The following is a 72,089-nucleotide window of genomic DNA, read 5'->3' on the forward strand; positions in this document are numbered from 1 at the left end:
CTTTTTGTGGGGACCCAGTTTGCAGATCTACTTCACTAACTTTTTTATTGAAGCTGTCTCACAGGGAAGAGGGAGAATGGTCAGTGGGCTAATGATTTGGGTGAACAGTGAGTTAAACTGTAGAATCAAGAGGCTTTCTATGCATACTCTTGAAATTCTAATTTTTCCATTTCTAATGTTTATAATAGGAATAATGGACGGATCACTGAGTCAAATACACTTGACAGTCTTGAGTCTCACATAGATTGTGACCTACCAATAGTTGCAAAAAGTGGCATCACAGAGGAGGAAGAAGCCATATGGGGAATAGCACTACTAAACCTTGCACCACTGAAAAGATGGCCGGCCCTTTCTGCCAAATTATTATGGATGATAATGAATCTAGGTCTTAGAGCCTGTAATGGACGTTCCCCCTCTGATGTAATATACGCTCACTCTTTTAAGAAGTTAAATCAATGAAGCAGAATAGACTACATTAGGCTAGTCCTCCAACTATGGCAACATATGGTGGACATGAAGGTCCTCAAGAGAAATGACAGTGATCACAATGCCCTACACCCAACAATGAAAGGGTATTTGTCAACCAGTTCCAATGTCCATAATTTCACACACCTTGGTGAACTAAGTCTTTTGAATAACAAGCAGAAACTAAAGAAGTCCTACGTCAAAGGCCAACCAAGCTTAATGTCTCAAATTTATAGTGAAATGGCAGGTACATTAGAGTGAATTGGAAGTAGAGGTGTAATTGGCGAGGGAGTTTAACACCCACTGAAGTTCCAAAAAGAAGTATTTGATTATCTATGTGAATCTCTCAACAGAGAGTGCAAAGAACCATTAAAAAAAAGATAAAAACATCTATGGTACAACAAATAGTGCAGTTTAGCCACGGTGGCCTCAATCAAATCTATTACAGCTAAAGATCATGAGCAAATAAAATTAGCTAGGAGAAATCATAAGCATGTGCTGAGTAAGGACAGATCAAATTGGCGGATTGACGTATGGCATGACCTAATGACCACAGCCAGAACAGGGGACAACAAAACAATCTGGAAAATAATTGCTCATGGCAGTTGTCATTCAATAAACAAAGCTGACTTCCACCTTCGGCCCCAGGTCTGAGTTGAGCACTATGAGGGCTTATGTTTGGAAGCCAATAAGGTACCCAGTGTATACTAGACATAGATCTATCCAAGACAAATGAAAGGTTAAGTCCTCTAGTTATTACACTTAAGGTGTGTTAGACCTAGCGGTTTTGGGCTGACTGACATGCATCAAGTCCAGTCAGAATCCACCGTTCTAAATAGCATGAGTATGATGCACTTGGCCAATAACCTGTGCTCACCCTCTGGTTGTTTTGCACTGAGCAGATAGGCTTATCCTCAGGGCTTGAATGTAAAGTATTGTCTCAACACACCCTTTGCAACACACTGCATACACCACACATAAAACTCCATACCGTATGTATAAAACACTTGTCTTTGTATTACACACACATGTAAATCAAAACGAGATACACATTGTATATACACTTTACAGTTGTATGCAATTGTTGGACTTTCCTATTAGTAGAAAGGTCAAACTGTCAGCCCCTCAATCCTTCAACTTCACCAGCCAATGATAGACACGCTGACCCCCTGTTGCAATGGCCCTGTCTAAATTTTGTTCTGTCTGCCATCCTACCCTAGGAGGTTAGATAACTATCTTAGTTGGGGCCAAGACCCATAAAGGCCCATCAGAGTCAGAGGTCTGCAGTTTCCCTTGAGCCCCTAGTTATGGCCTTGTAGCAGGAATACACATATGCAGCTGCCCCCCTAGCACCAAGCTTTGAATTAGGAGACAGGCCTACAGGCACACAGAGCCATGATCATTGAAATGCCCACTTTCCAAAAAGTGAAATTTCCATTCACAAAATGTTGAATCCACTTGTACTACCAGAGAAGATTCACCATTACAAACTCATTTACACCAAACACAATACTGTTACTATTCTGCCCATAGAAAATACTGCTCACTAGCCTTTCCCTACATTACCCCATGCTAATCCAAAGCAAGAAGAAGGCTCTGATGTGCCAAACACACCACCCAGTGCCATTCACGACCCTTGCATGTATCATACACACGGACACGCACACGCTCTACCTCTTCTCAACGAAACACCCTGTCACCAGGGAGAACTCTGATATAGCAAGAGACATGCAGAACCTTGGTACCAAGCTTTTTAAATACCAAGCTGAGTAACAGTAGCCCATGCACACAGGCACCCCCCATGCAAACCTGCATCACAATCAATGAGCTGCCTCCATGGATGCCACAACCAGTGCAGCAGTCCCACTGAGGCACATTCGAGATGCATGCCCCGGTTATAGGTCTTACCCCTTGACAAGGGACTTATAGCTAACTCAAATCAGCCAATCATATATACAACAAACACCAGTATGTATATTATGAGCACAGTGCTTTGGCACTGCACAGTGGGATGGAAAAAAGCAACAAGTCGAGGGAAAACACCCTAGAAGGGGCCATTTCCAACAAGGTGTTATTTGATACGCTTGATTCGATAAATCCGGGTAAGGCCCCCCCAGGGCCTGTTTTATTCCTGGAGATATATAGCTTCAGAAGATCTTATATGGGGCCTATACCTCAATTTGCTAATGAGTTGTATTTTGAAGGGTGGTGAGTTACCCAAATCCTGGTACAATGCAGAGATCGTCTCTATTCACAAGAGGGGCAGTTGTGAAGATTCCTGCAATTATAGGCCCATTAGTTTGATTGATGGATTACAGGAGCTTTTCTGGTGCCAAATACTGGGAATCTCACTGGGTGGGCCAATGACAACAAGATCCTATCGGATTTTCAAGCAGACTTTTGCCAGAAAATACGAGCAATTGATCAGATATTTCGATTGTGCATAATTCACTGGAAAACTGTGACACTAGAGAAGGGCCACTTGTACATGGCATTTGTTGACCTTAAGTCAGCTTATCATCTGATCCCTCTCCACAACCTTAGGGGACTCCTGGTGCCATGGGAGTTTCTGGTAACATTTCATCTTTATTAAAAAGACTACATGAGATGAATTATGCCTGAGTGAGCTGGGCAGTAAGGGTGAGCTGACTTTCAGCACAGAATAGATAAGGTAGTACGGCAAGTCCGTGTTTTAGCCCAAACTCTCTTCTCTCTATTTATTAATGATACTGTGAAATTTTTCAATATTCCTGGCAATGATGCCCCAAAAATAGGACCTCTAAGAGTACCAGCATTATTGTTTGTAGAAGATACGATTCTTAATTCTAAAACCTCTGCTGGGTTGCAGGCTTTGATTTGCTGTTTTTTAATTTTCTGTTTGAAAAGGGGGTTAGGGTTAAACACAAAGTAAACCAAATCTATGTCCTCCAAACCTAATAAATCTAGCAAGGTGCATATTAAAGCACACAATGAAATACTTGATCAAGTTTCAGACTCTGATTATTTAGGAGTAAGGCTGACTAGTAGTATTTCCTGGTTGCAGCAGAGACCATTAAAATTACAGCAGGAACCTAAAGACATTTCCAAATTGTAAAAGAATACAAAGACAAGGGTTCTTTCCCCAGCCCTAGAAATATACAATGTCAAGTATGTGGGTGGCCATGAATGGATCAGAGCTTTGGGGACATGTAAAGGATACAAGGCTATCATTTGTTTAAACTAAATGTATGCGTTCTCTATTAAATCTTCCACAGAGAGCTCCTCATCTACCTCAAATAATTGATTTAGGTGTGTATCCGATCGCTAATACAGTCAAGCTATGACCTATATTGTATTGGTGAAGACTGTGGTCTACAGAGGAGCTTGCGCATATCAGTCACCCCTCGCAGAAATACTGCACTTAACGGGTTGCACGAGAACTCCATGGTTAGCATATGTTAAAAACAAGCTGCACATCTTAGAACTAGATGTTCTCTGGGAGTCCCCTGTTGACGAACATCTGGTGTCCAAGTCTGTCATTAAAGAAACACTAAAGTTTTTCTTATTGGGAGAGGAGCTGCGAAAAAGTAAAATGGGACATCTGACAGATGTTTAGACCAAACGTCTACCCTCCTGTTTAAGCCATTTCTCGATATAATTACTGGCCCTTTAGTGAAGCAGCTATACCAATTTTAGACATGAGATTCTACCGATCAATAGTTTTTGTACTTAATGGGGAGAGAAATATTGCTCTCCTGAGACTGAAACGGTACATCGCTTGTTTTTTTTCTGCAACCCCTATGAAGCCCCTCGCAAGAGATGGATTAAGCCAGTTTCTGGTTTCTAAGGCACAGACCATGCAAAAAAGTGCTGAGAATCTTTACTAGTACGGACAATGTAATCACCAACAGCGTTGCAAATGTTTTATCTACTGTGTGGATCATATGAAAGAAACGCCTATCCCATAATACAGTGTAATCTTGATGACATCCCATGAATTGTTAGTATTTATCATATAACTTTTTCTACATGTGATATTCTAGAGTGAATTATTGTATTGAATAAGATAAGATGACTTGTTGGTTTAATAACCCTTATTTGATTTTAAATTTGAAGTAGTTTGTATGTAATGAATTTAAATGTTTTCTGCAAATGGGTGTTTTTAAAGATGTTTTATCCGAAATAAATTGAACTGAACTATTCCCAAGCTTCACTCCATCCCTGTTGTGTTAGCCATGACTGACCGACAAAACATCCTGAGAGGATCAATGAGGCTTAGGACACCAACTTTTCAATACAGACCAAGTGCCCAGCAGTCTGCTTAGTAATCACCTGCAATCTCACCTTCAAAAAGCTGTGATCTCTCTAGAATTGCAGTGATCTGAGGAACAGCCTGACAGCCTACCGTAGCAAAGAGAGGAGAACGGGTAGTGGGTGGAGAAGCACCTCACACACATGAATATTCCCTTCTGCTGTATTGGCTTATACATGAGACTTCATTTGGAAATGGAAATACCACAGATTTAGAGGAAGATTTTCTAACTTCTTCACCTGGTTTGTGTCACAAAAGTGGCTCATATGGGTGCAAAATGTTTATTTGAGATTTACTCACTGGAATTTGTTTTGAAAGTTATGCAAAGCAGCGCTCTGTGCTTCTGTGCATTACTTTGTTTCAAGGGGGCATTTCAAGGGTAGTAAATGGGCATTCTCATGCAACCACCCATGGTTTTTGATGCAAAGTCCTGCCTAGTAACAATAGCTGGCAGGACTTTGGATCATAAAGTAATGCCTTTTTGAGGCAGTCATTAAAACTGAAATATTTTTTATTTCTCCAAACTTTTCAACTTTGTATCAGTAGGGCATGCATCCAAAGTGGGAAACGTTTTAAAGTTTGTCTAGACATAGGGCCTGATGATGATCTTGGCAGACATGGTTATTTTATTACATTTCCATTATATTCTATGGAACTTGTAATATGGCAGACGGGATATCCATCACGGTTGTGAAAGAGTATGCCATCCACAAAGATCTTAATCAGGTCCATAGTATTTTGTACTGGAAGGGCACCCTCCCAGTACAACACCGATGTTAGATACCACACAAATAACTTCGCACTATGGTGCAAATATTTGTGTGTGTCATTACACATCCTGATTGTGCCCAAGCACTAGGGTAGAGATCGGGAACTCTACTAGCTAATATATCATGGTCCTGCTCTCTCAAGCACTACAGCATAAGACCTTTGTTTGCTATGCTGCATTGCGTGATATATTAGTAATTCTACCCATAGTTTCCAAAAACAAAAAACTATCCCTTAGTTTACAATTAACAGTATTAAATATTGGTGATTCTACCACTTACTTTAGAGTAAAAGTATGAAATCAAGCTGCAATTTTAAGAAGTGGTAATCAGGACCCCCATTCCATACCAGGTGAAGCTGCTTAAGCATCTCTGTGTATCTTATTTGGTAACGAGGAATGATTTGGGTTAACCTTTGAATAAATGTCATAAAATAAAGAGATAAAGGTTTGGAAGGTATGAATTTAATAAAAGAAGAAGTGCTTCTCCAGGTATGCACCCCCGGGTCGCACTGCTAGATTTCCACTTAAAAGGTGGATTAATAAAATTTTTCAAATTTTTGTGATCCCAGTCCAAATTATTGTGGCTCCACTTGGGTATATTTTAAATTGATTTCCTTGATTCTGTTTCCACATTCATGAAATTACAGCACTTTATGTCATTTCCTTAGTGAGTAGATCAATTCATAAATTGAGTCCTTAGGTTTAACAGTCCCAATGCATTTCAGGCTTCAGGGGTTGTTTAATTCTGAAAAGTAATGTGATGGTAATCAAGTGAAAAATTAACTAATTAAATTGAAACGAATGCACCCATCACCAGGTGGTATGTGTGATGGCGATCATATCTGGTACATGCTTTGTCTGTTGCCCTTCCGGCGTTAGGGAGTGTCAGATAGTTACAGGCTGTTGGCTGTGCATGGGAAAATCCCATATCAGTGAGCATTGCAGACATCTAAACAAGCGTGCAGGATTAGTTTGTGTTCCTCCCCCGAAATGCATTGGGACAGTTAAACTCGAGGGCTCAATTTGTGAATCAATCTACTCACTTACAAATTGACATGAAATGCTGTAATTTCACGAACGTGGAAACAAAATAAAGGAAATTGATTGAAAATATAACTAAGTGGAGCCACATTATTTTGGATTGGGATCAAAAAATTTGAAATTTGATTAATCCACTTCCCAAGTGGAAATCAAGCAGTGCGGCTAGGTAGGAGAGAGGCGCTACTTTTTACTAACTTCGCCATGCCTTGGATCAGAAGGGCATACCCTATTGCACACTAAAATAATCAAGAAAAAGCATACCACGGATAACACTAGAGGAAAACTGGAGTGCGACAGTCAATTCATAATGTGAATATAACGTATGAATTTAACAAAACAATAGCGCTAAAAAAGTGGATGCTGCCCAGTATACAAATATAGTCTATCTCTCCTCTAGAAATACAAAAATATACAAGAGAATTAGAATCGAGAATTGTGCAGAGATGGTCATGATAAAAGGAAATTCTTATGAATTAGAGAGGAAAGAGGGAAGGAATGAAGGAGATTATTTTTATGTGGATTAGGGAAGGAAGGAGTGAAGAAGGGAAGCACATGATGGAAAGTCGACGGAGAAGTCGGTTAAACGACAAAAGAGAGCAGAATTAACGGGTGATTAAGCCTTAAAGAAGAATGCTACAAATCTACGATGGTGGCAAAAGAGAAATGCTGAGCTGCTCAGCTCACATGGAAAAAATTGGAGACACAAAATCAGTCCTTAATTCTTAGATGAAAACTGACAAAAGAAAACAAGTTTGGATGCAAGAAATATTTAGGAAGGCTTGCACCTTTATAGCTAGTCTGCCCTGCTTAATGTCCTCATAAAAAGCAAAAAATGATTCATATCACTGGAAGAGATATGTAGCAGTGTCAAAGAACATGGGATTACCAAGTATTTCCGGAAAACACATTTTATTAGACTGTTAATAGGGTGGACCTAGGTAAAGTCCAGATCCCACATTACATCTTGCCGCCTCTTTACACTTCCCTCTTTAGGGAGTTCTTTACCATTTACTCTTCAATAATAATCTCAGAATCCTGACACCAGTCCGAAGTCCCTGTGTGTCACAGTGAGAGTACCTTGTGATACGCAGAGTGTGCTTTTTGCAGACTTAATTCCAAGGCTGACGTCCTTCTGGGTCTGCCTTTGGCCTGAGGGTGTGGGAGGAACACAAACACGGGGCTCTTTCTCTCAATTCAGATGCATTCCTTATACAGTGATTTTCTTTTCATGAGCATGTCTTTTTATTTGAACAATGATTTCCCATCCTAAAATTACTTTACCGAATAAAAGCAATTAACTGGGTTCTCCTGGAATTTATATATGATAACAAATAGTCAGCTATTGTGCGCGTGTGTATGATGTTCCTGTATGCATAGGTCAGATTTCCATTTTTTCTTCCTCAATACCCTACATACTCATACCTGCTGTGTTTAAAAGGGTCTAGCTGCATCATGCATTTTCACATAATATTATACTATTGATGGATAGTGGCAGAAGCACATGTTTTGAGCTATTTGATCTATTTAGATGTCAAGGAACACTGTGATGTTGCTCTCATGCTCTGTGCAGCAAAGGGCTGTAAGTGAATACCAATTTTAAATGTCAATCGGTGTACAATGCTGCAACACCTACGAGACCGGGTCCACACTAAGAGCCTGATTTACAAGAAAGGGCTGCAGCATGGCAGCGCTAGCCCTTTGGCTGCGCCATGCTGAGGCACTTTCACAGCACAGGGATGCATCATATCTACAAGGATATGACGGATCCCTTTGCTCTCCCCTGCACTGGCGCACAATTAACTGCCATCTGCCAATGCAGGCACCCTTGCACCATGGTGCGAGGATGCCTGCATCACAGGGATGATTGTTTATGTGCAGGAAGGTGTCCCTTCCTGCACATAAACACTCTGAAATGGCGTTTTTCAACTTCAATGTGTGCTGCATTAGCACACTTAGAATTCGTAAAATGTAATTTTTTTTAATGATTGCAATTTGCAGCACACATAGCAACAGGAAAAAAAACAAGGAGAAATTAATACTTTTCTCCTCGTTGCGCATCCCTACACCTCCCCTGGGGTTGCGTAGCATACAGACGCATTTCCAGGTTTACGATTTCACCTGAATCTGGCAATGTGTCATGTTCCATGGGTGCTGAGTGGGAACATCCCCAAAAACACCAATGGAAAGCCCCTTTCACGCAAAGTGCTGCTTGTAAAGGGGCTGTATTTACAAGGACAGGAAAAGCCACGCACGGTGGCTTTTCCTGTCCTTCTAAATATTGGGCAGAAAAATGTGCCACCTAACAACACAAAAAATGACGCACCGGTGGTGCAAGGGGCTCGTAAATAACCCCCTATGTAACAATCATTGGCAACGCATTCGACCAACAGCTCTCACCTTTGATACAAGACACCAAACTATTAGACAATGTTTTTTCTCCCAGCAAGCGTGTGCATCCATTATAGTCATCTTGTAATGGTTTACCTATTTTTTATGAAAAACCATTACAAGGTGGCTGCTGTGAATACATGCATATGACGAGCAGCCCTCTTGTAATGGATTTTCATAAAGCATAAAAACCGTTACAAGATGCTGCTATGCATTCATGCTTGGCGGCCAAATTAGGTTTCTGTTATTCCATGCAAAAGTGGCTGAATAATGCTACAGGCTATGATGAGGCCTGTGACACAATTCAACAAGCATGGCAATGCTGCAGAAGCAAATGTAAAAAAGAATGCCAGAACCGTGTAACCTTTAACGAAGTCTCTTGTCTTTTCAGGACAGACGACACAACCAACAAACTTTCAATGGGTAATGTCTGAAGAAGGCTGAACTAAAGCATATCCTCTCTGTACTGTTTGTGTATGCTGCATGCATGTAGTATTGGAGGTTTTCAATAGACAGACATAGCTGTCACCAGGCTAGATTTAAATACAAATGTAAATAAATAAAGATAAATATGGGAAGTATGCACAACACATGCTATTAGATCTAAACACCTACATATTTGTGTACCTGTCACTTCAAGTTTCCTCCTTAAAGTAATCAGATGACAAACTTCAAAGAATGTAGGGCCATATGTAGGTAAAAAGCAATTTGCGATTCTGAATTTGCGATTTTCCGCAAATCGCATTTTGAGAATCGCAAATTCCGATGTAGGTAATTTATCGCAAACTAATAGCGATTCCAAAAAAATCGCAGAATTATTTTGCGATTACCAAAATTGCGATTCCTTAATTACGAGAACGCAATTAAGGAATCGCAAATCTGGGAATCTGCAATTCAGGTGCAGAATGATGACATCACAACCAGGAAGTGTGACTGCCCATGCTGCACCTGATTGCCAGCAGCTGAGTGAGAGCCAGAAGCTGAGTGAGAGCCTGTGTGGCGAGTTGGAGAGTTGTGCTCAGCTAGTGAAAGCAAGCTAAATGGAGTCCCAGGGGCCAGAGAAGCAGCAGGAAGAACCACCCAGAAAGAGGAAACAAAAATTTAGGGAAAGGGAGCTTTGTCGAAGAGGACAAGGTGTTCTCGGGCCTTGAGGGCAGCATGCTGAAACAACAGCGCCTGCAAGTGAAGGGGATAAGGTCAATACAGCGCCAACTGGCTGCACACAATCACAACATGACTGAGTTGCGGGCTGGTGTAATGGCCATGACTGGTGCTTTGGAAGGAGTGTGCAGGGAGATAAGGAGGGACAGGGCAGCCCGGAGCAGGGAGAGACATCTTCATCTCACCCGGCTGGACTTGTACACAAGAGCAGTCAACCGGCAGTCAACCGCCACATCCCTGCTGGCCAGAAGATGTGTCAGTATGCAGCATAAGATGGCCCACTGCTGCCAGGACGTGGCATAGGCCCACTTAGTGCAATAGATACAGACAAACAGTCCAGCAGGAGCAGCATCACTCCCCCAATTCCACCGGACAGACGCCGGAGTGCGCACCAGGGGAAAGTGGATGATGACTCCAGGGAGGGCAGTGGGCAGACAGAGCGAGGGGCAACAGGGCGTGCACGTAGGAGGTGAAGAGACTCCAGGGACTAATGGCCATGTGTGAAGCAACACATTCCATATTGACTCAGTGGCTGATGGCAATTCTTGCACTGTGGCACAAACATGTGCAAGCACTAACAATAAAGTCACGCTGTGTGACAGATGCATTCCTGCAACAAAGGAAATAAACATCACTGTTAAACACCATTCAGTCGCATTGTGTCCTCATTACTCACTTAGAAGTAGTTCTGTGTGATCTCATCTCGTCTCATGCTCCCGGCAGCCGCCCCGGCCCCAGCTGCTGGTCCACGACATGGAGGTGGTCCCTCCTCATCTGATGATTCTGAGTCTGTCAGATCCACTGGGGTGCCTTTCTTGGTAGCGATGTTGTTTAGCATTGCACAGGCAACCACAATTTTGCAACATGTCTCAGGGCTGTACTGTAGCGCACCTCCACTCTTATGGAGGCATCGGAAACGGCTCTTTAGGATTCTGAAGGTCCTCTCAATGGCACAGCGTGTGGCTCTGTGTGCGCTGTTGTACCTCCTCTCACCTGCAGTTGCTGGATTCAGGTACAGTGTGAGGATGTAGTCACGTACAGCATACACACTGTCACCTGCAGGGTATAAGTAGATTTATGTTCAATACTGTCCTGACACTACATAACTCTACTGGCTCTGTGTCTGTAAGCCATGCATTTATCTACCGGATAGCCCTCTCCGAATTCGCCATTTGTGAGTCTGCGATGTAATGCACAGTGGCAAAACATGAATGAGTCGTGTGTGTTTCCTGGGTATTTGGCCAAAATATCAGTGATTATATGTTGGGCGTTGCACACTACCTGGATGTTCAGGGAATGGATATGACTTTCTGTTCTTAAAAACATACTCATTCTGTGATGGGGTGAGATTGCTTATTTATCAAAAAAGATTCCTTTCTGTGTATTACTCTTTTAGTTGGTGACCATGAGGCCTACACATTTAGATCAATAACCTTTGATTTTTGACTGTGACACTGGACAAATATTATTACTCCAGACTAGAATATACTTTTTGTTACTCTCAAAATTTATTTTTCATAGGAAAACACTTATGTTCAATAAAATCATATTTTAAAATTGCATTCAATATATACTCTGATTGGGTGCTCTGGTACAGTCTTATATATGCTATCTAACAATTCCGTATTACGGTATCTATCTCAGAGTCACACACAGTTCAAATCATGTACTTTCAAAATTGCAAATTAAATACTACACAAATACATTTCATATGCTTTAAAAAGTCCCACTGTCGACGCGTTTCGGTGCATAGGTTACAATAGTAGCACCTTCCTCAGGACGGACGAGAATTTAAAACCAAAGTTTTGTTCTTCTTTTTTAAGTGTAGGGGTTGAAGTCCTTCTGTGGGTGTTCAGGACGACTTTATCACCTCTCAACTTTTGTGATTTTAGACCACTTGCATCATAGTCAGTGGAGTCATAGAATTTTTTAAAAAGTCACGTTGACACATGTTCAATGGTGTCTTAAAGCAGGTACGTCTTTCGATATGCACCGCCTGTATTCAATTGTTTAGCTGTGCCAATAGGTTTTTCGCCTAATGTTTAAGTTCAGGCTGTCCTTCCCTGCACCTTTTCAAGTGGTGTCCTGATACCAGTTAGAGCCTGCAATATCTTGTGGCAGCCTGAATCTTGACAACGCTGTCTACTTTTCTTTAAGCGCTGTCAGCCACACTGTAGGTTTTCTTGGGGGTGTTTTTACTTTTACTCCCAACCTTTAAAAATCGGCGAGCCTGCTTGTCACAACGTCCTGCTTCCACCGCAACTGGTCTGCGATGTAATGCACAGTGGCGAAACATGAATGAGTCGTGTGTGTTTCCTGGGTATTTGGCCAAAATATCAGTGATTATATGTTGGGCGTTGCACACTACCTGGATGTTCAGGGAATGGATATGACTTTCTGTTCTTAAAAACATACTCATTCTGTGATGGGGTGAGATTGCGACATGGGTCCCATCTACGCAGCCAATGACATGGGGGAATTGGGCAATTTGGTAGAATTCCTGCTTGGTCTGATCTAGTGCCTGTTGTGTGCTTGGAAATTGCATCTGGTGATGCAGCCTCTGTACCATTGCATCAAGGAAAGCGTGGAAGAAGCGCAAAAGTGCACTTTGAGAGACACATCCTGATGTGGCGATCACCCCCTGAAAACTCCCTGATACCAGGAGGTGCAGTGAGCACAGGACCTGAACATGGGTGGGAATGGTGTGTGCCCTGCGTGTGGGGTGTTCAAGTATGGGTGTAAGCTCCTCTATTAAATCCAGGATGCTGTCTGGGTGCAGCCTGTAGTTCACATGGATCTCCTCCTCGTCAGTTGGAAGAGGGTGATGCATGCTCTGTAGATCCTTTCCTGGCGTCTCCTTCTCTGTGTGGCATCTCTGATTCACAGCCTCCTGGCTATCACGTACAGGCCAGCCATGGTAGGAAGTCCCAGTGGCATTGTGGGCCTGTTTAAATAGGTTGCACCTGGTTACCACCTGCTCAGAGTTGGTGGTAATTGAGAAGTGCAAATTTGCTATTTTTGTAAAATCGCCAATTGCGAATTTTCCCAACATCTGAATTTGAGAATTCCCGATTTCGCAGTTGATGTGACACAGACTGCGATTTCGCAAAATAATTCGCAGAATCTGTGTTACGCAAAAATGGTAATCGCCATTAAATAAGCGATTCTCATTTTTGGGCAGCGGAAACCTTTCCTACATAGGAATGGTCAGTTTTGCGATCGCAAACACACTGTTTTTTGCGATTTGCAGTGTTTGCGATCGCAAAACAGCTTCCTACATATGGCCCGTAGTGTATACTCGAAGAAAGTAGTGAAATATCTTTAAAAAACTATTCACTAATAACGCTCAGAGTACTGCAAGAAAGTTTAGAGTAGAAAATCGCTTGCAAATGACAGAAAAGTTATCCAGCACGTCATGGAACAATTTCACAGGGCTTTACAATGATCATGAAAAAAACTATATGATATTCTAAAATAAAGACATTCATCTGTAGGAATGACCCCAGTATCCAAAATATATAGCTTAGCATTCAGTGCCTTTACAGAATGATTAGATTTTCTAGCTTTTCGAGCTGTGCTTTTGTGGAAATATGGATTTTTCTGGTCAGTTATGTCCCCTATCTTGGACCCCAACGGTTTCATGTATAAATCACAAGTACATGTATGTTTCCTCCAGTTTCAGTTATGAAGACGCAAACACATGTGCGTCCACCGCCAACATGTCCTCTTTCAGATCCGCCATGAGTGGGCCGGATATTCCATTCCTAAGTATGAAAGGCCACCGCCTTTATATGGTTCACTTATCCCATTTTTCAGTTCAGACGAGTAGGCCCTGATTCTGCCATCAAGTCTTTTCTGCCTTCTGCCTCTGAAAGCTCCAGTCTGAGCTCGCATCTGTACCCATGAACTTTGTCCTACTCCCTGCGCGGCTAACGGTGCCTGACTCCAGCCTGTTGCCTGCCAAAAACTGTATTTCACCTTCAAGATTATCTGCTTTGCTCCGCTCCCTATCCAATGCATTCCTGTCTAGTAGTTTAAAGTAAACATTCTTTCAGCTACCGAGCAAAAGGCCCGGCTTCTCTGTCTTTATGCAAGTAATTCATAGCCCTGTTAATATGAAAGATTTCGGACCTCGCATCTAGTGTAGACACTTAGACGCTTGTACACGCATTAACAGTCAGTATAGTCAGTATAGAATAAGATTCTATCCTAAGAAGACCTTTCTTTCTGGATAACACCGTCCTTTAAACATAGGATATTAGATATGATTTGGGATTAGGTTGACATAACCCCAGACTTCTGTCGCCACATGTAGAGCTAAATGTCAAGTCCCCTTCACCCCCTAGTTACACGTCAGTCACACGTCATGCTGCTGCGTGCGCATCTCTGCCAAATATTTCTGCTGACATTGCGAAATTCTTTCATGGAACCACCCATTTATGACGTCATATCCAATGACGTTCTTTAGTTACACCCAGTTACACCCATTTTTTGCTACGCATGTATGTTTTATCTTTGCTATCAATTGTTACGCCTCCTGCATTAGTTTCACTGTAATGCCTATTGTATAAAAATGATTACCTGTCAATAAAGTTGAGTCTTCACTTCCTGAACCTTCGTGGTGATGGAATCTGGAGCTCATCGATTTAAATTGATTATGGAATAAAGCCCCGGTCCGAACCTCTAATACCACGGATTCTGCCTCTTATTTTACTGAGCTATTGTTATAGATTTTCCGCATCAAATTAAGTCCCGGTAATTAAATTATTTACCACAAGAATGGCGCCTGAACAGGGACACTTTCTCATCTCACGCGCTGGAGGTGCGTTGCAGGCCCGTTCTCCTGTCACAGCTGGACGGACAACAACGCGTACCCACAGGATTTCCTGTATCTCCCTCCTGCCGAGCGGGGGTAACTGAGGCTGCGATCAACACCCAGACGAGGCGGTGAGAAGTGCGAAGTATCCCGACCAGAGCCTAGCTGAGAGAGCAAGATCCGAGGTATACAGAGGCCCACCAGTTCCGAAGTCCCGAAGTTCCGAAGTATCGAGTCGAGTCCAGTCCGGTCCGAGTCCAGTTCAGTTCAGTTCCGAGGCCTTCCGTTCCGAGCTACCCGGTGAGTACCATTGCCGGGGAGGCGTTCTGACGTGCACATAGGTTGTGCCGGTCAAGACGGGTTTGGGTACACAAATCCGGTCTGCACTGTTTCAGCAGTGTATCTGTACTGTTTAGCAGTATATCAAGTATGTCTAGTATATGAAGTCAGAATTATCTAGTTAGTATCGAGTATTATGCTTAGTGAACGGCCATCATTGTTGTTCATTAAATGTTAAATGTTAAATGTTTTAAATACGTTCTGCATATTGTGGTATGAATGACTGTTCATTATTGTGTCTCGTTGTATTAAACGTGTTCAAAATTTAGGTATCAGATCAGATCAGTTCTCAAAATGCCGCTCTTTTCGAAATTAAGACAGATCAAAACTAGAAAAGGGTTACTCGAAGAAGCTGTTCCCATTCCTCCTAGGGACACTCCAGGGTACTTTATGTATCATAAACATGGCCTAGACGCCATATTATTTCTTGATTTATGGGTAGACTACACCAAGGAATTACCAGAAAGTCAGAGGTGGCCCGCAGCTGGGACCTGGGATGCAGAGTGCATCGTGAAAGTAGAGGAAGAATTATGGAAAAAGAAAGCTAGACAATCACAGAAAGACGCCATTGAATTATGGCGAAAAGAATCGTATAGACGTACGGAAAAAGCACGTAGACAGGAAGAGAAGAGTAAGGAGAATTCAAATAAAGTTCGAGAAAGTATATTAATTGCAGAAGGTACTCGAGTAAAATCAGAACAAGTAGACAGACAACGAAATGCCCTTATGAATGGTATGTATCCTCTCCTGGCCGAAGGATTACCTAAGGCTACGCCGGAGATACCAAAAGACTTGCCACCCCCATTGTTTCCGATAAAGGTACATCCCAAAGGACATCCCAGAACCGCAGAAGATGTTTTTCTTTCCTCTTATTTAGACGACGCAGCTCCCGAGTATACTAATGCTGCGCCACATAGACCGCCTGCAGAGGGGGTTCAACGCCAAGACCCTCTTCCGTCTGTACCTCCGCAACAGCAAACTCCGACACAAGTTCAGGCAAGCACATCTGCTTCGACATCTGTATCCACACCTATAGTTGCTATGTCACGTTCGACGAATCCTTTGACATCCAGCACCCCAGGTGGGGCTACCGGAGGTGCATCAAACATTTTTTCTACGCCACCCAGAGTAAATAAACTTTCCTTTCAAGAATTAGCTCACCAACGTACGCCCAAACTAGTAACTCCCAACACGCTCAAGGAACTTCTAATAGATTGTAGATATGACCCGGTGCCCGGAAAAGGGGACGAAATGGTGCTAGCATCATTACGTATCCGACGAGCTGCTATATATTTAGGGAAGCTACCAGGAATGACTACGCACTTAGAAAATATATATCACTTTGTCCAGTCAGGACGAGATTCCGAAAGTATTGACAGAGCCATGGAGTACCAAAAAGTGGAAATACAGGGGGAACTATTACGTTTCCTCATAAATTGTGTGATCAGAAATCAAGACCGACCAGGGGTAAATCCGAAAGAAATGCAAATTCTTACCACATGGAGTCGGAATATATCAGAGGGGAGACATGATAAACGATCATGTATAGTAGCTATGTGCCGAAAGATCCGCAAAGAAATAGAACGAATACACGAAGAAAGATTAGCAGTAGACGAACCTGAACAAAACGAGGAGGAGGAGGAATTAGAACTGCCCACAGGACAGTTAGAAACCATGGCCTATGTAGGTAGAGGAAGATCTTGCAATAATACTAGATGCTTCACTGATCCGATACGTCCGGTACGTCCAGATAATAGCAGAAATTTCCAAACTCCTATAATAAGTATAAGGTCCCCCGAACATTCGTTCCAAGCCGCTGACAACCTACTCCGAGAACGAAGGGGTTATCATATACTCGATTCTATGGACGAACAAGAATTAGCCAGGTCAGCCGTTCAATGGGTTGACAGTCCCGGAAAATATAGTGATGATACATTAGCACACACGTTTTTGAACCTCGCTCCAGATGAACAGCGTTTAGCTGGTACCTATATGATTCAACAACTCCTTATATTATATAAAGGCCAACACTCCGATCCTGGTCCATTACCTGATATATTGACTAAATTACTCACGAATAAATGGAGAGGTTCAGGTACTGAGTTAATTAGAGAAATACTAGAATACAGAAAGCAGTACATTCTTTTTGTATGTCCCGAACATGTTTCACTGCCCATCAAGGAAAGAACGACGTACTATATGGATAGACAGAATCCCTTACGCGAAGTGCACCCGATAAAAGGTGATGACAATGAGTTTAAACGTGTGTTTGTATACACACCCATATCTAAAATAGAACTATTGGAAATGAAGAAGGTGGTACCCAGTCATGACAAAGACCCAGCGGGTTTCCACCGTGAAATAAAAGACATCTTGCTCATGGGAGAGTATACCTATCCAGACATTATGACGATATTGAAGGTATTAATGCCTGCGGGCATTTATGAAAAACTCAAGGAAAAGGATTGGGAGGTGGGAGACCAAAAGATAGATTGGACAGCATTAGAAAACGAAGAAAAAGCTCGAGGTCCAGGTGCAAGGCTTGGGGAGAAGACCAAAACACTACCAGGTTTATTAGTACAGGTACTACCACGTTTATTAACTACGAAAAAGGAAGACTGGGGTGCAATCTCAGCCTGTAAACAGAAGCAAGATGAAGACACTAGTGATTTCTACGCCCGATTCGAAAAATGTTTTGGTATAAATAGTGGAATAAAAGCAAGTAGCGAATCGTATCCACATCTGTTTGTGACAAAGTTAGTTGAAAATTCTCTGCCCCAAGTTAAGAATAGAGTATTGAAATTCGAGAGTACCTGGCAAGGTAACACTCCGTCACAAATGTTACAAATGCTACAGTACCATCACAATAGAATTAGAGAAGAACAAGAACATGAACAAAGACGCATGAAAGACACGAAAATGAAAATGCTAGTTTCCCAGACAGTTCCAGCTGACGGTCATAAAAAGGGTATGACACAGTCCAGTGTTTCAACAGGTCCTGTAAAAGGGACGTGCAACTATTGTAAACAGCTAGGTCATTATGTACACGATTGTCCGGTTTTAAAACATAATATCGCCATAGGTAATACTAAAGAAAGACCGCGGCCACTTAGACAGGATCAGAATCAACAAGGAGCTCCGCAGCATGCACAGTCCATGCCAGCTCCGCAACAGTCCATGCCAGCTCCACCACAGCAGCCTATTGCTGCCACACAAACAACGACACGACAGATGTACCAGACCGCACAGTATGACTATCCTGATTACCAACGATACTCATGAAACAGCCTAGAGAGGGAACTTGGCTTACCCCTTATTGAGGTCCCTGTAGATCAAGAAGGACCTTATGTACATAGTGAACTATTAGGCCAAGATAGAAAATTTTTACTTGATACAGGGGCAAGCCGAACAACAATAAAACAAAGTGAAGTTCCAGGGGCACCCCTCTCAGGCTCACAGAATATTTCCCTTGGGTTTTCAGGAAAACCTATCGTTAACGAAGTATCACAGCCTCTTCCCCTTACGATTGGTCCTTTGACACGAACTACAGATTTATTGCTTACTAAATCATGCCCAGAAAACTTGTTAGGTATAAAAACTTTGAAAGCTCTAGGAGCTATAATATGTTGTTCTCCGGAAGGAGTAAGATTGTTTTTACGAGATTTTAAAGGGCACTATGTGTCCCGAGACATGGATTCCCGACTGCAGACTTTACCCACACATTTATGGGCACAAGGCCCTACAGATGTTGGTTGCATGAACATTACACCATATCGAGTCACACTAAAGGCAGGAGTGGTACTACCACGAATGCGACAATACAAGTTACCCCCAGATGCTGTAGTGGCTTTACTGCAAATCATTGACGAGCTTATTGGCCAAGGAGTGGTTGTGGAGACCGACTCCAATGTATGTAATTCACCGATAATTCCGATTCTTAAACGAACTGATCCAAAGGCTCCGCCAGTATATCGATTGGTTATTGATCTGCGCGAATTAAATAAATGTATTGTACCACAATACCCCGTAGTTCCAGACATTTCTTCATTACTGACAGCTATTGATTCCGAAGCAACATTCTTTACTGTAATTGATCTCAAGAATGCCTTTTTCAGCGTCCCAATAGATCCGGAAAGCCAATACTTGTTCGGATTTAGTTTAAATGGACGAAGCTTTAAATTCACACGCGCACCTCAAGGATTCACAGAAAGCCCCAGCATCTATAGCCAAGCACTGAAACGAGAACTTGACAGTATACACATGCCAGTCAACACTGCCCTGCTTCAATATGTCGATGATCTGCTGATCACCGCTAGAAGCGAACCTGAATGTGAAAAAGCCTCACTAACGGTATTACAATTTTTGGCCGAAAAGGGGCACAAGGTGTCCCCTTCTAAGCTGCAATTCTGTGTCCAGCGAGTTGTTTACCTTGGTCACTCGCTGTCCAAGGAGGGAAGGCAGCTTACACCAGATCGCATCCAGTTAATAGCTAACATGCCAATACCCAAGACACAAAAGGAGGTGCGGGCTTTTATAGGCCTCACTTCATATTGTAGGCAGTGGATCCCTCAGTATGCATTTCTAGCAAAACCACTCATTCAATTGACAACACAGGAGGCAGCCACATCGACTGTCCTCCCTTGGACTCAGGAACATACACACGCTTTTGAAAGCCTAAAGAAAACTTTATGTCAAGCACCTGTCCTAGCAACACCATGTTACAGCAAACAATTTACGCTCTTTGTTACAGAACGCGAAGGTACTGCTTTGTCAGTACTCACACAGGAACAAGCAGGATCACACAAACCGTGTGCTTATTTTTCTAGTACATTAGATCCCGTAGCTCAGGCTCTGCCTGCGTGCCTGAAATCAGTGGCAGCAACAGCTTTAGCAATTAGACAAAGCGATGCCATAGTATTAGGACACCAATTGACAGTACAAGTACCACATGCAGTAGAGGTTCTCTTGAACCGCACACAGACACAACACTTGACTATAGCACGGCTCACTGGTTACGAATTAACATTGTTTCAGCCACATATAGAAATCAGACGTTGTAGTACATTGAATCCTGCCACACTGTTACCAGTAAACGGAACAGACCCACTTGCACATGATTGTATTGAAGTTATCACTATCACGACTAAACCTAGACAAGACTTGACAGATGTCCCATTGTCAGATCCAGACCTGACGTTGTATGTAGATGGTTCATGTATGAGAACAAGTACAGGAGAGTTAGTGGCCGCGTATGCAGTCACAACAGACACTGAAGTCATTGAAACAAATCGTATTAATACCTTGTCAGCTCAAGCAGCAGAGCTCATCGCTCTGACACAAGCCTGTATTCAAGCTACGAATAAGAAAGTCAACATATATACTGATTCACGTTATGCATTCGGAGTTGTACATGACTTCGGCGTGCTGTGGCGAGAGAGAGGTTATTTAACTTCTCACGGTACCCACATCCAGCACGGACCCCTTATTCATGCCTTACTAGATGCAATACATCTACCCATTGCAATATCAATTATGAAATGTAAAGCTCATACGAAAGTTACTGATATCATTTCCCAAGGCAATGATTTAGCTGACAGAACAGCTAAACAGACTGCTCAAACTCACACGTCTGACATGACAAAGACAATAGTTCCGACACCAACACATTGCATGACGGTTAAGGATCCCGCTCTTGACGTAATTGACATACAGACACATGCTACACCAGAAGAAATAAAGAAATGGACTGAATTAGGAGGGACCCAAACGGATCAAGGATGGATGACGAAGGAAAAATCTGTGTGGTTCCTTCCTGATTCAATGGTCCAAGTTATCATTAACACTGTACATAGTCCAGCGCACCTAGGAGAAAAAGCTATGCTAGACAGCATTCAACACATTTGGTTCAACAAACATTTACGAGCAGCAGCTAAACAAAAAGTCCGTACCTGTATGATCTGTTGTCAGTTTAACCCAGGTAAAAGCATTCCCGTAGAACAGGGTGGATTTCAGCCTCCTGATCACTCTTTTGAAGTCCTCCAGATGGATTATATCCAGATGGAACGATGTCGAGGATTCAAATATGTTCTCGTAGTTGTCTGTGCTCTTTCCCGTTGGACAGAGGCATACCCGGTTTCAGATTACACTGCCCCGACTACTGCCAAACAGTTGGTTCGAGAATTCTTCCCACGGTACGGTTTACCACGTGCTGTCTACTCAGATAACGGCCAGCCGTTCTCCTCCGAACTAATGAAACACGTTTCACTCTTGTTAGGCTATCAGTGGAGATTCCACTGTGTCCGACACCCCGAGGCAGCAGGTCTCGTGGAACGACATAATCAAACTCTGAAAATTAGATTGTCCAAAATATGTAGAGAGAAAGGTGTCGACTGGGTAGTAGCCTTACCCGTTGCACTTTTTTACATGAGAATGGTAGCGCACTCTCGAACAGGGCTATCCCCTTATGAAGTGGTCTTTGGTAGACCACCAAATATGTGGGGGACGCCTATACCACGCAAAATAACTGATGTTGACTGTAACATGCTGACAGATTACTTGGCTTCCTTGATGTCTGCACTACAATCTTGTCGTTCACAGGTAGCTGCAGCCTTTCCCGACAACACCGAGGTGAAACCCCATGACGTAATTCCAGGGGATCTGGTATTAGTGAGGAACTTTGATCGGAAGTCTCAGCTGGATCCTAGGTGGAAGTCGCCTCAGCTCGTATTGTTAACAACGAGGACAGCCGTGAAGATCGAGGGTCGAAAAGGCTGGATACATTCAAGTCATATCAAGAAATTTCATGGACTACCATCCGATATAGAGACTAAACACTGTATTTCCTCAAAGACAGACTCAAAGCTTCCTTTGGTTGAACAAAATAACTCAGAACAATATAGACTAAAACTTAGGTCTAACAAGTCAGGCAATTTGATTGTTTAAGTCCTCTCCAAGGTGAATCGGTCGAATTTGTCTCTGACATGTATCCCTTAGACCTGTATAGAGAAAGAAACAGAAGGATAAAGTTGAAACGACATGCGTACTGTAAATCACTGCGTAGTCATTGCACAGTGACGTTATTAATTTTGTTTTTCTTATGTCTTTTAATAATTACTGCAAGTATATTGTTGCACACATATTATCCTATTTCTAGACATGTTTACAATATTACTGCTGAACATTCTTTTAGTGAATTTCCCCCGCATGAATTGTCTTATAGATTTGCGCTGCGCAACAACACTTTTATTAGTATGTTACATCATTCCCATCAGGTTAGCAATGCTACAAATTGTTGGATATGTGGCCGACTCCCTCCCTATCAGAACTATCAAGGAATTCTGCCTCTCTTCCCATATCCGTTCACACACAATGGCTCCTGTGGAGCATGGTTTAGTTTAATTAATTCCCAAGATTCGAATTCCGCAGTTTATCAAGACAACTGGGTATGGGGAAACCTGCACTTAGTTTTACTCAGAGTCTGCCATCCCAACAAGGAGGGACTTCCCAAAAGAACAGGAACTGATCTAGAAAATGAAGTGTATGGATTAGGTAATTTTACGCTCAATCTCTTGATCTTGAATGTCGAATCCGAAGCTGCCCCAATTTTGCCCGCTATGTCAGTATTTCCAGTTAAAGGTGAATTATGTATAAGAAAGAATGGCTCTATACACATGGGCCACAGTAAATGCACCACTGTAATAGAATTCAGTGATCAAGGCAAGTCTACATTTAAAGCTTCCCGCCATTCCTACTTCATATGTGGTCAGACGGCATACATACGTTTGCCACTAGATTGGGATGGTACCTGCTACATCGGATTCCTTTTGCCACCTGTTTTCCTAGCTCCTCCTGATTATCACAGAAATACTCATTTAGTACACAATAGAGAACGGAGAGATCTCCCAATAGTCGATTACACTGAGACAGCATGGGAAAAATACACAGATTTCAATAAAGGTCTCTTTCCGTATATAGGTACAGTTACCAATAGTAAGCTGATACGTAGATTAACCAGAACCCTTGAAGCAGTAGTGAACGAAACTATCTCCGCCTTAGGCAATTTAACAGAAGAGCAGTCTGCTATGCGGATTGTTGTGCTTCAAAATCGTCTTGTCCTTGACGTCATCCTGGCCGATAGGGGCGGAGCTTGTAGGGTCATCGGATCAAGCTGTTGCATTTTCATACCAGAAAATTCGCCATCTGTATATAAAGCCATAACTCGCCTTCATAAGATTGTAAGCCAGATACACCAGAATCCAGGCACCTGGACTTGGTCCGGTTGGTTTTGGAGTGTATTATCTACCTTTGGATGGAAGGTCCTATCCTTCCTAGGTATTGGCTTTCTCATACTATTCAGTTGCTGCTTATGCCTACAATGTGGACCAGCGATCTGTGGTCTGTGTGCCACATCGTGTATTCCACCACCAAGATTTCATTCATCACGGAAGAAGAAAGAAGAACAAATGATGCTATATGAACAGATCGATGGATTAATGAAGATTGATATCTCTTGACGGGCAAGTAGGGGACAAGGAGGGAATGTGGAAATATGGATTTTTCTGGTCAGTTATGTCCCCTATCTTGGACCCCAACGGTTTCATGTATAAATCACAAGTACATGTATGTTTCCTCCAGTTTCAGTTATGAAGACGCAAACACATGTGCGTCCACCGCCAACATGTCCTCTTTCAGATCCGCCATGAGTGGGCCGGATATTCCATTCCTAAGTATGAAAGGCCACCGCCTTTATATGGTTCACTTATCCCATTTTTCAGTTCAGACGAGTAGGCCCTGATTCTGCCATCAAGTCTTTTCTGCCTTCTGCCTCTGAAAGCTCCAGTCTGAGCTCGCATCTGTACCCATGAACTTTGTCCTACTCCCTGCGCGGCTAACGGTGCCTGACTCCAGCCTGTTGCCTGCCAAAAACTGTATTTCACCTTCAAGATTATCTGCTTTGCTCCGCTCCCTATCCAATGCATTCCTGTCTAGTAGTTTAAAGTAAACATTCTTTCAGCTACCGAGCAAAAGGCCCGGCTTCTCTGTCTTTATGCAAGTAATTCATAGCCCTGTTAATATGAAAGATTTCGGACCTCGCATCTAGTGTAGACACTTAGACGCTTGTACACGCATTAACAGTCAGTATAGTCAGTATAGAATAAGATTCTATCCTAAGAAGACCTTTCTTTCTGGATAACACCGTCCTTTAAACATAGGATATTAGATATGATTTGGGATTAGGTTGACATAACCCCAGACTTCTGTCGCCACATGTAGAGCTAAATGTCAAGTCCCCTTCACCCCCTAGTTACACGTCAGTCACACGTCATGCTGCTGCGTGCGCATCTCTGCCAAATATTTCTGCTGACATTGCGAAATTCTTTCATGGAACCACCCATTTATGACGTCATATCCAATGACGTTCTTTAGTTACACCCAGTTACACCCATTTTTTGCTACGCATGTATGTTTTATCTTTGCTATCAATTGTTACGCCTCCTGCATTAGTTTCACTGTAATGCCTATTGTATAAAAATGATTACCTGTCAATAAAGTTGAGTCTTCACTTCCTGAACCTTCGTGGTGATGGAATCTGGAGCTCATCGATTTAAATTGATTATGGAATAAAGCCCGTTCCGAACCTCTAATACCACGGATTCTGCCTCTTATTTTACTGAGCTATTGTTATAGATTTTCCGCATCAAATTAAGTCCCGGTAATTAAATTATTTACCACACTTTCTATACTGACAGATATTCAAGGTACAATTTCAGCACATGACTTTGGGCTCTGTGCAAAATCTGTCACAAATTGCCCATTAAGACCCTTATTGGAGTAGCTCGGAATTATTGTGAGATAACAATCTCCCCAGGGAAAAGCCTTTTTCCTACAGCCGTTTTACTGGTGGGAAAATGGAATCAGAAATCAGTTTATATTTTACTGCACAGTAAAGCCAAATGTTTTTCTCTCCTTCTGGCCTGCAAAACTCTGAATTGGGAAGTGCTTTGCCCGCTGTTTTCTCCAGGTATTACATCCTAAAATGTTTGTGGGAAACAATTGCAGGTCTGAGTGCAATTTACATTTCATTGTATGGTATTGCAGCATATGTCTAGCGCTTCGTACCATTGATGATGCCATGAAGCCCTCCGATATATGAAGGGTCATATTTACAAGCCCGTATCGAGAACCACTTAGTGACGGTATGATGGCGATAGGAGCTTCGCCTTATTTACAAGGCACCGTTAAGCCACTTAACATGGCTCAACGCTGCCTTGTAAATAAGGCCCCCTTTCATGCTACACTTAGCGTGAAAGGGGTGGGCAATGGGTGTTGATTTTGATGCTGCACCCAATTTACAAGAGCATGGTAAATAGGAGGCAGCGCCAAAATTAAGACCAAGGAAAACCTGGTCTTAAACAGACAAAACGAGGAAAAAAGCTTTATTTCTGCTCGTTTTTGCTGTTTCTATGTGCAGGAAGGTCCCCCTTTCTGCACATAAAACAATCATTTTAAAGAAATGCAGTTTTGCAACTTCTATGTGTGCTGCATTAAGCTGCACACATAGAAGTTACGAAACGGCATTTAAAGATTGTTTCTGTGCAGGAAGGGAGACCTTGCTGCACATAAACAATCTACCCCTCAACACAGGCACCCGTGCACTATGGTGCAAGGGTGCCTGGGTTGGCACTAGGCAGCTAAATATAGTGCCAGTGCAGGGGTAAACGCAGGGCTGCACCATATTCTAGTAAATATGGTGCAGTCTAGCGTTTCTAAAACCACGAAGCGTGTCGTTAGCCTTCTTGGCTTAACAACACGCTTCATCACTTTCTTGTAAATATGCCCCCAAGTGGATTATCATTTTGCCTTAGTAAGGTGTACGATTCTCCAGCAAAAAACAAAATCAAGAGAACACCATTTATATATGCAGAGTACAAGGACAATAAGACCTTCTACCACCATAATATAGTCAAAATATTAGCCTTCAAAAATACGGCATCCCCATTGACCTTACCGCTGTGTTGTAAGCTAACTTTAGGTTCGGCGGTGTGGAGTTAGGAATAGTAAATACATGCTTAACTAGTGATTTAGTGGTAAGGTCGACATTGTAGATGCAATATTTTGGTTGGTCAATATTTTGGGGGAATTGGCTGCTTTTACAACATATCGATGATGCCCTCTAATCGCCTAAAATCTTCCTTCTACATAGGTCACAGGCTTACAAATATAGGACACTTTATTACAAATTGTGATAGATGTCCCCTGTCATCGAGATGACCTAGGTGGATTTAATATGTATTAAATGTTTGTGCCGGAAGCCCAGACCAGTCAGGATTTGTGCTGGCCTGCACTACTGTCCACAACCTTCGCACCATGTTTGCCCTCATGCACGCATAGACCCTAGGCTGCCAGCAGTCGCTGCCTTGCTTGATGCCACTAAGGCATTCAAGTCCCTGGACTGGCCGTATTTATTCTATCTCCTCCAGCAACTTGGGATTAGCTCCCAGTTTCTGCATCATTTGCAGTCACCCAATTGAACTGAGCAGGGCTCCCCCCTTATTTATTTGGTATAGACATGGAACCATTGGCGGCCAGGCTGTGACATCACCATGCTCATATGAGTCTTAAGTTCATGGCTAGGAGGGTAATAGTGTCCGTGTACACAGACAACATCATGCTCTATGTTCGGGAACCCAAAACAAACCTTTCTCGAATCATTCGGGAGGTGGTGAGATTTGGCATGAACTGGGCAAAGTGCTCTTATGGCTGGCACACCACTGTTTGATATTGGTTATCCTCTGCAGTGGGCAGATCACCCAGAACGTTACTTGGGCATCAGAATCAGCCAGGATCTAGATGAACACTGGCGAGCGAATTATGGCGAGGCCATGGCCTGCCTTGAGGAGCGAATCCCAGTTTCGATTAGGCTACCCATGGCAGGGAGAATAGCCATTGCTAAAAAGGGTTGCCCTGTCCAAATTCCTACATTTATTCAGCAATCTCAAGATCACTACTCAATTTCTAAAACGACTGCACTTCAACCAGCTCTTGTTGACTTGGGCAGGCAAACAGCCGCGTACTACGTGGGGAACACTAACTCTGTCCTTCTAAGAGGGCGGCCTCAAAGTGCCTTCCATGTGTTTATAAGCGTACTGTGCACAAACTTGATACATACATTTTTGGCTTTACTCCACTAGGTTCTGTTGCAGGGATTCTGCTTATGCACAGAACTATGCGCAGGAACCCAGGACCTCAGAGAATTGTGGTGTACCAAAAACTCCCCTCAGAACCCAGAATCCCTTATCCGACTAGCTTAGTGTCCCATTCGTTATCCGAGATCTAGCTCGGCGGTCCCAATGTATAGACAACCCAGAACAAGCGACTTAGGATATTCTCAGGAATGGTGGGAATCAGAAATACCTTTTCGTTATTATTCTCATATCAGTCCACAACAGAATAAACAGAGACACGGTTAAAGTTTAAAGAGTTTATTTTATAAACCTTGTGTCCTAAGATGCAGTACTTTGGCTAACATAAGCAGACAAATGGTTAAGATCAGAACCATCAGCATTGTTACAATACCATAGAAAATGAAAGGAGCAATCATAATAAAATGACAGTGGAAATCAGCCACCCTCCTTTCGCTAGTAAACTAATAGTATTATTATTAGACTAATAGAAGGTCTCTAGGCTTGAATGGGGAACCCCATACCGTATAGATCAGCTTAGTGGAATCACATCACAGGATCAGCTAGGCTCTCTCCTGGGAACACTCTTCTGCTGACTAACTCTAAAACATGCTGCACTGCAATATTAAAAAGCACTTGTCTTTCAGGTATCTGCAGCTGCGTGCATGTTATGGCTAAATAGTGGTACGATCAACCTGAACACAAAAACATGCACTGTCTAGTGACCCAGACTGGTTCTTTACACAATGTACAGACCAAGGTCGCTGCTCACTGTTAAGGATGTTAAACAACAGACAGTTCTCATGTGAAGCAAAGTCGAGTAAGCATTGCTCAATTAATAACATGTGACAACAGTGTCGCGTGCAAAAGCAGCAAAAGCGGCAAGATGGCTTTCTAACATCTAACGCAGTGATGCCAACTTAGCATTGTACATAGGGAGATAGGTATCATCACTACACCCCCCCATGATCGGACCACTAACCACTAGGGGCGCACTTCCAAGAACGCAGAGTTCAAGTCTGATAGAACGGAACCAAGGGCATGAACTGGAAGTCCACATAAGGGAAGTGAAAAAGTTCGAAGAAAAAAAAAGGAAAAAGAAAATGATGTTGTGGTGAAAAAACCTCACAAAAAGGGAAAAAAAATTAACATCGATGGATGCACCATGAAAGGAAGAGGGCAAAAAGTCAATCCATCAAGGTGTAGGCACAATAAGTTGCAACAGCTTCCAAGAGGAAATCATTGGAACGTTCCGCAAAATTATCCGCCATCCAGTTAATCAAGGGGAAGGAACACACATGTTCCTCGATCAATGGAGCCTCAAGCACCACGCGGGGACAGCAGGCGGGTTCTTCAAGATAACTTTGTTCCAAGAAGTCAGCAGCAGCCTCTCCGATGTCCCAATTTCCAAGGACTCCATGCGCAGCCGCATAGGCCATAATCCCGATTCCATAACAGTCCAACTCATGAACCACTAAGGGGCTCATTAGCTGATCATAATCCTGGGCAGGAGACACCGAGGACAACAAGCACAAATCCAGAGCCCATTGGAATGGACAATCTAGGCAATGAAAGACAGGTTGCACACAAGTAAAGAAGGGAAACCGGAATGACAATCCATAAGCGCTGCTTAAGGTCACCAACGGTAAAATGCCATAGTATTCAAGCATCCGGTTACGCAGAAGGTGCAGGCGGGGCATGCTGGCTTGGTACGCAAGATGTGCAGCCATTGCGCAGCACGCAAATCAAGAGAAGTACCCCAGCAACGAGGGCGAGAAGCAAAGGGAGACCTCCGAAGACGCTGGAAAAAATAGAATGAAAAAATGCGGGGATCACACCAAAAATAGTTTGAAAGGAGGTCACGAGGCCGGAGCCCACAATTTAAAAAAAATGAACCAAGCCACTTGTTGACGAGGCATTAAAGATAGTTTGAATCAGGGTTCCAAAATGTAGGGGGAGATCAGTATTCAAAAGGGCTTGTACTTCCGTGCGTGTGTTAGCTACGTGAAGGACAAATAATTCACGGGACGAAGTCAACGCAACTTCTTTCTGAGACAAAAGAGCCCTTATTCTGCTCATCTTGTTAAACTCTGCTTTCAAGGTTGGAATAGAAGGCCAGATGGAGACTTCGAGCCGGCCATGCGGGGGTGGGAAAAGGACGTTATTGCAGCAAACTACTCGCTGTGATACAGTTACTATGTAAGGAATTCCCACTAACATCCCACAACAAGCTTCATTATTTAATATCAAATAACTACCGTTAGCAAGCAGCGTAAAAGACGGTGTTATAACTGGCACCGGAATCCCTTTCAGGATGCAAGATAAATTAGGGGCGTGCACATTACATGCACCATGCAACTGAATGTGTCTACACACCACAGAGTGATCTGGAGTGGAAGTACACTCCTCCCCTTTCAAGTAAACCTCCGTACCGTCTCTCACACATCTATAAGTAAATGGGAGTGACCAAACTTCGTGCAGGAAGGCAGTACCAAGTTGTTCACATCTGCCAAGAGCATAATGTTTCATGCACGAACTAAACTTAAACAGTGGAAAAGGTAACGTGATCAACCCGTGGATAAGCCACACGGCAGAATTCAATTCAGCAACAGAGAAAGGTAACGGTTCTAATTTCTCAATGTGCAGTAGTGAATAAGTAGCATCTTTCATGGACATAAACTGTTGTTTTGCAGTTAAATTAAAAGGGAGGAACAAAGATGAAACATTCATGTAATCCCATGGGACTTTCCCTGTCTTTAACGTTTGCAAAGTCCACGCAAACTGCATAATAGAACGTAACTGATTTTGACCATGATACAATAAGACTAAGGGTGGGCGTAGTGGGCGTAGTGGGGCTACGTGAAGCAGCACGTAGTGTTCCCAAATCTACGCACACTACGCGCTTCGCATAGCCCCACTACGTGCCACCCACCTCCCGCCCGCCCTCCTTTTAAATAATATCAGCAATGTAAAATAAATTAAAGTAAAGAGACTTAACTAAAGCGCGGCGTCTCCGGGGCTCCCTCTTCTTCGTTTCTAATTTCTTCTGACTAATGCGCATGCGCGGACGCCCGCGCATGCGCATTTCTCGCAAGAAATGCGCATGCGCGGGTGTCCGCGCATGCGCATTTGCCAGAAGAAATTAGAAACAAGAAAGAGGGAGCCCCGGAGACGCCGCGCTTAAGTTAAGTCGCTTTACTTTAATTTATTTTTCATTGCTGATATTATTTAAAAGGAGGGCAGGCGGGAGGTGGGTGGCGGGTGGCAGGCAGCTACGCTTCGCCCTCGGCGTGTGCGTAGCGCTGCCCTGCTTCGCCTACTTCGGAAAGTGCGAAGCAGGCAGCGCTACGTACACTACGTGGGCGAAGCGTAGTGCTACGCCCGGGGTTAAATAAGACAAATCATCCTGCACAATGTCTAACACAGACGATACAATATTATCTAAGGGATAAATTCTGGAAGACAGGGTGTTAATGCTATTATCTATTACAGCCAATACCTTTTCCATATTGGCTTGATCAATAGCCCGCAATCTGGACGCAGCCTCAATCTGTGACAGCTTCCAATCTTCGTTATAAACAGCATATACCCATCTTTTGGACCTGCCTGTAGCAGGACCCTTAACAAAATCATTCAAATCTATTTTGTCGTTTAATTTTGATAAATGCAGTTTAACAGACGCTAAAGTGGAATGTTGCAGCCAGGATTGGCATAACTTCCCCACGGAGTAGGTAGTTACACTATGAGAGGATTCAAAACGTGTATACGTGTATACCCCTTTTCGAAACCAAGAAAACGATGTTGACAGACATCTGAACTTGTCTGCCACACCAACCACCCTTCCGGATTCAAATCAGTAATGTTGAAGGATGTGTTGGACACGTATGTCTGCAACTTAGAGAGGGGAAGATCTGTATGATTACCCCAACCAGGGTAAGCACCCAGATCCGGAAATGAGGGAGAATTTAATTTTTTAGTAGTACTCAATCCAAAACAGGTGGTCTGAAAAATTGAAGAATTTAAAAATAACATGTGATTCGGGATAAGACAGGCACGATGCAAAGCTTCCGTTCCCTGTACCTGCCATGGTTTAGTACCCCAAAGGCACTTAAGATCGATAGTAGCTTTCCACAGATCATATCCTCCAATTGCCAACTCGTCCATAAAGGACTTGGAATACAACAATTTGGTGTGTGTCAGTCTAACTTCAGAAGCAGACTCAGGCGCTACCTTAAAATAAAAGGAGGCCGGGTTTCACACACTGAAATCTGAAAAATAAGTGTATTTGCTCACCAATGTGGCTGAGCTACCCAGCCTAGGGGCGGGACAATGTTCCCATTGTGTGTAATTTACAAAATTTCTAAACATATTGGCTTTGTGCAGGAAGTGTGTGCCATAGTGTTGATAGCAAAATTGCTCATCATAATTTGCAGTATCTAAATACAAGTCTTCAGCATCAAATGCAGCATAAAATTTCAAATCAGAAAACAGTGCTTCAATTGCTTTGACATCCCAATCATCCGAGTGGATGTTCTGTTTAACCACATCACCCATAGCAACACGAAATACATTAGGCACATTAATCACTTCAGTGGGGCCATGAATTTGAAATTCAACAGCATCCCAAGCAATCCCATCACGGACAGGCCAGGCGGTAATGTTCACAAATGTCTGGTCCCTTTTCATGATATGTGATGAGGAGTGAGGGGCCAAAGTTCCATCAATTAAACGAATCGTAGATCTTTCTTTCAGGTAGTGTCCATTGATAAGTCTAAAAAACACTGCCACAAAGCCAATGGACATAAACAAAAAAAATACATATGAGCACCAGCCAAATGTAGGTCAAAGGGAGAATTAAAAAATTTCTTTTGAACCAGGCAACAATGGAAACTTTCGACGGGGCAATGGAAGTCATTGAATTATTGTCAAAAGAAGAATGTGATTGGTTAATCGCGGTTGATTGCAAAAGAGGCACCGGGACATCTGCAGGATAAGCATACTCAGGATCTTCAGGCAGACCACCAGCCGTTGGTGGCAGTAAAGGACCAGTAACTGAATGCATCTCGACGGCAACATCAGGCAAGGTGTTAGAAGCAGGGGCCACAACAGAATTTCTCAGCATTGAAGGGCAAGAAACCGCTGATGTCATACTAAGAAGTATCGGCCACTCGCTGTAGCTTGACATTGTCAATAGAGATGTACCTGTTATCCTTGCGACCAGGAAGTGGAGGTAAAATGACTGTACGTGTACCCTGTACTCCAAGCACTGGAACTGGTGCACGATAAGAGGGACCGAACTCCTTCTTGTTCTCCACCTTCTCACTGACCAGGTCACCAACTCGAGGTAGCCAGCCGACTACCGGAATCTGAAGTGCAGCATCAGATGTGGAGGGTACGTGTTCCTTCGCTAGAGTGTCTCTGGCTTCTTGAAGATTCTGCAATACAGCACAGTGATCATCTAGGTCAAAGGGTGCGGCCGACGCCGCCCTGTCTACACCATCAAGGTCCGGGACAAACATTTGTATGCCAAAGAGCATCATGTATGGGGTCCGCCCACCCAGAGACGTTCTAGGGAGATTATTAAGTGCACGTTGGACGTCATACAAGTGGGCTAGCCAGTTCCGGCCAGTACCTGAAACCCTGGCTGTCAAAGATTGCTTTAAGTCACGGTTCATTCGCTCCACCACACTATTGCCCTCAGGCCAGTATGGAGACGAAAATTTGACTTGGACCCCCAAATTTCTCATGGCTTCTTTGTACGCCTTAGAGGTGAACACAGGGCCGTGATCAGAATGAAAGGTACCACACGCAAAACTTCCAACAAAGACACGCAAATCCTTGATGACAGTACGGGCATCAGCACTCCTTTGTGGCCACACCCACAGAAAACGTGTGCACGAATCCACTGCAACTAAGATGTACTTGTACGCAGTATCAGAGGTAAAAGGACCGCAATGATCTAAATAAACACAAACAAGTGGTTTATTAGATTTATACAACTGCATCTGTGGTGGACGCGCCGCAGAGGAAGGTTTTATCTGCTGGAAAATGTCACAATTAAGAACATAGGCGCGTGCTTGTTTGTACAAGCCGAACCACCAGTAACGCTGTTGTAATAAAGATACCGTAGCCGAAACGCCGGCATGCGCGGACGCAATGCCCTCGTGGGCTGCTGATATCAAAGATGGTCTGCAGTCCGCGTTGGGAATTAATCTGTCACCAACGTCGTTAATCCTCACTAACGGGACGTTATCAGGACTTAAGTGATAATGGTAACGAGAAGGGAAACCTTTCGGATAACCTTTTCCCGTCTCTGTAGCAGCAACTGCTGCCAAGATGTCATCATCGATCTTACTTTTGGATCTTGTAACTGCTGCTACTAAGTATGTTGCCACTTCGGTTTTTGCTGCCTCGTCAGCCAAGCTGTTACCGACAGCATGGACGCCAACTCGTTGGTGACCAAGAGTGTGAATTACATTCACGAGAGGCAGACGTTCTTTAAGATCTGCCACTCGAACCCAAAGCAATTTATGCTTAATCGTGCTACCTTTTGAATCATGGTAGCCATTTTGAGACCAAAAATGAAGATCGTCATTGTATGCATGGACACAATAAAACGAGTCACTTACTATAAGAGTTGTGACCCGAGGATCAGCAAACTCCAGTGCAAGCACCAGAGCACGAAGCTCCGTCAACTGCGCGGTACAATCACCCAATGACTGTGTATGCACAGCATCGGATTGGAATTCACCATTTATGAATGTACCAACCACAATTGTGCAAGCCGCTGAATAGGCGTGCTTTGATCCAGTTGCGGGTTGCGCAGACCCGTCAGTGTAAATGACACAATGGTAATCCTCGAGCGGGCGCAAAGACAGAGGAGCCGGATGAACGAATTCATATTGCAAGAACTCCTGAGTCTGTAATGCCGCGTCAAAGATATATGTGACGTCCGGCGAAGCCAAGGAAGTAGCTCATTGTATCCACCTTGGATGCAAAGCCTTAGAATTCGGTACACTAGCTTTCGTCACTGCCTCGAGGGCAGGATATGGTGTTACCACCAGCATACGTTTCCCTTGTGATAGTGCTCGTTCTTTCAGGATCGCCATCTGAACTGCCGTCAGTACTTTTCCGACAGCGGAAAAACGCAGCTCAGCCAAAGTGTACAGGTGTGATTTGTATGCAATGGGGACGGTGTCGCCCTCATTGAACATTAAGTATGTGAAACCCACTGCGCCCGGTACAATTCTAATGACCAGGTTAGTGTGGTTATCACGCGTTTGTAAGTATTTTGAAGCAAGAAGGTCAGCTTGCAATAACTGTAATGCAGCTGAATGCTCCGGCAGCCAGCAAGGTTCGACCGAAATTCAGAAAGCCCAGCAGGGATTGTAATTTTTTCAGTGTAGTTGGAGCACGGAGGCGTGCGCATTTCTCAAGGAAGTGCGGAGCCAATCCTCGACCTTCATTGTTGAGTTCGTACCCCAAGAACAACACTGTATACTCGGCAATGTGGGACTTCGCAAAGTTAAACTTGTAACCGAAATCAGCAAACATAGTTATTATGTTATCCACGCGAGCAAGGTGTGGAAGCAACTCGTCGTCCGTTAGATAGATGTCATCGACATACGAGTACGCCTCCGGGTCTACCATCTCTAAGAGAGAGACCACTCGAGCAGCAAAGACCCCAGGGCTATTTTTATAGCCCATCGGGAGCCTTTTGAATTGTTTTTGAATGCCACCCGAGGTGAACGCTGTCCACTCATAACTGAGAGGGGCCAGGTTATGACTATAAAAGCCATTGGAAATGTCAAGTGTGGTTTTAAACCGTTTTCTCACGAGACTATCGACGAGAGCCGAACCATGGGTATTTTGCACTGCGCACGTCCGGCAGTGTGAGTTTAAGTGCCGGTAATCCAAAACTAGGCGGTACGATCCGTCAGGCTTCGTCACAGTGAATAAAGGATTATTCATAGGTGACACACATGTTTCAATTACTCCCTGATATTCCAATTGTTCAAGGATGGAAGCGACGTGAGGTCGTGCCTCACGACGCATGGGATATTGGGGTTGTGGCTGGGGCATGGACCGCAACGGAATCTCATGGTTGGGAGAAAATGTATCCCAGCCGACCTGATTACGATACAACGCAGGCGCAAGCACCTGCGCCCATTCCCCGGCCAACCTCGTAGAATTTTCCGTCGGCACTGTGTGCCCAAAGGACGGGAGGATCACGACCTCCCCTCGAGGAGCATCTAAAACGAAAGCCGGGGGCCAATCAGCCTCCGCCAAAAGAATATCATAGGTGGAGCTCAGATTATCCCAAAAAACCACTCTAATTTTGCGTTGTATGTCACCCTCAATTAAAAGGACAATTTCAAACAGTCTTTCAGGGGGAGCCACGCGGGTATCAGCAGTTTCAACACTCACAAATGTATCAGTTGCTGTCACCTCCAGATATGGACGCAGTGCTTGCCGCACTACTGTAACTTCCGCCGCGCTGTCTAGCAGCGTTAGCGCCCATGTCAGGTTCAGAAGCTGTGTCCGTACTATCTGAGGCATACCTCGCCGTTAGCGCAGCAACTTTCTTTTTCTGAAACGGGGGCCTTTGACGTGCAGACTCGTCCTGTTTCCCTTTACCGTCGGTCTGGCGAGGTTGCTCACAACCTTGAGCACCCCTTCCTTTCCCACGGTCTCCGCCACCGGATTGTGAAGCCGATGTTTCCTGTGAAGAACGAGGAGAGCATTGTTCAGAAACCTGAAATCTATCAGGTGACTTAATACGAGAACGATCGCGCAGATCATACGTGCGGTCACTGGTCGACCGATCGGGTGAGGCAGAACGAGAACCCTGTTTCTGTTGCTGTTTCCCCTGTTTTTTTGCTCTCCAACTTTGCTTCGGAAAGTTGGGTTTTTCGTCTTTAGTAGACAAACTCACCTTAGTTTGTTGTACTACATCAGGAATGATCACTGTGGGTTTCACACCCAAGGCGCTACGGCCCACCATTCTGTAGGCTTTCGCAATAATTTTTGCGAATTCCCTGGGCCTGTCGTTCATATCCACAAGTTCCAGCATATTACCAACTTGGAACTGCATGGCATCTCCTTTGAGGTTGCCCATCACCATGGAACAAACCACATCGAAGCTGTCGACAAGCCTCATCCCCAATTCAATAGCCGCCTCCGCACCATGGTTCTCTTGAACCTTCTTAATGACGGAGGGTAGCACAGACATAGACGGAGTGCCATAGCACTTTGAATAGGTCGCCGCAAAGACCTTCCCCCAGTTGTCACAATCGGCCATATCCGGGACCAGGTCTTTAGGCAAAGTAATGGTGAGTATCCTGTGTTTCTCCACAGGAGTAGTATTTGGAAAAACTGCTTCCAGTTGATCAAATTTCTCAGCAAGCCAATAAGGAAATTCATCCTAACTGGTGGGGCGCTTGCCAACCACTGAATTAACCATAACAGGACTAATAACCACTGCGTGGTGTTCTGTAGGTTGTCCCGCAACAGCAGGTGCCCCCGCCTGCATGGTGCGTGACACGTACTGCACTAAAGCCCTATGTACTGTAATAAGGGCAGTGTGGAGTACATCAACTCAGCCACCGCCACCGTCAGATAGCGGGGATGAGGCGTAAATCCCACTAGCACCGGCCATGTGGCCCCTGCAATAGACAATGGGCCCATTCTCGTCGGTGTAACCGCATGGGGAAGGGCGCCATTAAACCAAATAGTATGCTGCCAGGCAGAGATCGGAATTTCTTGTGTCCTATATGGGGTATAGACCGCAGGAAGCTGAGTGGCAGTATAGGTGTGAAACGTTTCATCGTCATCCACCGCCGGAAAAGTCACCCATGAGTAAAACAACTCATACGGGTATGATGCATCAGCACTGACCACAAAAATAACAGCCATCCCTTCATCCGGCACCCCATACATCGTCAAATGGCGGCGCAGCGGTACACGACTATGCGCGGCTATGTCGACCGCCATCAGGACACACTAAAGCGCAACAACGATATCAAGTGTAGCACTAGGGTTCAGGAAAAATATCCTTTTTAATGATCAAGCTTGAAGGAACCTATTAGTCGAAACCCAGGTAGGTTAAACCGTCACTCCCGTCAACTGGAAACCAGAGTGAGGGTGTTGTGGACTAATATAAGCACTACTAAGGCGTCTCAAATTAATAGACCAAACGTTAGGTGCGCCATGTTGCAGGGATTCTGCTTATGCACAGAACTATGCGCAGGAACCCAGGACCTCAGAGAATTGTGGTGTACCAAAAACTCCCCTCAGAACCCAGAACCCCTTATCCGACTAGCTTAGTGTCCCATTCGTTATCCGAGATCTAGCTCGGCGGTCCCAATGTATAGACAACCCAGAACAAGCGACTTAGGATATTCTCAGGAATGGTGGGAATCAGAAATACCTTTTCGTTATTATTCTCATATCAGTCCACAACAGAATAAACAGAGACACGGTTAAAGTTTAAAGAGTTTATTTTATAAACCTCGTGTCCTAAGATGCAGTACTTTGGCTAACATAAGCAGACAAATGGTTAAGATCAGAACCATCAGCATTGTTACAATACCATAGAAAATGAAAGGAGCAATCATAATAAAATGACAGTGGAAATCAGCCACTCTCCTTTCGCTAGTAAACTAATAGTATTATTATTAGACTAATAGAAGGTCTCTAGGCTTGAATGGGGAACCCCATACCGTATAGATCAGCTTAGTGGAATCACATCACAGGATCAGCTAGGCTCTCTCCTGGGAACACTCTTCTGCCGACTAACTCTAAAACATGCTGCACTGCAATATTAAAAAGCACTCGTCTTTCAGGTATCTGCAGCTGCGTGCATGTTATGGCTAAATAGTGGTACGATCAACCTGAACACAAAAACATGCACCGTCTAGTGACCCAGACTGGTTCTTTACACAATGTACAGACCAAGCTCGCTGCTCACTGTTAAGGATGTTAAACAACAGACAGTTCTCATGTGAAGCAAGGTCGAGTAAGCATTTCTCAATTATTAACATGTGACAACAGTGTCGCGTGCAATAGCAGCAAAAGCGGCAAGATGCCTTTCTAACATCTAACGCGGTGATGCCAACTTAGCATTGTACATAGGGAGATAGGTATCATCACTACAGTTCCAGCCCCACACAGCTCTAGAGGTGGATGATGTGGCTTCCTGCTCCATCGCCACTACGCCATATTACCCCTACAAGCCCCGAAGTGTGGAGATTGAGACAGTGGCATTAATTTGCTGGGCATGGGATGGTCTACTTAGATGTGCCCGGCTGCCCTGTTTATATGCTCTATGTATGCCACTTGAGCACAATCTCATGCTCCCGCCACTGCAGGACGAGGGAGCCAGCAGGTGGCCCAGCAGTGCAGCCTCTTTAAATCCATCAACCTATACCCAGATGACCAATTCCTGCCCCCCTTTGAGGCAAACAGAGGCCCAGAACTTCTGCACTAGATGCTCTCATTTATTAACAAGTACATGTCATGTGCTACACAGACTTCCTGAGACCCCCACACTGCATGCTTTAGAGCACCTAATAACAAGCCTATCCCCCCAGAAGTTGGCCACCCGGTTATATTCCATAATACAGGACAAGACTCCATTATGCGTCCCTGCAGCCACATGGCATGTGAACTAGACCTCAGTCCCCCCCACCACAGATGCACAGCGGCTCTACTGCTGCGGTTAGACTGTGGCACTATCACCCAATACAGGCTCTGGCTCATCCACTTCAAATTTCTGCACAGACTAAACTGCAGCCCAGTTCAGTTGCATCGCGTCGGTCTCCTCGAGGAGGCATGCTGCCTGTGATGCCCCTCTCCACAAGCCACATTTCTTCACCTTGCCTGGGAGTGCCCGCAGATGGCACACTGGCCCAGATTGCCGCCTCAAATCCTGCTGGTGGGACTGAGGTTATGTCAAGGATGCTCCCCTACAGCACAACGCCTAACTGCGATTCTGTTGCTCCTGGTTAAGAGAAGGGTGGCCATACATTGGCATAGGTGGCCCGCGCTAAAGGTTGCGGACTGGCTGCAGGATGCTGCGTACTGCCAGGAGCAGCTCTCACATATTGGGACCTTATGTCTCCACGCTCATGGCCAAAAGATATTTGTGAACCGCTAATGTCATATCTAAAACAAAGGGAATATGATGCTGAATCGGATGCCGGGCGACTCGGCCAGATGATGAGACGGTTGCTTGGCCTCAATGCGGTCGCTGATGAGTCAGTCAGACTCTATGACATCTATGGAGTGCATGCCTGTTTGGACTGAGTAGTTAGCAATTGCATCAACTGTCATGTAATGAATGTCTCCTACTTTCCCTGTTCCCTACCTTCCCTCTTTATTGATTACCTTGTTGATGTCTTTTTTTATAAATAACAATAAATAAATGTATTTAAAAAAAAAAATTGTGTCAGACATATCCAAAGCAACTGTGGCAGGGAGATTTTGGTCGAAAGGTGTCCACAATTTGTCAGTAGATTTACCGGGAAAGCTGTTGCTGGAAATTTTATGGCGTTTGTCGACTTGCTTGGAGGCGATCAGACATAAAAGTCTTTAGTGTCTAGAGATTTGAAGCTACTGACAGACCCTGCCATACCTCAAAGCAAAATCCAATGCAATGTGTATTTTTTCTCCAGGTAAATTTTGGCCCACACTTTTTCCCCAGGCAAAATTGGCAGGCCATCCTGCCTAGATTTAGAGGAGTCAAACATGCAAGAAAACTCTGACCCACCACAACCTCGCAATCTATGCCTGACTAATTGCTGCAGGCCAAACCCGCCGAAGAAAGTTAAATGCGTAGAAAAACATCAATGCACGATCAAATAGGTGCATCTAACTTCCTTTTCGACAGCATATACACTCATTTTACCCTGTTTTTTCCCACAGACATATTCACCCCAGCAGAATCGTTATTTACCGGTGCAATAAATGACCTTAGAATTCCGCCCAGTACAGCAACCTGTGAAAGGTCATGCTTCCGCAATGGAAAGAGAAGATGTCCAGCCAGGGTAGGCACAGTATGGATAATGACAGCAGATCACGCGCCTCTCCCACAACCACCTGCTGTGGCATCCTGCCCCCATTTCTGTTGTCAAATATTGACACTCTATCAGTGAGAAGAGCACACCCCGCCTAAATAATCACTCCTCTCCGATCTCGGAAGCCATTTGAAAGGAATGCGTGCAGCCTTTTTCTATTGTTGTTCAGAAAGAAGCAGGGCAAAGAGGAGTGTGTTCCTGCGGGATTCACGACCTGCCTGTCGCATTCGATAGTCAAGTGGATAAAAATGAGCATCAACGGGGGATTTCTAGGTAAAGTGGAAAAAACACGGAAACTATGAATCACAATGAATATGACAAGAAAGAACAACAAAAAAATCGTGTTTAAATGTCCCTAAATCGTGTTCTCACTGTAGGAAATAACAACTGGTCGACTGGAATAAAATAACACCGAACACTGCCAGATTGAAAATATAGGTTGCATTCCTACTGGTGTTAGCTGCACGACTTGTCAATAGTACCGGAAATATCTGACTACCTTTAATGATGAAAATGTTTAAACCTGCCTAGGCCTTAAAAATAAAGTACATTGCCAATATAGCATTGCTGAGCACCTAGGGGCATATGTATCAATTACCGTGATTGCGATTCTCAAATAGAGATTTTTAGAGAATCGCTATTGGAGAATCGCAAAACGGGATGTAATAAAAAATTCGCAAATATTTTCTGATTCCTTGGCATTCCTTAATTGCAATTAGCAAATTACGAATCGCAATTAAGGAATACCTTCCCACTCATTCCTGTGGGCTAGGAGGCCCATAGGAATGAATGGGAAGACATTCTCAATTTGCGATTCGCAATTAGAGAATCGCAAATTGAGAATGCAATTTTAAGGGTGTCAAAAGGACACGCTGTTGCACCCCTGAAATATGTATGTGTGCACATGTGGCGCACATACATGCCCTAAGGGCATGTATTTGCGCCACATGGCAGTTTGAAAAATGCAAAAAAGTGCATTTTCAAAGAAATCGCAAATTACCACCAACTTGAAGCTGGCGGTAATTTGCGATTCCTTATGGCCAAATCGCACTTTGCGAAAGGGAAAAGGGCTTGATACATATGCAACCCAGTCAATTAATTATTCTAATTGCTAGCTCCAATTTGTCACTCGCAAGCGTAAACATTTTATGATACTCACCAGCTGCAGCGTCTGTAATATATTAGTATTTCCTTGCTCTGCTACTGCAGTCAGAACCTGTACAAGAATATGTTCAATGCTTCAGGCAAAATAGTATTTTGTCACTGGAGTACTCACTATTGACAAAAATGGTTGTTTACTTGCTTTTTCTTCTTATTTGCCAACAACTTGTGGTAGCACCAAATGCATGAACATTGTACTATACCTTAGAGTAGCACCACCCCATATCTCATCCCTTCCACCCTCAAGCAGATACTTAGGGCCTGATTCCCAAGGGACCTTCGCACTCGTAGAGGAGGCTCTGCATTTGTGGGGGAGTCTCCACACTCGGGGTGGATTCTCCACAATTGGGGATTCTTATTGCCGAGTATCTGTCTGGAGTACGGAGACTCCCCCACAACTGCGGGTGTGAGTCAGGTCCTCAAAATTCTGCTTATTGAGAGCTTTATAAATGAGCTCTGCTCAGAGAGAGATACCGGAGCAGGAAAAAAGCACACCTTTGCTGTCCCACAACCACAAAGTTGATTAAAAGGACTCTAACGCCCGAGCAGTAGTATTTAACAAGTGCCCCAGTACAATGGAAAGGGTGCCATAGAGCTAATTCAAGCAAGTAAGAATGACACTCCTTGCCCCTTAAGTAGTGGAAGACAGTGATCATTGGGGTGCAGTGATCTCAAATCCCATGACCACTGCACCTACTGTATGATTGATTTGGTTTTATGAACAGTTTGATGTCATGCAATAAGGCAATACAAACATTTCTTAAACATGCAAATCATAAGATTAAAATGCAACATACTGCTTTAAAAAGAGCTCCAATCATCCTAAAAACATATACCTTTTTACCCTAAATGTTTGCACTTTTTTTTAAATAGAGTAAATATTTCAACAAACTTCAATTATCATTCAAGCAAAGTGTAATTCTTTTTTTAAAAAAACAAGCCACGACAGGAAGCCAATAAAAAATCCACTCAAATCTGACCAGCTGCCAATTCAAACTGAGACGCTCTTCCGTAAACCTATTTTTCAGAAACATATGTGATTGGTCAAATTTTTTAGACAGGGCAACTATTGTCAGTGCGCAAAAAACAATTCTGTAGGAGAGTAGGTTCTGCCTCTTATGTTGCCCCCACTTTTTTTTCTGATGTTTACACTGGTTTCTGGCTATAGTCTGGCTGGGACCCTGCTAATCAGGGCCCCAGCCTCCCTGTTCTCTCTAAACAACATGGAGTGCATATTAGGTGCACTAGTGATTGGATACGGTGGTGCCTTATGAGTCCCTAGTATATGGTACCTTAGGTACCAAGGGCATAGGTGCTTCACAGGCCTACCAGGGGCTGAAGGATGTATTATGCCACCCCTGGGAAGCAGACTAAATCTGACACCACAGGCCTGCTACTGCAGCCTGGGTGAGGTGGTGTTAGCACTCCTCACTGGGATATAGGTTCCCTATATCTCTCCTGCACACACATTTAAACCTATCAGTCACCCCTAAGGCAGGGCCTATCAATCCTGAGGGCAGGGTGCTTGATTTCCATGTGAGGGGGTGCCTCTGCCTGAGCAGGGCCCCTCTGCAGCTCTCAGAGTCCATTCTCTGGGGCTGTTTGTGGATGCGGTCAAACCATATACTCTTAAGTGCATTATAAGCTCGCGGTAAATGCTAACTTTGGAATGGCTGCATCGAAACATGTCGTGTTTGGTGTCAAACACTTTGGAATCATACCCCCACACCAGTAACTGGTGTGGGAGTATGATCCCACCCTTCTAGAGGAATAGACATGTACCTACTGTGGAAACGCGGTAGAATCCTGAAGAGCCCTGGCATCACAAAATGGATGCCACCAGTCACAGACACTGGGCTTCCCTCCTGCTGATGAACGAAACTCGCAGTGGAGGAAGCTCAACAATAGGTATCCTGTCACAGGGAGGTCTGACCACCTCCCAGACAGGGTTTAGTGTATTGGGGCTGGGTGGGTGCACTCCGAGAGTGCTTTGAAGTCCTGCACTGGGGAGCAGTAGGCTCCTCTGTGCATACACCAGTTCAAACTGGCTCAGGGGCCACCTGCCCCTGCTCTGGCGTGAAACTGGACAAGGGGAAGTGGGTGTAGCCACCCACTGACCTGACCCTCCCATAGGTGGGGTCATAGAGCTACTCCCTCCCTTCCTTCCAGTATAAGTTAGGGAACCCTTGCCATTGCAAACTAGATAGCCCTGGACGACGCTCTGAAGACGAATCCCGGACCTTCGATGTTCCACCACCTCTGGAAGACTGAAGAATCACCCTTGGAGTCAAGGAGTGACTCCCCTGCATGGCAGGCACCCAAACTTACAAACTACGGTCGCAAACTCCACCGCTCCCGCCGGAGCCCGAAGTCCCTGCAGCCCAGGAAGAGATTCTCCTGACTTCTCCAAGGCCATCGTGAGTCCCCAGCGACGCTGAGGCAAGTGGACCCCACGAGTGACGAGGAACCGCACTCCCTGGGTACCGTGCACTATATTAGAGTGCAACCACTTCACGAAGTTCCATGAACCTGTGCATTGGGCCACGTGTGGTCGAAGCATCCAGCAGGAATCCCTCCAACGATCAGAGGCCTACCCCGTCCCGAGTGACCGTGGGTCCCTGTTGAGTGGATCCTCCTGAGGTGTCTTTGCGATCCCTTGCCGGTTGGCTTGTGGGTCTCCTGAAGACTTTCCTACAATTTCATAGAGCTCACCTGGTTGCTCCAGGCCTTCCCTGACTTACCCTTGCTGGGTGAGTCCCTCAGACCTTGCTGGTGTGCACCGCTGACTTTTTGTCCTTTCCACAAGACTTGCTGTTACCAAGGCATGTTGACTCCAATCTGGTCACCGACACCGCAGTAAGCTGCAGACTTCGTGGGACACGCTGAATCCAGCTTATGGTTGTCGTCGACGCCTCCTGGACCTTGTGGCTGAAGAGTCAAGACACTCGTGAAATACCTGAAATCACCCGACGACTGTGGGCATCCATCTTCCTTGCCCCGGGTCACTGCCAAGTGACTTTGAACACTGTCCTCTCTGCTTTCAGGTCTTCCTTCTTCTGAATCCAGGCTTGGATTCCAACAGACACTTCTTCTGTCTTCACAAGCAGCAAGTCTTCATTGGCTCCCATTGAAAACGACGCCGCGACCCGACACCAAAAGACACCTATGTGTCACAGTTCGTACAGGTGCTCACCTGTTGAATTCTGCAGAAGCGCCCTGGAACCGATGAGTATGTCCGCAACTTCCCCGACCCCGTGTCACACCTATCAAACTCTAGGCAGTGACATGAGATCCGGGGAAGAAGGGAAACAAAACAAGGAAAGTGGGGACGCTGTCAAATAAAGTCACCAAGCAGGAGTCTTCTCATAACCGGAACTGAAAAGGAATGACAAACAATGTATCGATGCTCTTTAAAGCACAAATCTGACTTAAAAGAAGTATGAACAGTCAACTACCTAAAAACCACCCTTCTTCCTTCTTAGGCTGAACGGACTCCCTCTTCCTAGGTGCGTGCACTACAATGGAAAAGGACAGATCAATATCCAGGGCAACAATATATGCGGGACAATGAGACTACTAATCTATACAGCTTACTGTGGTAACTGTGTGGACCTTCCAAGTATTAGGATTCTGATGTAAACAAGCACCAGCAATCGACTGCTCTTCCTTCAGAGTAATCTGCTATGGGATACTTCATACATCTTTTAAGAATAGTCCCCTTCAACTCAAATGAATAAAGGAAAATGAAAGCAGCGATCATTCGCTGTTACCGTAGCCCCTCAGGCATGTGTTAGCTTCACCAATGTTCGAAGGGCGGGTAACGTGAAACCAAGGATAAATGAACTCCAACGGTGTTAGGCAGTCTTTTCCACGGCAGGTGGACTGAAAGTCAGGTTGACAGGATTTGCGCAAAAGGGAGTAACCACGTTGCCCCAAATCTCCACCCAAGAGAATGAGCAGCCCCCTTTTTTAGACGCGAGCACACTCGGTATTTGCCCGGTCGAGGAACTCCGCTTCCTTCGACTAGACAAACTCCAAAATGCCCTCGGCCCGTCTTGGGAACTACCCCTCTCCCTGGCTTCAACTAACGAGTCACCGTGAACCCCTCAAATATCTGGGAACCACTTGGCAAACCAGATGCTGCTACAACGTGTTCTTGCCCGGCCACTGGCACTTGATGAAGCAAGACGAAGGATTTCCAGAACGGGCACAGAAATCCAAGAACAGGAACTCCGAGTTACGGGTCGGCTTCGGGGAATCCAGGAAACGGAAACGACGCAAAGCGTAGTTTCCGGCGGAAGTCAGGCTTTTGTTGACAGCCTGACCTCCTCGCACCTGCGCAGTACTCGCCCGTTGTCTGCCGCCGAGTTCAGACGGCAATCCTGACAGTATACCCCCCCCAAGACGCCTCCCACCGGTCTGGGTTTGTCAGGATGTCTTCTATGAAAGACGCGTACCAGGCGAGGGGCATGCACGTTACTGGCGGGTTCCCATGTACGTTCCTCTATGCCATACCCCTTCCAATGTATCAGGTATTGTAGCTTTCGTCTAACTCTGCGGGAATCTAAGATCTTTTCCACTTCGAATTCAGGTTCTCCCTCAACGGACACAGGAACTGGGGCAATGGGGAGTTGTGTTCCCGGCTCCACAGGTTTCAATAAGGATACATGGAATACAGGATGTATCTTCAGAGATTGTGGGAGGTCTAGTTTCATAGCGACTGGATTTATCACCTTGGTTATAGAAAAAGGGCCTATGTATTTAGGTTTAAACTTACATGCTCCTTTCAACTTAAGGTTTTTTGAGGATAACCAAACAGAGTCCCCCTGTGCATATGCGGGTTCGGGTGTTCTATATGCATCCGCTGTCCTCTTATATCTACTCTTAGCCTGTTCTAACGCTAAGTAGGTGGATTGATGTACTGTGTGTAACTCTTGCACCAATTCCATCGCAGCGGGTGTCGTGCAGGATAAGGGCTCTGGACTTGGTATGATACGGGGATGATAGCCAAAGTTGCAAAAGAAGGGAGTAGTGTTAATAGAGACATGATGACTGTTATTATAAGAAAGTTCAGCTATCCACACCAACACATCCCAATCCATGGGATTTTGCAACAATTGGCATCTGATGTACTGTTCGAAACACTGATTGACTCTCTCGGTTTGTCCGTCCGTCTGCGGATGGTGACTGGAAGATAACCGAGCGTCAATTTGTAACAATGTACACATCCCTCCCCAGAATTTAGCTATGAACTGAGCGCCCCTGTCGGAAATAAGGACTGATGGAAGGCCATGTAAACGTACTATGTGCTGCAAAAACACTGTCGCTAATTGCCTGGCGGTAGGAAGCCCCTTTAGAGGAACGAAATGGGCCATCTTCGTGAATAAATCTAATACCACTAGAAGTGTGTCGTGTCCTTGTGCGGTATGTGGGAGTTCCACAATAAAGTCAAGCGATACTGTATTCCAGGGATGCTTAGGCGTAGGTATGGGTTGTAATAAACCCACAGGTCTTTGATGTGACGCTTTACTCTGAGCACAAACATAACATTGCTGCAAGTAATTCTTTGTGTCTCTATCCATAGAGGGCCACCAGAAGTGTCTATGCAGATTTTCTATGGTCTTTTTGTATCCCGGGTGCCCTGCTATAGGATGTGAATGACACCATTCTAAAGCTTGTTGTTGTAATTCTTTAGTGGGGAGTAGTAACCCTCCGTCGATGTAAAAAAAAACAGATTCCATCTGAGGGGTATGTGTGCCCGTTATCGAATCTAGATCTGTTTGACCTTGCTCCTGTTTCACCTGGTTCAAAAATTCCTCTTCAGAATATGACCCTCCTATTATTCTGTCCTCAGCTATAATAAGAGGGGGTTCAGTTTCAGTTTCTTCACTATCAAAACTGAGTCGCGACAAAGCATCTGCTTTTCCATTCTTTCTCCCAGCTTGGAAGTGAATTACATAATCATAGTCGCTAAAAAATTGAGCCCACCTTAACTGTCTCATCGAAAGGGCCCTTGCAGATTTTAGGAATTGCAAGTTTCTGTGATCAGTCAGTACGGTGACTGTGTGATTCGCCCCCAATAAATATTGTCTCCATACTTCAAACACCTTTTTAATGGCTAGTAATTCTTTATCTCCGATGGAATAGTTAATTTCTGCAGGGGTTAGTTTTTAGAAAAATATGCAACCGGATGTAGATGTCCAGTGCTCGGGTCTTTCTGGGATAGGATCCCTCCTACTGCCACCTGTGAGGCATCTGCCTCCACTATATACTCCTGAGCAGGGTTCGGATGCCGCAGAACCGGAGCTTGAGTGAAAGCCCTCTTTAACTTCTGGAATGCTTCTTCCGCTTCAGGCGTCCATTCAAATTTCTTTCCTTTTTTCAGCAAGGAAGTGATGGGAACCACCACTCCCGAGAAGTTGCAGATGAATCGCCTGTAGAAATTGGCGAAGCCAATAAAACTCTGGGTTTCCTTGACGGTTCTCGGTGCCTGCCATCTGTTTATGGCTTCTACCTTTTGCGGATCCATGCTAATGCCTTGAGGAGAGATTATGAACCCCAAAAATGCTACTTGGTGGACATGAAAGAGGCACTTTTCAAGTTTGCAAAATAACTTGGTCTCTTTCAACCTCTCTAAGACCTTTCGTACATGCCTGTAATGTTCTTGTGCTGAGGAGGAGAAGATCAATAAATCATCGATGTAGGCGATAACATAATCATCAATCATCTCCTTCAATGTTTCATTAATAAAAAACTGAAATGCAGAAGGGGCATTACAAAGCCCGAAGGGCATAACCAAATATTCGTAGAGCCCGTATTTGGTGCAAAAGGCGGTTTTCCATTCATCCCCCTCCTTGACCCGCACCAAATGGTACGCTCCCCGCAAATCCAATTTTGTGAAGATCGTAGCATTCCTGATGCGGTCAAGGAGAGAGGAGATCAAAGGCAACGGATATTTATTCTTGATAGTCACGGTGTTCAACGCCCTATAGTCAATACAACATCTCAGGCCTCCCTCCCTCTTAGGGATGAAAAATAAAGAGGAAGATGCGGGAGAACGAGATGGACGGATGAACCCTATTTGTAGCATTTTATCTAGATACTCTCTCAAATAGAGGGTCTCTTTTTCAGTCAATGAATACACCCTACTGCATGGTATCTTTGCCCCTACTTGTAGGTCTATGCGGCAGTCATACTCCCTATGAGGCGGGAGAGAGGTTGCTTCTGTTTCGTCGAATATAGAAAGAAGATCTTGATACTGCAAGGGTAGTGTACTTTCTTCTGTGGCGTTTGCACTTGTCCCAATGGAGTCAAGGATTCGTGGGACTTGAACGTGGGTTTTGCACTCGTCAGGACGAAAGTCCAGTGTCATGTGCTTCCAATCCAGTATGGGATTGTGTAAACGTAACCAGGGAATTCCTAGAATCACAGGGAACTGGGGTGTACTGATTAAGTCAAATTGCAACTGTTCATGATGGCATGGAGGTATGTCTAGCGCTAACAGAATGGTGTGATGGGTGATAGGGCCGGATTTCAACGCTCTTCCGTCTATGGTGGTAACTTCTTCAGGCGTTTCTTTCTCCACCCCCGGGATGAGTTTCTCTTGAGCCCAGATACCGTCCATAAAATTACCTGAGGCCCCTGAGTCAATCATAATGTGTACTTCCTGTACCCTGTCTTTCCAGGAAAGCTGAGCCTTCACATAGAAATGGCTTCTACAACCCTCTACGCTATCTAAAGATGAGACAACTAATCCTGAATTACCCGAGGACCCTGTCTCTCTAGGCCTCGGGCTCTTTAGTTTTCCGACACTTTCACTTGTTTCGGCTTTATGGGACACTCTCGGAGAAAATGGCCTTGTTTGCCACAGTACAGACATAACTTATTATCCCTTCTTCTTTGCCTTTCTTCTGCACTGAGAGGGCCTTTCAACGTGCCTATTTGCATAGGTTCTGGGTCATCATGACTCTTCCCAGGATCACCCTTTCGTTCTTTATATACAATCAGCTTGTGTTCCCCTTTTCCTCTCTCTTTTCGCCTTTCATTTAGACGGTGATCCAACTTAACCACCAAATCTATTAAAGCAGGACAGGAATCAGGTGGATCCACCACCTGAGATAAAGCATCCTTTAAATCATCTCGGAGGCCTTGATAAAAAAGAGCGCTTCTTTTCTCTTCTGGCCACCCGGATTCGGCTATCAATCTATGAAATGTTGTAATATATGCCGGTAAATCCCTTGTTCCTTGTTTTAATGTCAATAGTTCGGTGTCCGCTGAATGCGTGAAAGTATGCTTATCGAATAACTTTTTTAGTTCTCTACGAAAAGCGCTGTAATCGTGTAGAAGGGGGTCATTACGCTCAATGAGGGGAATGGTCCAATTGGCTGCGGATCCCCCCAAATAAGAAATAACAAACGCCACCTTAGCTTGTTCTGTAGGGAAACATGCTGCTTTACACATAAAATGTAATTGGCATTGGCTTATAAACGCTGCGAATCTTGAAGAATCACCTAAGAATCTCTCAGGAGGGGCTAAGGGAACGGATTGGGGTGTGGAAACGTGGAGAAGTGGCACTTGGACCTGCTCCGCTAACCTCCCTCTCCCCATGTCTCTCCCTCTGTAATGCATCTACTCTAGATGCTAAAGCTTGGGTTTCTACTTGTAGGTTTCCTATCATATTAGCCACATCGGCTAATGTGACCTGACTCAGTTCCATGACGCTCGGGCAGAATGTGTACCTATTTTCTTTTGGGCTTTGCGTTCTGTCACAGTTCGTACAGGTGCTCACCTGTTGAATTCTGCAGAAGCGCCCTGGAACCGATGAGTATGTCCGCAACTTCCCCGACCCCGTGTCACACCTATCAAACTCTAGGCAGTGACATGAGATCCGGGGAAGAAGGGAAACAAAACAAGGAAAGTGGGGACGCTGTCAAATAAAGTCACCAAGCAGGAGTCTTCTCATAACCGGAACTGAAAAGGAATGACAAACAATGTATCGATGCTCTTTAAAGCACAAATCTGACTTAAAAGAAGTATGAACAGTCAACTACCTAAAAACCACCCTTCTTCCTTCTTAGGCTGAACGGACTCCCTCTTCCTAGGTGCGTGCACTACAATGGAAAAGGACAGATCAATATCCAGGGCAACAATATATGCGGGACAATGAGACTACTAATCTATACAGCTTACTGTGGTAACTGTGTGGACCTTCCAAGTATTAGGATTCTGATGTAAACAAGCACCAGCAATCGACTGCTCTTCCTTCAGAGTAATCTGCTATGGGATACTTCATACATCTTTTAAGAATAGTCCCCTTCAACTCAAATGAATAAAGGAAAATGAAAGCAGCGATCATTCGCTGTTACCGTAGCCCCTCAGGCATGTGTTAGCTTCACCAATGTTCGAAGGGCGGGTAACGTGAAACCAAGGATAAATGAACTCCAACGGTGTTAGGCAGTCTTTTCCACGGCAGGTGGACTGAAAGTCAGGTTGACAGGATTTGCGCAAAAGGGAGTAACCACGTTGCCCCAAATCTCCACCCAAGAGAATGAGCAGCCCCCTTTTTTAGACGCGAGCACACTCGGTATTTGCCCGGTCGAGGAACTCCGCTTCCTTCGACTAGACAAACTCCAAAATGCCCTCGGCCCGTCTTGGGAACTACCCCTCTCCCTGGCTTCAACTAACGAGTCACCGTGAACCCCTCAAATATCTGGGAACCACTTGGCAAACCAGATGCTGCTACAACGTGTTCTTGCCCGGCCACTGGCACTTGATGAAGCAAGACGAAGGATTTCCAGAACGGGCACAGAAATCCAAGAACAGGAACTCCGAGTTACGGGTCGGCTTCGGGGAATCCAGGAAACGGAAACGACGCAAAGCGTAGTTTCCGGCGGAAGTCAGGCTTTTGTTGACAGCCTGACCTCCTCGCACCTGCGCAGTACTCGCCCGTTGTCTGCCGCCGAGTTCAGACGGCAATCCTGACACTATGCACCCTGCTTCCCTGGGTGAGGTAACTCCAGCACTACAGTGCTCCTGTGGGTGTTGGCTCTAGAACTACTTACCCTGTAAGTGACTTGCTTGTAGTCGGCTTCGAAGTGCCCTAAAACTCTTAATTTCCAACCGCGACTTGCACCATTGAAGTCAACGGGGATTCGCGGCTGTGTTAACACACTGCATGCGACCCCGTGGGTCCTTTACTTACCTGCCTTGGGTGGTTTTGTGAGGCGCCAGCGCTTCTGAAGGCCCTAGGCCTTGTCCCTTTGCAAGTCGTGATCTCTAAGTCTCTTTTTTAGTATATGGTCTGGTACGCCCCTAGGGCCCCAGCCATATATGTGCTAAATTTATTGTGAAACGTTGATTTGTGCACATGTTCCCGACTTCTAATCTCATAAAGAGAGTAGTAGAGAGTTGTTTAGTAATAAATACCTATATATTTGATATATATACCTGTGTGGTGTCCTTTCATTTGGTAATTCAAGAGATTATAAGGTAAAACAAGCTGCTTTACATTCCTCTAAAGACTTAGCCTGAAGACTGCTCTCCACAGCTACCACTAGGATAGCTTTCTTTAAAGGTTGTCTTAAACCTACTACCATAAGAGTCGAATTGTACTGGTGCAAGGTGTCCACTTTAACTAGTGAACAGTATATACCAGGCCAACTTCTCACATTGGTGGGCAGCGTGTGCGATTCCAGCTTGCTATTGTTTTACCAGAAAATCTCTATTTGAATTACTAACTGAAAACCACTATAGGTACTCAAGTTACATATAAAGCCAAGCTAAGTATCAATAAGTTCTACTGAACTTAGAGCTGTGTGTCAAGGGGTAGCACACCCTTTCTACAGCTCAAGCTAGTATCAGTAGGCCACAAACTAGTGTAGGTAGTACAACACTGCACAACACTAGAATGTCCTTAAGGGTTGGAACCAGTGGGTCCACCCAGCCTCAGTATAAGGACATGACTTTCTCTGACTTGAAAGCCATGTGTGCTGCAAGGCACCTGAAGCTAGGACAGAGTCCCTCCACACTACACCTGATAGATCTGCTGACAGCAGATTCTCTTAGATTAGCTCTAGGAGCTAATGGGTCTGAATCAGTGAGTGGGTCAATTATAGTGTCTGGGTTAGATGATGAAAATCAAGATGACCAAGACTCTGTGGTTGAAGGGCCAGATCCCCAAGGGTCTGAAAAGGACAGAGGAATTCTCCCTAAGAGAACTGACAGAGTGGAGAAAAGGCCTAGGTCCCTTTTTAGGGAGTCTGACCACTCCTATCACTCTGGTAGATAATCTGTCCACCAGAGGAGCTCCTACTTTCCTAGAAGGGAGACCTCCTCTGACAGAATATACACACTGCTGCAGTATGAGGAAGCAACATTTGCCCTCAAAACCAAGCAGTTGGCATTAGATAGAGAAGCCTTTGAGCTCCAGAGAGCTTCTAGAAGAGAGGGGTTATAATCCCCTGGTGGCAGCAACAGTGTCCCTAGAGGCAGATAATATATTCCAGACCATAGGAACCTGAGCATGGTTGTTCCTCCCTACCAGAGTGGGGATGATATCCACAAGTGGATAACTGCTATGGAAAGGGCCTGTAGAGTCCAACAGGTCCCCCAAAAGCAGTGGATTGCAATCTTGTGGCTCTCCTTTTCAGATAAAGGTAGAGACAAGATCCTCACTGTTTGAGAAGAGGATGCTGATGACTATGAAGTCCTGAAGAGTGCACTGATAGATGGGTTTGGCTTAACCACTAAGCAGTACAGGTTGAAGTACAGAGACACCCAAAAGGCACAGACTCAGGACTGGACTGACTTTGTAGATTGTGCAACCAAGGCTCTGGAGGGTTGGCTGGTTGGCAGTAGGATTACTGATTTCAAGGGATTGTATAATCTAATGATGAGAGAACAGATCCTTAATAATTGCCAGAACCAGTTGTTGCATCAATACCTGGTGGACTAAGATCTGACCTCTCCCCAAGAATTAGGAAAGAAGGCAGACAAATGGGTCAGAACTAGGGTGAGGCAGAAACCCCAGAACCAAGGGGGTGACACAAAGAAGCAGAATTCTAAGGGCTCTGAGAAAGGTGGGGATAAGTCAAAAGACCAGAAGTCTTCCCAAGGGCCCCAAAAATCTGCATCTGGTGGGGAGTCACAATCCAACAAGGGAAAAGGCCAAAAGAAGCCCTGTTGCAAATTCTGTAAACAGAAAGGTCACTGGACTTCAGATTGTAACAAGCCCAAAGAGCAAACCACCACCACTCCTGCCTCTAAGGCAACTGTTCCCCCTAGTTCAGCTATTGGTGGAGGTGGTACACAGAATAAGAGTGTAGTAGGGTTGACCCTGGGTTCTGAAGTGGACTCTGGCCTAGTCAGAGTACCCACTCAGGCATTGCTGATTTGTGATGGAGACATTGATATGTCCTTCCTAGTGAGCCCCAGTAATCTGGGCAAATAAAAACAGCAGCCTGTAATGAATGGCAAACAGGCTTTGGCATTTAGGGACACAGGTGCTAGTGTCACCATGGTGGCAGAGGATCATGTGGACCCTGGACAGATCATCCTGGGCGAAATGTACCAGGTGACCAATGCAAGCAATGTCAGGACCAACCATAGTCTGGCAGTTGTGAATTTTTCCTGCGGAGGGGTAACTGGCCTCAAGTAGGTTGTAGTCGGTGCAGAACTCCCTGTAGAATGTCTATTGGGCAATGATCTTGAGACTTCAGCCTGGTCTGAAGTAGAGTTATGGACTCATGCTGAGATGTTGGGCATCCCTGCAGAGGTATTTGCTGTGACCAGGTCAGAAGCCAAAATGCATAACACTGAACCAGCTCTGGATCCTGGAACCATGGACCAGATGCTTCCCAAGAAGAGGAGCAGTAGGGTTAAGGCAGTGCCTTCCCCTCTGTCTCAGATCACAGATTCACCTCATGAGGGAGGAGAAGCAGATCCTGAAGAAGGAACTGCCCCAGAGGGACTTGAGCCTAATCAGGTTGAGTTCTTGGGGGCAGGGGGCCCTTCTAGGGAAGATTTGAGTAAGGAGCAACAGTGCTGCCCCTCTCTTGAACCCCTCAGACAGCAGGCTGCTGCTGAGGCTGCTGGGAGTGCTAGTGGGTCCCATAAAGATTATTGGGATGAGGGACTCCTATATTCTGAGGGTAGAGATCCAACCCCTGGAGCCACCAGGAGGTTGGTAATACCTCAGAAGTTTAGGGGGTTCCTCTTGACCCTAGCACATGATATCCCTTTGGCAGGTCACTTGGACCAAAACAAGACCTGGGACAGGCATGTTCCACGTTTTCATTGGCCACATATGTCAGAAGACACAAAGGAGTTTTGTCGCTCCTGTGTCACCTGTCAAGCCAGTGGCACGGCAGGTGGCACAACAAAGGCCCCCCTGATACCTCTACCTGTGGTGGGGGTACCCTTTGAAAGGGTAGGGTTTGATATTGTTGGTCCCCTTGACCCTCCAACTGCATCTGGGCACAGATTTATCCTGGTGGTAGTGGATCATGCCACCAGGTACCCAGAGGCAATTCCCCTAAGGACCACCACAGCCCCTGTGGTGGCAAGAGCCCTCATTGGAGTTTTCTCCAGAGTGGGCTTCCCAAAGGAGGTAATCTCTGACAGAGGTACAAACTTCATGTCAGGATATTTGAAGGCAATGTGGAAGGAGTGTGGTGTAACTTATAGGTTCACCACCCCCTATCACCCACACTGCAATGGGTTGGTTGAACGTTTCAACAAAAACCTGAAGGGAATGATTAAAGGACTCCCAGAGAAGCTTAGGCGGAAATGGGACCTTCTTCTTCCCTGCCTTTTGTTTGCATACAGAGAGGTTCCACAGAAGGGGGTTGGTTACAGCCCATTTGAGCTTCTGTTTGGACACCCTGTAAGAGGTCCATTATGTTTGGTAAAAGAGGGATGGGAGTTACCTCTCAAACCCCCCAAACAGGATGTGATGGACTATGTACTTGGTCTTCGCTCCAAGATGGCCGAATACATGAAGAAGGCAACCAAAAACCTGGAGGCCAGCCAAGAATTACAAAAAGCTTGGCATGACCAAAAGGCTGTGCTGACTGTGTACCAGCCAGGACAGAAAGTGTGGGTGTTGGAGCCTGTGGCCCCAGCAGCCCTCAAGACAAATGGAGTGGCCCCCATACAATAGTTGAGCAAAAGGAAGAAGTCACCTATCTGGTGAATCTTGGAACTCCCAGGAGACCTCTGAGGGTGCTCCATGTCAACAGATTGAAACCATATGTTGACAGGGCTGACATAGGCTTGCTCATGGCAACTGATGAGGAACAGGAGGAGGAGAGTGACCCTCTCCCTGACCTGCTCTCACAGAACCCTGATGATGGGTCAGTAGATGGTGTTGCTTTGAGAAGCAGCCTCACTGACCATCAGCAAACTGAGTGCAGCAGTACAGACATATGTTTAGCCTGACCCCTAGTCAGACTACCTGGTACACCCATGAGGTGGACACTGGGGACAGTCTGACTGTCAAGAGTAAGATCTACAGGCAACCTGACCATCTCAGGGACTGTACCAGAACTGAAGTCCAGAAAATGTTGGAATTAGGTGTAAGTGAGCCTTCAGATAGCCCCTGGGCTAGCCCAGTAGTCCTAGTACCCAAGCCTCATACCCAGAGTGATAAAAACGAAATTAGGTTTTGTGTAGACTACAGAGGCCTCAATGCAGTCACCAGGACTGATGCCTATTCTATACCAAGGGCAGATGAGCTGATTGATACTTTGGCCTCAGCCAATTATCTGAGTACATTTGACCTAACAGCTGGCTACTGGCAGATCAGGTTAGCTGATGATGCAAAAGCCACAACAGCATTTTCGACCCCTAGAGGGCACTACCACTTTGTGGTGATGCCCTTTGGATTGAAAAATGCACCTGACACTTTTCAGAAGTTGGTGAACAAAGTTCTGGCAGGGATGGAAACTTATTGCTCAGCTTATCTAGATGATATTGCTGTCTTTAGTTCCTCCTGGCAGGATCACCATGTCCACCTCAGAAATGCTTTGGAGGCTCTGCAGAACGCAGGCCTCACTATCAAGACCACTAAGTGGCAGATAGGGCAGAGTCCAGTTGTGTACCTGGGCCACCTTGTAGGTGGGGGCCAGGTTCAGCCTTTAAAGAGCAAAATCCAAACCATAATGGAATGCGTTGCTCCAACCACCCAGACACAGGTGAGAGCCTTATTAGGCCTGACTGGGTACTATATGAGTTTTGTGAAGGGATATGGATCTATAGTGACCCCCTTGAATGATCTTACCTCAAAGAAAATGCCAAAAAAGATTCAGTGGACAGCTAGCTGTCAGAAGGCATTTGAAGACCTAAAGCAGGCCATGTGCACTGCCCCCATCTTACAGAGTCCAGACTACACCAAAAAGTTCATTGTCCAAACAAATGCTTCTGGGCTGGGTGTGGGAGCCGTACTGTCTCAACTGAATGATGAAGATCAAGGCCAGCCAGTAGCTTTTATTAGCAGAAGGCTGACCCTTAGAGAGAAACGTTGGTCAGATATAGAGAGGGAGGCCTTTGCTGTGGTGTGGGCCCTGAAGAAGCTGAGCCCATACTTGTTTGGCACTCACTTCATAGTTCAGACTGACCACAAGTCCGTCCTATGGCTTAAATAGATGAAAGGTGAAAACCCAAAACTTTTAAGGTGGTCCATTTCCCTACAGGGGATGGACTATACAATGGAACATAGACCTGGGACCCAACATGCCAATGCAGATGGACTCTCAAGGTATTTCCACTTAGAACACGAAGACTCAACTGGTCAATGTTAGTTTAATGTGCGTTTGAGGGGGGGGGGTTGTGTAGGAGAGTAGGATCTGCACTTATGTTGCCCCCACTTTTCTTCTGATGTATACACTGGTTTCTGGCTATAGTCAGGCTGGGTCCCTGCTAATCAGGGCCCCAGTCTCTCTGTTCTCTCTAAACAACTTTGAGTGCATACTAGATGCACTAGTGATTGGATACTGTGGTACCTTATGAGCCCCTGGTATATGATACCCTAGGTACCAAGGGCATAGGTACTTCACAGGCCTACCAGGGGCTGAAGCATGTATTATGCCACCCCTGGGAAGCAGACTAAATCTGACACCACAGGCCTGCTACTGTAGCCTGGGTGAGGTAGTGTTAGCACTCCTCACAGAGGTATAGGTTCCTATATCTCACCATACACACACATATAAACCTATCAGCCACCCCTATGGCAGGCCCTATCAATCCTGAGGACAGGGTGCTTGATTTACAATGTGAAGGGTTGGCTCTGCCTAAGCAGGGCCCCTCTGCAGCTGGCAGGGTCTATTCCTTGTGGCTGTTTGTGGATGCGGTTAAACCATATACTCTTAAGTGCATTATAACCTCCCGGTTAATGTTATCTTTGGAATGAATGCATCAAAACATGTTGTGTTTGGGGTCAAACAACTTGGAATCATACCCTCACACCAGTAACTGGTGTGGGAGTATGATCCCACCCTTCTAGAGGGGACGACATGTACCTACTGTGGTAACACAGTAGAAATCTGAAAGCGCAAAAAGCCTTTGATCAAGTGGAATGGGTGTACTTGTGGGAAAATTTAAGACTTAAGGGATTTGGCCCACGGATATTAACAGCCATACAGGCTATGTATTACAACGCACACGCAAAAATACAGTTAATGGGGAAGGAGTCGGGTAGGATTAAGATCACTCGGGGGACACGGCAGGGCTGCCCGTGTTCCCCTATATTATTTGCCCTTTATATAGATCCTTTGATTAGATCTATATTGGAGGATCAAGCAATTAAACCAGTAGTGACCCTTGGATATAACACCAAACTTTTAGCCTATGCAGACGACATAGCTGTAATTACCACGGATCCATTTGTTGCTATAAATCAGATTGAGAGACTTGCAGCTGAATTTGGGAAACAATCAGGTTACAGTTTAAACACAGATAAAACACAAATCATATGTACAAAAAATACGCAGTTTCAGGATTTACGCCGAACAGAATCAGCCACGTATTTAGGGATAACTATTACAGCGGAGGTTGGTACCATATGGGAAATAAACTTGTGACCTATCGTTAAAAAAATTAAGGGAGACTTGAAGAGACTGGATAACCTACATTTATCTATTATTGGTAGAGCAAATGTTATCAAAATGACGATGTTTCCTAAAATATTCTATCTGTTTCGATGCATACCAGTAGAGTCGGAAAATTCAATATTTAAACAGATGGCGCAGATGTTTAGTCAATTTATTTTGGGGTATGGTAAAATTAGAAGATCAATAAATTACATGTCCTTACCACAACATCGAGGGGGACTGGCAGTTCCAAATATGGTGTATTACTTCTGGGCTGTAATGCTGCAACATATGAGTATTTTATTTAGGCCACAGACTCTGGATCCGGTTGGGGTAACTAATGTTCTAGAGGGAGATAAGGATTTTCCGCCATCTATTTATGAACTGGCTATAGGCAAACTAGCACCAGGGTTAGCCTTAAGGCAGCTGGAAGGCAGTTACTATAAAAAAAACCCGCTTTAAGATTATTAGAACAGCTTGGAATGTATGGCGGAAGATCCGTAAAAATTTGGAAATACCCAGCATTCATTGATATACACTGCTGTGGCGTTCCTCGGCCTTTCCGGCACTATTGAATGATAATATAGGCAGAATATGGGAAAAAGCCGGTATAAAAAACATAGGAGTTATTACCAATTTGAATGGGATGGTCTCGTTTGTGGACCTCCAGGAATGATACGGATTAGATTCTAGTACCATTTTTAAATATATACAAATTAGGGCGATTATAAATAGTTTGGTTCTACAACCTAATAACTTGGCTCGAATTCCTTTACTAGATTTTGTGACGAAAAAACAATATTGAGTTAAGGATGTGTATACAATATTGATGGAGGCAACTATGGACGACATCCCTAAGGTAGAAAGTGCTTGGGCAGGTAAATTAAATAACCTGGATGTAGATATCAGCAGATCACTCGAGCTGTCAAATAAAACCTTTTTGACCTCAAATCTTAAAGCCCAAACTTTTAAAACGGTGTTTAGATTGTATTTCACTCCGGCTAAACTCTGGGCATGGGGGAGAAGGGTTAATAACAAGTGCCCCAGATGCGATCAGGGCCCAGCTGATACACGCCACATGTTTGCTGATTGTTCTAAATTGGATAATTTGAAGGAAGGTATTGAACGCTTTCTATGTCAAAATTTGGGGCAATCAGTATAGCTAACTTCAACTATGCTGATACTTGGTTTTGACGAAAGCCTACAGATAGATCATCGTTTAGAGTACTTTTGTTTTATGGAGACAGCTATCTATCGTCTACTTATTTCCACTAGGTGGAAGGATGCAGATCCCCCAACCTATCAGGCTTGGTATGCTAGACTTTATCACATTTTTAATCTAGAGATGGTACTGTATAAATGTAAGGAAAGGAGTGGGATGGCTAGGGCCCGTAAAATTTGGGGGCCACTTATGGAATAATAACTGAATTTGGTGGAGAATGTACGGATAGATAATTTGGTCTTTAGGTCTAAGGCTGTCTATAATTCATGCCCCAGAACCCTTGGTCATGTGAAGCTCTCTTTTATTTTTTCTCCGCCTATGTTTGTATAGCTTTGTATGTCTAGATATTGTTGGTATAAAGTTTGATTTAGTTATATAGTTTTGATACTGGCATGTCAGAAACCAATGTTTATATCATTGCTACCTGGATAAAAAAAAAAATTTTTTTTAAAAAGAACACGAAGACTCAACTGGTCAACGTTAGTTTAGTGTCCCTGCGTTTGGGGGGGTTGTGTAGGAGAGTAGGATCTGCCTCTTATGTTGCCCCCACTTTTTTTTCTGATGTTTACACTGATTTCTGGCTATAGTCTGGCTGGGACCCTGCTAATCAGGGCCCCAGCCTCTCTGTTCTCTCTAAACAACATGGAGTGCATATTAGGTGCACTAGTGATTGGATACTGTGGTGCCTTATGAGTCCCTAGTATATGGTACCTTAGGTACCAAGATCATAGGTACTTCCCAGGCCTACCAGGGGCTGAAGCATGTATTATGCCACCCCTGGGAAGCAGACTAAATCTGACACCACAGGCCTGCTACTGAAGCCTGGGCGAGGTGGTGCTAGCACTCCTCACTGGGATATAGGCCCTATCAATCCTGAGGGCAGGGTCCTTGGTTTCCATGTGAGGAGATTCCTCTGCCTGAGCAGGGCCCCTCTGCAGCTCTCAGAGTCCATTCTCTGGGGCTGTTTCTGGATGCGGTCAAACCATATACTCTTAAGTGCATTATAACCTCACGGTCAATGCTAACTTTGGAATGGCTGCATCGAAACATGTCGTGTTGGGTGTCAAATGCTTTGGAATCATACCCCCACACCAGTAACTGGTGTGGGAGTATGATCCCACCCTTCCAGAAGGATAGACATGTCCCTACTGTGGAAACGCGGTAGAATCCTGAAGAGCCCTGGCATGACAAAATGGATTCCACCAGTCACAGACACTGGGCTGCCCTCCTGCTGATGACCGAAACTCGCAGTGGACGAAGCCCAACAATAGGTATCCTGTCACAGGGAGGTGTGACCACCTCCCAGACAGGGTTTAGTGTATTGGGGCTGGGTGGGTGTACTCCTAGAGTGCTTTGAAGTACTGCACTGGGGGAGCAGTAGGCTCCCCTGTGCATACACCAGTTCAAAGCGGCTCAGGGGCCACCTGCCCCTGCTCTGGTGCAAAACTGGACAAAGGGAAGTGGGTGTAGCCACCCACTCCCATGACCCTCCCATAGGTGGGGTCATAGAGCTAGTCCCTCCCTTCCTTCCAGTATAAGTTAGGGAACCCTTTGCCATTGCAAACTAGATACCCCTGGACGACACTCTGAAGACGAATCCTGGACCTTCGACGTTCCACTACCTCTGGAAGACTGAAGAATCTCCCTTGGAGTCAAGGAGTGACTCCCCTGCTTGGCAGGCACCCAAACTTACAAACTAAGGTTGCAAACTCCACCGCTCCCACCGGAGCCCGTAGTCCCTGCAGCCCAGGAAGAGGATTTCCTGACTTCTCCAAGACTATCGTGAGTCCCCAGTGACGCTGAGGCAAGTGGACCCCACGAGTGACGAGGAACCGCAATCCCTGGGTACTGTGCACTACTTTCAAGTGCAACCCCTTCACAATGTTCTATGAACCTGTGCATTGGGTCAGATGTGGTCCAAGCCTCTAGCAGGAGTCCCTCCGAAGATCAGAGGCCTACCCCGTCCCGAGTGACCGTGGGCCCCTGTTGATTGGATCCTCCTGAGGAGTCTTTGCGATCCCTTGCCGGTTGGCTTGTGGGTCCCCTGAAGACTTTCCTACAATTTCAAAGGGGTCCTCTGGTTACTCCAGGCCTGCCCTGACTTACCCTCACTGGGTGAGTCCCTCAGATCTTTCTGGTCTGCACCGCTGACTTTTTTTCTTTTCCACAAGACTTGCTGTTACCAAGGCTTGTTGGCTCCAATCTGGTCACCGACACCGCAGTAAGCTGCAGACTTCGTGGGACATGCTGAATCCAGCTCCTGGTTGTCGTCGACGCCTCCTGGACCTTGTGGCTGAAGAGTCAAGACACTCGTGAAATACCTGAAATCACCCGACGACTGTGGGCATCCATCTTCCTTGCCCCGGGTCACTGCCAAGTGACTTTGAACACTGTCCTCTCTGCTTTCAGGTCTTCCTTCTTCTGAATCCAGGCTTGGATTCCACCGGACACTTCTTCTGTCTTCACAAGCAGCAAGTCTTCATTGGCTCCCATTGAAAACGACGCCGCGACCCGACACCAAAAGACACCTATGCACCCTGCTTCCCTGGGTGAGGTAACTCCAGCACTACGGTGCTCCTGTGGGTGTTGGCTCTAGAACTACTTACCCTGTAAGTGACTTGCTTGTAGTCTCCTTCGAAGTGCCCTAAAACTCTTAATTTCCAACCGCGACTTGCACCATTGAAGTCAACGGGGATTCGCGGCTGTGTTAACACACTGCATGCGTCCCCCGTGGGTCCTTTACTTACCTGCCTTGGGTGGTTTCGTGAGGCCCCAGCGCTTCTGAAGGCCCTAGGCCTTGTCCCTTTGCAAGTCGTGATCTCTAAGTCTCTTTTTTAGTATATGGTCTGGTACGCCCATAGGGCCCCAGCCATATATGTGCTAAATTTATTGTGAAACGTTGATTTGTGCATATGTTTCTGACTTCTAATCTCATAAAGAAATTAGTAGAGAGTTGTTTAGTAATAAATACATATATATTTGATATATATACCTGTGTGGTGTCCTTTCATTTGGTAATTCAAGAGATTATAAGGTAAAACAAGCTGCTTTACATTCCTCTAAAGACTTAGCCTGAAGGCTGCTCTCCACAGCTACCACTAGGATAGCTTTCTTTAAAGGTTGTCTTAAACCTACTACCATAAGAGTCGAATTGTACTGGTGCAAGGTGTCCACTTTAACTAATGAACAGCATATACCAGGCCAACTTCTCACAAATTCCTTTTGTGCAAAATAAAGCAACAGTAGTGGAAAATACAATAATGTTTATGCGGAGTGTAATTGGACATGATAAACATTGACATTGTGCAAAATACCATTCCTTTTATAATTAATAAAATCTTGGCTTTACAGCATACACTTAAATTTGTCCAAGTTTGCGGTTATAGCTAGAAGGGACCCAAAACATCACTTTGTGTTCCAGCAGAGGCCCAATTTCAATGTATAAACATGCCTCAATGCTCTCATTCCATATCTCTAATATAGTGGGCCATTCTGCTTGTTGACCATTCATAAACAACAGACAGGAGTTTCCTTACCACATAGCACAATGACATATTATCGCACCTTAAAATTACTCTCATTAGATCACTTGTGCGGCAAACCCCGAGCATTCTGAAAGCCAGTAAAAGCAATTTTCTTCTACTATTGGCAAGCATCTACAACTATAAGTAAGTACAGAAAGGTTAATGATGCATTTTGGCAAAAGGGACAATTAACTTTTTCAGCCCCTGCCTGCCTAGTCATCTTCCATTTTATAAAGGCTGGGGCCTGCCCCGGCCTGCGCTTCAAGGCCAACCTCCTTTTATCGATGCTTTTTAGATCCTGCAGGTAAATCTGAATATGCCCCCCGTAACTCGACTCCTTTAGATGATACAAATGATCTCACATCTTCTATATCACTCCTCCTGGAGCTCTCTTTTGCAAAGAGCTTTAGTGTTTGTTTCTGCTGCACTTAGGACATTCTTTGGAGTTCTACCCCTACTGGAGCAGCCATGAATACCCTAATATCAAGGGAATTAGCAGCCCAACATACTTCTCCTGCAGCAGGTATTTTACTATTTTCCTTGAGGTGCCTTCTTCAGCTCTAAGGTGACTAAACCAATAATTAAGGAGCTGCTGTTTGCATTTTTTAATAGTTCGCTCGTAAGGCTCAATGTCATCCTCAGGTCACTATTTATGGAACCTCTCGGCAGGCCAAGCCATTTTTTCCAAACATTCATTTCTATGGTCTGCATCCTCTTGAAATAATTTACTAGTAGTACCTCACATCAATACAACAGCAGACTAACATTTTTGGCATTATAAGTCTCTCTTAGCACCTCAATCCACTTATGGCCCAACGTCCATCCTATATAAAGCACCTGCAGTAGCCTAAGCTTGCATTTCCTGGAGGTCAATATGAGGCATAAAGTTAAGGTTATATCTAAAAAGAAGACCAAAATAGCGATATTCCTTTACCACCTCTACTGAGACACCACTTAGCCACCACTCAAACCTTTTATTCTGGACCCTCCCTTTCGAGAAGTCCTTTACTTTGGATTTAGCCTTATTTATTTTCAGGTCGATGGATTTATAGTATTCCGCAAATGCATTTCATTACCTGTGAAGGATAACCGATATATTACCCAACAACACTATATCATCGGCATAAACGATTACTGAGATGGCCTTGTTGCCTAATTTTGGAGGAAAGGATCGAGCCCGGTTTAGTCCTACCATAGCGTCCGCAATATATATATAGAAATGGAGTGGGGCCATCATACACCCGTGCCTCAATCAATTAGTGTTGGCAATTTTTTTAGACAGTGCTCCCTTACCCCCTAGTACAACCCTGGTCCATAAGCCTTAGTGTAGTTGGATAATCAGCTTTAATAAATCTGGAGGGCACCCCCATTTCCTCCTCTTCTCCCAAAGTAAAAGCCTATTTATAGTGTCAAACGCTGTTGACAAATCAATGCATGACACATACAGTGGTTGTTTCTTTTTAAAGGCATATTTTTCAGCCAAAAGATTTAATATTAGACAGCTATCCATTGTTGAATAGCCTTTACTAAAGGCCATTTGGACCTTAGGTAGGATATTAGTGTCGCTTACCCAATCTCCTAACAATCCCAGGAGATATTTTGCATATACCATACTTGGTATATCCAGCAGTGTAATCATACACTAATTCGACGGCAGGTCCTGCTTCCCCTTTTTGTACAGCGGGACCCTAATACTCAATCAATCAATAACAAGCTTTAATCGGATCATACAAAATGTCCATAAAAGCATACTATAAAATACAATAAAAATTCATTTATAACCAGAAAGAAACAGCATTATTACATATTTAAAATACACATAATCATTATACAATTATACATATCATAACGAAAATACACTTTATATTGTTTCGTAGTTCAAAATTTCTAAGTGAACGAGTTCAATCCTTTGTTTAATTGCCGACATTATATAGCAGTTTACTGCATTACAGGCAAATACATTTTCCAAATTTCGTTAACAGTTAAAAGCGGCTTTATAGGAATACAGGGAATTTTCTTTAAAAATTGGACATAAAAATTGTTTTCTAATTTCTATATAAAATTTACAAAAAAGTAAAAAGTGAAGGGTACTTTGTTTGGACCTACCATCACATGGACAATTTGGGAGATTGGTACCCCACTTAGCCCTTTTTGGAAAGGCAAAAAAATAATGTAATGTGTTCATCCGTAGTCGGGTTAGGTAGAATCTATGCTGAACGTTTGTTATAGAAACGAGGTATGGCTGTATACCCTTTACAATTGGCCCCTCAAGATAGGAGACAATGGTTATCTTAGTACCTGAAACCACATCTCTTGACGCAATCCTAGCGTTCAAGAGGCTCCTTTTTAATTCGACCCTACTGATTTTTTTTATATCTTCGGGTTGATTCCAATTCAATGCCAAGTTGCATTCTTCTAGAAGGCTACTAATATAACTTAACCAGGGTATTTTCTTACATCGATCTTGGGATAGACAGTCTAATATAATATCCCTCGTAAAGTGAGTTTCTTCCCTACTCCAGACACGGTGCCACAACTTTAGAGTAGCCAAACTAATCAGATCATAAATATATGATGTCCCAGTTTCTGTATGCAAAATAATCGAAGGGGTGGAGGCAGGTACAGCTAACAAACGTCTTAGAAATTAGTTTTCAAGGGTGTGTGTCGGCGTCGTATCTGCCTGACCCCATAAGGCTCCCCCATAGCAACTCCCTGTAATACATTTTGCTTCATATAACTTCAGGATCTCCCGTACAGGTTTATTGCCAATTTTATGGGAGAATCTGAAGATAGCCTCAACTAATTTCACAAATTTCATCTTGCATAAAGTTATATGTGTGTCCCAAGTGCCCTTACTGTTAAAAAGGATACCTAAATAAGAGAAGGTAGATGTTCTCTCAATCCGTATCCCGTTAATATAGTGAGTTTTAATTTTAATATTCTTTTTACCACAGGACATGACCAAAGTCTTGCTCAGATTGATTTTTAAGGAGTTTTCGGTCATACAACTAGTAAAATTGTCCATTAAAATGTGTAGGCCATTCTCTGTCCTTGAAATTAGGACTGCATCGTCGGCGTACAACAAAAGGGGCGTAGGCCGATTACCAATCTTGGGGACGTCTGCCCCCAAGTTCTGTAATAAAACATCAACACCATTTATATAGAGTGAAAACAAGAGAGGCACGAGGGTACAGCCCTGTCTAATCCCACGTGTAATGTTAAAGTGCTTTGTGCATTCTCCGTGTATTCCGTAACGTATCTTGGCGGAAAGACGAGCATAGATTTGAGATAAGAAACCAATAATATCCTCGGGGGCACCCATCCCTCCCAGCGTCTCCAATAGCTTTGAACGACCCTAATACTACTTTTCCAGGTTCTCGGTATCCTGACCACTGATTATTGCTTCAAATACTGGTGCCAGAGCTTAAGCCCACAAACCTGGATTGAGTTTAATTATGTCAGAGGAAAGGCCCTCTGGGCCCTGGGCCCTAGAGTTTTTAGGCCTTTTATGATGGATGCAATACTCCTTACTGACAGAGCTAAGTGGCTCATCCCAGTACCAGTCTCTGAGGCTCCAACATGCATGCTCCTCACTCCTCCGTCATTTGCCTCTTTAAATGTGTACAGCTCTGATATATAACTCACCCATGTTTCCCCCAGGACTGGCACTGCTACAATATGTTTGGTTGCCCCAAGCACTTTATTTACTATATTCCAAAAGCCCTTAGTACTTCCCAATAGCAGGGAAACAAGTGCTTTAGTACATATATACTCCATATCTTCCCAAGCTATTCTTCTAAGCTCTTTCCTTTTTCTTTTCCTATGACATTTGATTAGAGATTCCTTATTAGCCCCGCCTCTTTTATAGACCTCCCTTATGTTCTTATTTAGTGCCGCCTTGGCAGTATTTTAGCAAAGCCAGAAGAGACCTTCCTGCTCTGACCACACTTTAAGCCATCTGACGCCAAATTACTTGTGAAGGCAATTAAGTGCTCATATGCCTGCACAATGAGCTGAGGCAGCAAAATAGACTGTTATTTCAGTAGTTCCTTCATACTGTTTTGATTATAGAGTTTAAATTTACCAGCCATACCAGTCTATGCTCATTCAAGCAGTAAATCGGTGCACCATTTTGCCAAAGATCTCTTAAATGTGCATCCCAATACAGTGTGGGAATTAGAGGGCTGTGATCACTGCCTACTAGATCGCCTAGTAGAAAATCCATAACTGAGCCAAAACTTTCTGTTGAGATCATTACATAGTCTATCAGTGTAGACACCCTTTCATTATCAAGGGTATGTTGAGAATGCTGATCCCCTCGGCATCTACCATTAACAATAGCCAGATTCAGACTATCAAGCAACAAACCCAGTTGACTCCCTCTCACATCCCCCCCCGATGGTGCTCCAGAAGCTGACACGGGATACCCAGAGGATTTTCTTTCTCCCTTTGAATCTCATCCTTCGCTGGATTATAGGGAATCCTAGCATTAAAATCATCCATCAACAGGATTGATATCTTTGGGAAGGTTGAGGTCACCATATCTATCAGACCTGCTAGCTCCTTTAACTGATTAGCCAACTTTTTATTCAGTGGGAAACAGGAGTTAATGAAAAAATAAATCCGGACAGCCTTTTGCCCTTTGTCCCCCCACTTTTCCAATGACAAGCCAAAAATTGAGATTGTCAGAAGATTAGTAAATCCCTGAAACAAGGAGCTCCCTTCAATTTTATATATTACACCTAGCATTATGGCCAGGCCTCCCACAGGCATACTGTATCACTGATAGATACACCCCTGCCTGTACACCATGTTCAGGGTTTTTTCATTTGAAATTAAAGCAGAGATTCAACAGTGCAGTGCACATTGTGTTCTATTCAAGGGTGTGGGTGGAATTCATAGACGCAGATATGAAGGCAGGTAATAACACAGTAAATATTCCAACTCTCAGGTGAAGAGTGGATAGGGGTCCTTGTACTCCAGTTGTGCTGTAGATGATTGTACCTACCGTCAGATGTGTTCTTATTCCTTGAGTTTTTGTAATTGCGTAAAACATTAAGATATACCTTGCCAAGGATTAAAAACAACATTTGTAAGCCCAATTTTAAGGGGTTACTGCTGTGCATAGACAGAAGAAGATCTTTATTGTGTTAATTTAATTAAAAAGCTTTAACAAAATGGCATGTAAAATGTAAAAGGCCATATTAGAATCTATCTAAAACATGACCATATACAATGTAACATCTCCCGTGTGGGCCTCTGAGACAGACAGTTTATGGGAAAAAAGTTAGTACAAGTAGCAGCATTAAGATAAAGGATTACATTTTTCAACTTTGTATATCAATTTAATTTTACAATTAGAAAGCAAAATGAAAATAATCATTTTTTAAACTGTTGCACCATTACAAATATTCCCTCCAAAAGAAATTAGAATAGTTCTTCATTGCAGTACTTAATTTGTAAAAAACAAAAGTGCCTGGGTTAAAAGTTTTATCTCAGAATCTCGCTACCAGCGCTGCCAAATGCGGGGTTGAAATTTGATTCATCTACCTCCCTGGCATCAATTCAAGTTGTTAGTTTCGTTCTTACAGATTCTATGTTACATTAATAAACACATTTGTTTACCAAAACACCGTTTCTGTGAATAGAAGCATAACTTAGAACACCCAAAAATTGAATATTCAAAAGTCTGCGCTGGCTGACAAACACACCACCATTTTGATGTGCAGAACTTTTGGGGCCCTCTTGTGTAGAGAAAAACAATTATTTTTACCAGCCCTGCTTCTCCAATGGTCACAAACAATAAGCATTGGAGAAAAATGCTTTGATGAAGTCAGCTGAGGGGTTTAGATGTATTATGATGTGGTTGAACGGATGGTCACTTTTAACAACTATATTTAATTGGGATATGAAATGAAAATGCGTGTGTGCATGTGCTTGTGTGCCTATGTTTTTATGTCTGTGCCTGTTTGCTGTGTGTGCGCGCCCATAGCTCATCGTGTTTGTGGGGATGGGGGGGAGTTGGTGGGATGGGAAGGTGGCTATATTTTTATGTAATGTTGTAGTCCTTTAAAAATTCAACAAAGACTTTTTGTAGCCCAAGACACACATGACTATATTACAGCATGTCCCACCCTTTTCCAAGTTAAAAGCAGCCCCCAGATTTCATACTGGAATCCGCACATGTTTCAACCGTCCCGTCCTGCTCAGCACCTAGCAAGATAAAAACCAAGAGGCTGTCCCAGGGAGCGAGTTGCATGCATTTCCAGTCACCTCTGCACATCACGGTGTGGGCAACAAGAGGCCCAAGATCCAGGCATTATTTCTATTTGAATAAAGAAGGCACAGTGACATTCATCCATCCATCCTCCCTCATCCAACTACATACCTTTCGGCAACATTCATGACACAGGCAGTTTCTGAGGGATGAGAACTGTGGGCCCGGCACTAGTGCCGGGTTAGCTGGGGAGACACAGTGGTAGGCCTCGGTCTAAAAATATTTTGTTACTAGACGCCAGGCACAAAGGCGAGCATAATGTCTGCACTTCTGTGTGCTTCTCATGTTCCTTCACTGCTAAGAAAGTCCTGGGTCTGCTGTTTCCAAGCGTGACTCATCCCAGCTGAGCCATAAGCCAGGCCCTAGCTATAATTATCCAATGAGAGGCTCAGGTAGGGTGCAGGCACTGTGATAAAAGGGTGAAAGTGACAGCAGCTCGGAAGAAGATCTTGGAATGATGCATTCATCTTTGAAAAATGATCTGCATTGCCACTGCCCGAATGAAAGAAAGCTTTAATACCGGCCCTGCAAAATAAGTGCCAGTGCTGATCACCCGAAACTACAGGCACAAATTAAGCCCGGCTTCATGTGCAAGTCAAAACATGCAGGCTTGTTCCAGGATCCTACTTTGCGTAAATAATCTAAACCCATTATTCTCCCAACAGAAGCCTCCTTCCAACTCTGTGCACTTATTAACAGATCTTACACAATTATCACATACACTTCCTTCCCAGACAGCAGAGTAAAATGCTGCATATCCCTCAGTTATTATGTATTTACTTAAAAAGGGGTCACAAATTTTTCTTGGCTGTGAAAGGGCTATGTACAATTCCTAAATAGCAAGTCACAATGTATTTGAGACTCGCTATTTAGGAATTGCAAGTCGCTATTAGAAAGGGGCGTTCCGTTCCTAATAGCAACCGCAACCCCACGTATAAATGTTTTGCGACCGCAATTGCGGTCGCAAAACACTCGCAAATTACCACCCTCCTCAAGAGGTTGGTAATGCAGTCGCAATTTGGAAGGTGTCCCCAGGAGACCCCTTCCACTTTGTGGCTGTCTCTAAAAATATTTTTTAAGGGCAGGTAGTGGTCCCAGGGACGGTTGGGAAAACGGGCTGCATTTTTTTTTAAAAACTGCTTTATTTAAAAGCAGTCCCAGACATGGTGGTCTGCTGAGCCCAGCAGGTCATCATCCTTGGGAGGGCCAGCCATTCTCAATGGGCTCGCAAATTGCGAGAGGCTCATTAATATTCATGAGCCTCGCAATTTGCAACCCAATTGGGAATCGCAAAAAGTGTTAAACACACTATTGTACATGCCAAATAGCGCCTCGCAAATTGCGAGTCGCAAATGAGTCGCAATTTGCGAGGTGCTATTTTGCAAGTCGTACATCTGGCCCTTACTGTGATATACTCATAATAGATATTTAGGGTACAGGAAGTGGGCCTGATCTATTTCCATATTCCCCTTAGATACCACACTTTTACGCTTTGTGTTGAATGAAATTTGTAGGAAATTGGGTTACTGGTTGAGGAGGGTTAAATCGTACTCTATCAACAATCACAATTCTTGTGAGGGTGAAACACAAAAAACCCCAAATTAACCTGTGATCAACTTGTTGATAGCTTGCATTAAGCAGTCAGGCTTAACTCAGAGGCAACGTGTAAAGTATTTATGCAGCACCTCAAACAGAGATAACATGAAAACCCAACTCCCCAAAAATCCAACACCCCTTTAGAAAAATAGAGCAAATTGTATTAAATTATTTAAGGCCAAAACAACAACAAAAAAATACCGACCAGTAGAACTGCAAATATGCAGTTTTAAAGATTTAGGGAAAAATTGTGCTTAAATCCACAAAGCGCCAACTGTGGCTATCTGGTCATGCTAGACCAGAGTAAAGTCACAAGTTACGGCCAACTGTGATAGAGTGAGGGCAAGATAAAGGAACCAAGTTAAGCCTGCTGAACAGAGTACCTCAAATCCTGGTTCCAAGCATTGCAAGATCCCTCATCGAGGATGTATCATACAGCAGCAGTTCCGAGGAGCTGTGGGGTGTGATGGGGAGTCCTGCGTCAAGGATGCATAGTGCAGTGGCGGTTCTGAGGTGCTGTGGGGCCCTGCATTGGGGACGAGCCATGCAGCACTGTTTCCGGTTCGAAGCTGCATCAGTGCTGCTCAAGTCCATAGCTGAACTGGCACCTTCAGACCACCTTCCAAAGGGCCAGAACTCGAGTGGCACCACTTGGGGGTGGGGCAGGACTCACAGCAGCCAGAGTCCAGGTGCAGGT

The sequence above is a fragment of the Triturus cristatus genome, chromosome 10, assembly GCF_964204655.1.
Source record: "Triturus cristatus chromosome 10, aTriCri1.1, whole genome shotgun sequence".
NCBI lineage: Eukaryota > Metazoa > Chordata > Amphibia > Caudata > Salamandridae > Triturus > Triturus cristatus.